Source organism: Cornus florida, unplaced genomic scaffold, assembly GCF_030987335.1.
Source record: "Cornus florida cultivar Cherokee Brave unplaced genomic scaffold, ASM3098733v1 CherokeeBrave_3.0.0_Hap2_Chr02, whole genome shotgun sequence".
In the NCBI taxonomy this organism is placed as follows: Eukaryota; Viridiplantae; Streptophyta; class Magnoliopsida; order Cornales; family Cornaceae; genus Cornus; species Cornus florida.
Genome location: NW_026775572.1, coordinates 103005780 through 103077868, shown reverse-complemented (window position 1 = coordinate 103077868; position 72089 = coordinate 103005780).

Below are 72089 nucleotides of genomic sequence, written 5' to 3'. Positions count from 1 at the left end.
CCAGGTGATGTAGGACCGTGCACCCGTAGCTCGCCAGTGTGGTAGCTTGACAGTGTCTCTCGCACCCGCCCACAGCACACCCGCCCGCAAGGTCATCACAATCTACCCCCCTTGGAGGCCCGACGTCCTCGTCGGCATACTTCCGGCTGGGTCAGGCTCTGATACCATTTGTAACGACCCGCTCCACTACATGGTACGATATTGTCCGCTTTGGGCCTGAGCCCACACGGTTTTGCTCGTAGGCTTCATCCCAAAAGGCCTCATACCAATTGGAGATGACACACTTACATATAAGTAAGTCACTTTTCCTCTACCCAAGCGATGCCCATGGCACACCCGCTCATGCGATGACCCTGTGAGTGGGTGTGCCGTGGGCATCGCCTGGGTAGAGGAAAAGTGACTTACTTATATGTAAGTGTGTCATCTCCAATTGGTATGAGGCTTTTTGGGATGATGCCCAAGAGCAAAACCATGCGGGCTCAGGCCCAAAGCGGACACTATAGTACCATGTGGTAGAGCGGGTCGTTACAAATGGTATCAGAACCTGACCTAGCCGGAAGTGTGCCGACGGGGACATCAGGCCTCCAAAGGAGGTGGATTGTGATGACCCTGTGAGCGGGTGTGCCGTGGGCATCACCTGGGTAGAGAAAAAGTGACTTACTTATATGTAAGTGTGTCATCTCCAATTGGTATGAGGCCTTTTGGGATGAAACCCAAGAGCAAAACTGTGCGGGCTTAGGTCCAAAGCAGATAATATCATACCATATGGTGGAGTGGGTTGTTACACCCTAGTATCGTAAGGGTGAGTAACATAAAGCTACTCGTAGGAGATGAGCATGCATCGACCTAGCATTTTACAATTTTATCACCTTAAGGTGAAACATATCAAAGGGGTTCATGCCACCTAACGTCTATGTCAAAATGAGACTCAGGAAGCATTTTAAGCTACCTTAAAACATTTCTAGCATAATCACATTGTTCATGCAATTCAAACAACATGGAAACATGTTATACAAAGCAACAAGATATAGATTCTCAAAGTCTTCAACTTGAAATCCAAGATACAAAAACAACAAGAGTGGGTCATGCCACCTAACATCTATGTTCAAAGTAAATCTATAGGATCATTCCTAAACTATATTTGAACATTAAAACACAAATTATGATATCGATGCAATTTAACCAACATTGGAACTTCCAATACAACGCTTAAAGCATGATTTCTCAAAGTTAACATCTTACAACTTAAAATGGGAAATCAAACAAAGAACAACAAGTTACGATATCATCTAGTTATCAACTTGAAATGAAATACGAAATCAAACAAAGTGGATACTCGGATGTCACGCCGGATCAGACCGATAACATAGTTACTTTAGGGTTACTAGCCCATGGGTAACCTCCCTATGTGCGCACTAGACTATATAGAGGGACAATCCCCCGTACTAGAACCAAGTCCTAGCCGTAGCCAACAACGATATCCCCAAGTTTCCAAAATCAACAAATTATGCAACAACGTATATATATATCAACATGTATAAACAAGATATCAACTATTTACCAAGCATAATCCAATTTTGGAAACTTGTACAATACATGCTCAAAGTCTACAACTACTATGGCATGAAAGATGTCAAATACAAAGTGTGCAATTCCTTACACATAGCAACAATATATTCAATAAGGAAAAATATATTCTCATGAATATAAAAGTAACAACTATGTTATCCAATGCTCAAAAGTAATCAAGTGAACATACACCAAATCCAAATCCATGATTTAAATATAAAAATAACTTCCAAAATACAATTAAATCCATGGAGTAATAAAATAGAATTTAATTAAACATAAATAGTTAAATTCTCTAAATCCCAAGTTAATCCCAAATAATCTCAATTTAATATATTTTGAAGGACATGTCATGGTCATCACATATATATCATCAAATGACAAGTTAAGTGACTAAAACACTTAAAACAAAATTAATCAAGCTAATTAATTAATTTCCTCTAGATTTTTAAACAATTCCAAATGCCATCAATTTAATCTATATTAGAGAACATGCCAAGACCTATCCAAATATCACATTATATCATGATTTCATGTTTGCTATTACCATGTGAATTAAACTTTCATAAAAGATAAATATTAAATAAATTTTGTAATTCTTATCCAAATGCCCCAAATTTAATATATGTTAATCAACATACTAAAACTTAATTTCCTAGCATGCCACAATTTAATTCCATGTTATACACAAAGCTATATGAATTAAATCTCAAATATAGAAATTAATTAAATTAAATTCTAAATCTTAAACAAAACATGCTCACAAATTGTATATGCTCATATAACAATCAATACAACATAAATATAATCCTAAGACACCCCCTACCTCAATTTAAGATGAAAATCTCAAAAGCCATCAAAACAAAATGGCTCCGAATCCGACGAAACTCCTAGGTTTTGTCGGGGACAACACGATCTATATGAATCTCCAAGAAGCCCCATGAACATCAAAACTTGGCCTAAATTCCAAATTCAAAATTTGGTCAGAAATGGTTTCTAATAAGGGGTAATGGTAGAGCACGACGAGGCGAGCAACAAATGCAAAGGCCGAAGGATTTTCAATTAGGAAAGTAGTAGGTTAAAGGAGAAGAGAGAAGATGGCAGCTCCATGGGCATCCATGGCTGCCTTTGGTCGTGCAAGGAGATGAGGAAGAAGAAGAAAATCTGATTTTTCTTCTTTAAGGCACCTATTTATAGTAAATCACAAAAAGTGCCCCAAAAGAGCCCTACCGGGTCCGGAAAAGTGGATTTTGAGCAAACGCGCTCAAAAAGCAAAACTCCATGAATGAAAAAGATTCAAAATGAAAAAATATGAATAACGGAAGAAACGACGTCAAAAACTGAGTCCCGAACAGAAAGTTATGCCCCGAACAAGTTCGGCGGCAACCGAGTCCAAAAACTCTAAAACTGGAGAAAAACGACCAGAACGGAATTCTATGAATTTACAAGCCAACAAAAAGTGAAAATGAATCTCGTATGAGGATTCAGGCTCTAGACGAGACATTTTGCAATAACTTTCGTTAATTGCACAATGGCCTCTACAAAAAGGGTTAACTGCGAAACTGCCCCAGAATGAAAATATCTTCCAAAAGATATTTTCTTAGATGCCACTGAAATAAAATATCTTCAAAATATATTTATGAAAAACACCCCAAGAAATGAAATTAATTCCAAAGATTTATGCATCCATGCCCCTATGGGCACCGGGAGTAACTAGAGTACTTTCTTACAAAAGTAAAGATACGTATTTTGTGGAAACCACTCACGATAAGGATACGTGAAGTCAAAAACCAACTCCAAGCACAAGAAGTGATGTTGTACCAAAACTGACAAACGGAGATAAGACGAAATAGGGAAAATGACAGAATAGGGAAAAGACGAAATAGTGCATAGTGTTCAAAAACGAAAAATGCGAAAAATGACTCAGTCCTCAAAGGAAGTTATCAATTCACATGAAAGAGTCTCAGAAACCAATTCTGAGCACTCGAGATGACACTAAGCGACAAAAAACTCTCCACGGAAAAGAAAAGATAACGGAAAAAATTTATCCGCAAAATTTTAGGAAAAAGGGAAAAGGAAGAAAATGACCGGGTCATTATAAGAAGATCCTTATATGCACTTGGATGTATTTTTGGAATTGTGTTCTATTACCAAGTTGACTACTCTTACCAATGATTCATTTAGAATGTGATGAGTGCTCAAATGTAATGCATTTTAGCACCTAAGTTAGGGTATTTTAGTCTATTCATCTATCTTTATTTTTCCATTTTAGTACTAATTTATGTTTTTGTCTATTTTTAGGTCAATAAGGTTCAAATGGGCTAAAAATGGTCCATTGCAGCCTTTTTGTAGTCAAGCATGGAGTTCCGGAAAGTTTCAGAAAAATGTAGAATTTCAAGAAAAATGTAAATTTTCGTCACCAGTGGGTGGATCGATCGAAGATTTCTTTGATTGATCGAGAATGCATTGGCAGCGAGCTGTTTTATTCCCACGCGCCCGAACTTCACTCACCACATAGCTGTGAGATTAGATATTTTAAGTGCTAATTTTCTGACTTGTTCACTACTCCAAGGACCTTGTATTTAAAAGGAATTGAACCATTTTGTAATCTATCTTTTGTCTTCAATTTTATTTTATTTTTACATTATAATAGTTAGTTTCTCTCTCTAGAAAAGTTAGAGATTAGGGTTAGAAGAAAATAGAAGAGTGGAGGCACCAAGAATACATTTCAAGATCTACACACACTTTCTCTCTATAATTCAACAAAGAAGAAGAGGAAGAAGATGGAGCCATGTTTGGGGATTGCCCTTGAGGGTTCCAAAATCACACCCACCTCCTCCATGATTGGCTAGACTTCTCCTTGGGGCTTGGATGAGCCTCAAGTTTGTAATCTAAAACTCTATCTCTTTCATACTTTTTGGGGAATAACATCTTGTGATTAGTGTTTTAGCCTTGTGAATTTAATGAATCTTGGGTTCTCTTTTGATTTTTATGGATTAATTCTTTCTATTGATTCTTTATGTGATTATATGTTGTCTTATGTGTGATTATTTGGGAATTGTTCTCTACACTAGTTTTTCTATTAGAAGAAGAGGAAGAAGATGGAGCCATGTTATAATGGAAGGTGACAAACAGATAGTAAGACCTTCATATTAGAAGACTCATTGACTGGATAACCGGAGAGACTTAAAAATTATATAGAAAATATTAAGCTAGCAGGTTACTTTGAAATGACTTGAAAAATCATTTTTAAATGATTTATTTTCTATGATAAACTAGCATTGGAATTTGAAGTTGCTTAAGGACCTTTGTGAGCATTTCTTGAAAATCTCGTAGTTTAATTGTTTCACTTCTATGCATGCTTGTGATAGCCCTTGTTAAGGCTCATTATATTGCTTAAATTTTTGTCCAAGCATCGGCCCGAGTGGAGGTTTTGTTTTTATTGCAATATCATCAGTCTGTGTGGAGGCTAATTTTTTTCTTGCATTTGGATTTTAATTGTGAGTGGAAGAATTGTTTGTTCCAAGTTTGGGGGGAAATTACATCCCTTCACCCTATTTCCCTCTATCATATTTTAATCCTTATGAGATTGAGTCCAATATTCAACATGCATCATTTTATTATGGACTTGATCACTCTTTTAATCCTTCTTATGACTGTTGCCCTCCCCCACCATTTAATGAAGAACCACCTCCATCACCTTATTCACCCGAGTTTCAAGAAAAAGTGTTAGTTCTACTTGATGTACTTAATTCACAAACTCAACTTATTCTTTCACATTCTTAAGTTTTAGCCAAGCTTAAAGCTCAAGTTGAACAAATTGCAAGTACTCTTTCTCGTCAAGAGGAGGAGGAAGAAGCAAATGAAAAAATAGCAAGAACTTCAATTTATATATATGAGGATGATGAGAGTGAAGAGGAAGAAGTAGCAAGTGAGCAATTTGAGGAGTTAATGAATCCACCAATTGCTAATCTAATAGAGCATAACATGATTAATGAGAACTTTCCTTATTTTAATCTTGATTTTATCCCGGCCATTGCTACTTTAGAGAGTGAAGAGATGATGACTACTATAGAGGTAGGAAATAAGAATGAGGAACTTGTTGAAGAGAGCCTTCCTTCTATTATCTCCAAAGACCCACTTGAGACATGCCTTTTTGAAATGTATAAAAATTGTGGTTTTGACCTTAAAAGCTCAAAAAATGAAATAAACTCTCTAATAGACTCCTTAGGTAACTTGGAAGTTGAGAAGATGGTGATTTTTGAGGAAGAGAAAAAGGATGAAGAGAAGGTGTTTCTTGATATTCCAATTGAGTCTTTGAAAGACTTTGCCTTGTCAAGTGCAAGGCCGCTTATCATTGATTTTATTTTTAATAGCGTGGATGAAATGAACGAAATCATCTCTTTAATTTTTTTTTTAAGTCATTCTTTTAGAGGATGGTTTCATTGTTGTAAGTGAGGCATTAAATGAGAAAATCGAAAAGAGGATCAATGAGGATGTTTTATATCCGGTCTTTGATACTTTAGACTAGTGAGTCGACACAACGTCTTGCTAACGACGTTAAACATTAGCATTCGTAGAGTTTTCAACTCTATTACTCTCCCATTTCTTTTTATTTTTCACTTCTTGCGGCGTCTAGATATGTTCTATTGAGCTTCATTGATTATTTTATGCATGTTAGGCGTAAGAAAAAAAAGATTTCTGATTTAGAAAATGTTCCAAAAAATTTCAACTTTTTTCTGCCCAGGACTTTTCGATCGATCGAATATGTTCTTGATTGATCGAAATTCACTTCAATCGATCGGAATTACGTCGAAAAATTTCAAGGTGAAAAGGGGCATTCTTTGCAGAATTTTCAATCGATCGAGCACCCCTTTCGATCGATCGAGCACTATTCATAAAAATAAAAATTAAAAAATTTTGCTTCCCTTATTTCCTTGCATTTTCATTCCTTGCTTGTTTATTTGTTTTATTTTTGTGTGTGTGTACGCACTTGTTATGTCTAAAAATGAGTTTTTATTTTCATTTTTTCATTATTTTGTTCTTGCATCTTTTCTTATTTTTTGTTTTTCATTTCTTGCATTGTACATATTCTTTCATTGCATTTTACCTTCTTTAGTTTTCTTTTTGTATTTTGTTCATACATTTTATTCTTTGTTTTCCTTGCATTTTGTCTATACTTGCTTTTATCAAATGAAAAATATAAAAACTTTTCACCATTGTGCCCTTATGTGTAGTCATGCTACTTTCATATTTTCTATTGGGCTTGATCTTATATCTCTCTTTCATATTGTGCTATATTGCCTTATAATGCTTGATTTGGTTATCTTTATCCCATTTGATATTTGATGTGAGTTTGCTAGTGTGGTTATTCAAGTAGGTTGTTGATTCCAAGTTTAGGGGTGCACTTTTTCCTAATGGATCATTACCGAGTTTCATGTCTTTAACATCACGGTATATTCTTTCCATCTTTTCCATTATTCTCATTGCACATTGAGGACAATGTGCTGTTTAAGTTTGGGGGTAAGGTGACTTTGTTGCATTCTACTTAAGTTTGAGACTTAATTGTATGATTGAGAGTTGAGATCGATGTATGTGATGATTTTGATCTTTTGAGGACCATGATACTTAGAATTTAAAAATTGTTTGACTTAAGAGTCCAATACTCTTTATCTCCTTTGTGGATGCCATTTAGGAGTAAATTTTTTAAAAGATTGATATCTTGCTTACATTTGTGGTCCACATCATCTTGATTTTGTTATTGTTTTGAGATTCACTCTAAGATTCTGCACTAGCACAGGAGTACACTAGCATTCATTTGTGGGGTACATGCTTTGTTGATTATTGATTTGGTTATATCCCAATTGAACTAGTAGTGCATTGAAAGTTTTCATTCTTGACAAAGGTGGATAACAAACCCTTTTCACTAAGTAGCTGGGATTCTAGCCTCATCAAGCACCGAATTTCTCGCGCCGAAAGGTGGAGGGCCCAAACTTTAGGTTAGTAATTAAAAAGAAGAAGAAAAAGAAACAAGTTTGCGAAAAACAAATAAAAAAGTAAGGACTTTTCTCAAAAGGTAAGAATTGGGAAATGATTAGATGGAGGTTGTTTTGATTAGTAACCTAGTTGATTTGAGCTTGTAAGTCCTTAGGGGTGTTTAAACACCTAATGCCCTAAAGCCATTCGGTTTGGGAGTCATTGACCTAACACTCAACCTCATGAATCGCTAGAAAGCTTAATAGATCAACACATTACACCATGCTTCCATCTTTGATCCTATTAAAAAAAAAAAAAAAAATCAAGTGAAAGGAATAAGTGCACCTAGTTGAATAAAGTTTTAATAAAAGGTACTAGATGATCGGTACTAGATTTGTATGCTAGCTTGAGGCCGGATGTGATAATTTCTTTAGTTACCTTAGATAGCAACATATTTGATGTCGGTTCACTTAAAAGGGATTCTAGAGTTGTTTTAATATGTATGATAATACTCTTGATTTGTGAAGGACCATATTTGTTTGCTTGGTGTTGAAATTTTGGAGAATTGCTTGGAAATGGTCGAAAAATTACATACTTGAGGTAGTTTTCTCCCAATGCTTGTTTTGTATATTGGTGCCTCTTAAGTGAAAAAGAGCTTAATGTTTGTGGGTTTCATTTCTGGAAACCTTTACGAGACTTAACTTGTCCTCTAGGGGTAACCTAGGGGTTTAAAAGGCTTGTTGCATACGCTAAATGTAATCGTGTTCCCTACGAAAGTGGCGTTATCCTTTTATTGCTTTCTAGTTCGTAGGTACTTAATTATTTATTTCTTTCTTTTCTTTGTAGTTCATTACTAGGGACTAGCAATATCTAAGTTTGGGGGTGTGATTAGTGCTCAAATGCGATACATTTTAGTACCTAAGTTAGGGTAATTTAGTCTATTCATCTATCTTTATTTTTTCGTTTTAATACTAATTTATGTTTTTGTCTATTTTTAGGTCAATAAGGTTCCACAGGCTAAAAATGGTCCATTACAGCCTTTTTGAAGTCAAGCATAGAGTTCTGGAAAGTTTAAAAAAAATGTAGAATTTTAAGAAAAATGCAGATTTTCGCCACCAGTGGGTTTGGATCGATTATAGATTTTTTCGATCGATCGAGAATGCACTAGTAGCGAGTGATAAGCGCTGAATATTGCATATTCAAGTGCCCTTAATTGTATTAGTTAAGTCCATTATTTGGTCTTTGTATATAAATTATCTTCATTGTTGTATTTTTGTGTTTTTGCAGGTTTGTTTACTAAAAAGAAATAAAAATAAGGTTTTAAGGGTTTTTGAAGAACAAGTCATATCGGGCCTAAACATCAAGTGATTTTTAAGAAGAGATGGCACAAATATTCAATGGACATATTTAGCATTGCATAAGAAAAGAAAGAATTCCAGTATGAACCTCGTGTCCGGACACCGGGCGCCGAAGCTGAACACAGGCACTCCTCACGCGCGCTAATGCAAGCACCTTGGCACCTCGCGTCCGGATGCCAACCTACGGATCATAATGTTGTCTCACTTTTCTTTGGTCAAAGTTTATTCCTTTCTACTAGGGAATTTGAAATTTAATGGGTTGGGGTTGTTTGACAGCCCATTTTGGGATTAAGAGGGGGCAAAAGGCTTATATGATATATATTAATGATTCTAGAAAAAATATATGAGAGAGAGAGAGAGAGAGGAGATTTTTAGGGTTTATGCTGAATATTTCATCCATGGGGCTAGAGTGGAATTTATCTTCTCCTTCTTCAATCATTGAAGCTGTTGCCATATCCAAGAGGAACTAACTCCCTTCCTAGGGAGTTGATGAAGCCCTTCCAAGTAAACATGTCTTAATTGTATGTAAATTTGGGGAATAATGTATGTATATGACAAGCTTCATAGTCTAGAGATTTGAACATATTGTAAATTGGATTTCATTCAAATAAATAAATAGGTGGAATTGTTCATCTTGTCTTAGATTCCAATTGTGCATATTTATATTCCTTGCATCTTTATAGTGAGAATAAAGATGAGATTATGAAATGGTTTTTAAAAGCATGTTGTGTGAAGAATTTGATAGTCCATAGCTTAGGGACGCCTTTGATTGATTATGCCTTAATTTTTTACTTCATGTGCATATACCATATATATTGAGAAATTTGATAATCCATAGCTTAGGAAACATGTTTTAATCTATGCCCTAGTTAGGTAGAGGAAGCATGCCAATCTTTGATGGGTTATACTTAATTCTTAATTATTTAATTATATTTTTGAAGAGAATGTGGTAATCATACATTGCTACATATAATGGTTATATACATAGCTAGTTCCCTAAGTTAATTGCAATTGAACATGTTTATGAGGTTTGTGGCGGATTCAATTCCCTAGCTTTCTCTTTTTCTAAGTTTAATTCCATTTAAATTCAATTAATTTATGTTTTTGTTAAATTTCAATTCATAGTTTAAAGTGACTACTCAATCAAACTTTCATCTCTTCTATATAAAACTAAAAGTAATTTTACAACTTCGGTTACCATAAACTAGCAATCCTTGTGGTTCGATGAACCCTTACTATAGCCTTGATCTACACTGAGATATGTGCTATTACAAGTGGTAAATTTAAGTGGTAACAAATTATTGCCATCAACTTTTGGCACCATTGCAGGGGATTGCATACGGTTTTGTAATCAAAGTTTAAAAATTGCTTTGTATTTGATTGTATAAATATGTTTTTTATTTTTATTTTTGGTTTGTTTTATATTTTTAGTGTGTTTTTGTGTTACTAGGAACTAAAGACTTTCCAGGTGATCTGATTGCAAAATTTGAAATCTTTAGGACTCTGGGTAAGTTTTTGAAGTTTCTAGTTTATTCGTTGTTTAGCCCTTGTCGAGGCTATTGTAATTTTTGTTTTGTTTAGAGTATAGGCCCTTGTCATGGCCATTTAAATTTGTTTTTCATTATTGTTGAATTGAGGAGAAAGGGATCAATATATGTGGATGTATTGGTGAAGGGTTGTTGTGATTGTTGTGTTTGTTAGTTGATGGTAAGTCATAGGTCAGTGTCTATACCACATCTTGAGGAACCAATTGGTATTGCTTTACTTGAAAGGACTCTTAGGCAACAAAGAAGGAACCTTAGGGATCCCAAAACTTAAGAGAACTTGAAATCAAAGTAGACAATATAGCTAATTGAAGGCAATAATTTGTTACCACTTAAAAATACCACTTGCAATAGCACATTTTTAGTTTGATAAGAGAGATGATAGTTTGATTGGTTTGTCACTTAAATTATGAATTGAGATTGAATAAAAATAGTAAATAAAATGAATTCAAATGGATTAAACTTATAGAAAGAAGGTTAGGGAATTAACTTCACCAAAACCTCATAAACATGTTATGTACATAAAATGATGTGTAGAAGTATAAAACAACTACAACATCTCCAGAAATTCATACATTTCAGAACTAAGCATAACCCATCTTTGGTTGAAATGGTTCATCCACCTAAACTAAGTAATGGTATGAACCATCTTCCCTAGGCATGTCCTATCAAGGTCCTTCAATTGTATGTAGAAGCACATGAAATTCAATTATCTATCATAAATTATCTTTAGTTGGTATGGACCATCTACCTAACATAAATTAACCTAAAGGTGTAGTATGGTCTATCTTACTTAAGTATAATTTATACAAATTTTCAATTAACATACCAATATAATCATTTCATAAATTCATTCCCATTGTTGCCATAGGAAAATCAAGTGTATAATTGTGCCAATATGATTTTTAAGACAAGATAAACATATAAACATAATTATATATTCAAATGAAGATCACATACATTAATTCAATGTAAAAACACATCAATTCAATGTAAACAACTTCTAATTTATGAAATCAAATATATACAAGATGAATCCCCAAATTGAAAAAGCAATTCCAACATATTTACTTGGTTTAGGTTACATCAACTCCTTGAGAAGGGAGTTAGTTCCTCATGAACATGGCAGCAGCTTCAAGGATTGAAGATGAAGAAGTGAACTCCAGCCCCATGAATATAATATAACACATGAACCCTAGGAAAAATCCCCTCTCTCTCAATATCTCCTTCTAGAATCAAAATTAATTATTAAAATACAAGTCTTTGCCCCCTCTTAATCCCAAAATGGGTTGCTAAACAATCCATCCTGTTGAAATTCAAATTCCTTAATAAAAGGGAACAAACTTTGACTAAATAAAAGTGGAGACCCATAGGTTGGCGTCCGGATGCGAAGGATGGCGTCCAGACGCGAGGTGACACTACATGGCATCCAGAAGCGAAGCCTTGCATCTGGTCGTGAGGTTTATCCTTGACTTATTTCTTTTCTTCTGCAATGCTGAATGTGTCCATTGAATATTTGGGCCATCTCTTCTTGAAAATCACTTGATATTTAGGCCCGATATGACTTGTTCTTCAAAAACCCTTAAAACCTTATTTTTATTTCTTTTTAGTAAATAAACCTACAAAAACACAAAAACACAAAAATAAAGAAAATCGATATACAAAGATTAAATAATGGACTTAAGTAATGCAATTAAGGGCTCTTAAATATGCAATATTTGACACTTATCACACCCCCAAACTTGCATTTTCCGAGTCCTTTAGAAAAAATAAAATGAAACAGACAATGAACTATCCACATTTCTCCTCTTTCGTGGGAGTGATGATTGCATTTAGCATATGCAATAAGCCTTTTAAACCCCTAGGTATCCTTAGAGGACGAGCGAAGTCTCATGAGGGTTTACCAGAAATGATACCCACAAACATTGAGCAACAAGGCTCATTCTAGTATAAATTGAAACATATGACTTTGGGGGAAAGACTTTATCATGAAGACTACAACAAGTATGTATACAATGACATCTCAAAACAATATTCAATTCCGAGCATTCATGCATCAACAAACTAGTCCACATACATGATCCTCAATATCTCATTTATAATAGAATTTCATCTAAAGTTCCTTAGAAATTTCTTTTAAAATGCACTTTTAACCCTTTTATGGCTCATACAATGTCTTCCACATCCTTAATCTATCTTTTGAAATAATAATCCAAGGCATGAATTTATTTGAACACATTTTGTTTTATTTTGTTTTAGTTATTTATTTATTTTTAAAATATGCATGACCATGTGCAATGTCCAAGTTCGTTATGCTCTCTAATCACCCCATGTAACAAGCATTGAGCCAACGACTCCCAAACCAGATGGTCTTATGATGTTAAGTGTAAAGACACTCCTAAGAGTGTAATGACTTAGAATGCTTAGGCTACAAACTTAAACTAATCATACATCTTACATTCTTTCATTGTCTTCCTTTTTAATCAGTTGACATGTTTAAAGAATGTAATTTGTTTTTTCTTTTTTTTTTTGAATGCCAAGGATTATTTCATTCATCCGACTTACTAATTCAGAGACCTAATTAACTAAAACCACAAGGAAGGAAATGCAATTTTTGGTATGCTCAATGTGCATTGTGAAGTCACTTAGAGATGAAAGACTCCAAACTAAAACATTAAGTCATGCAATGGACCTTTTTATTTATTTATTTATTTTTTATTTGAACAAGCATTCTAGCAGCTTTCAATCATTCCTTGATATCATATATAAGCATACAAATTGTATTAATCACATAGACCCTCCCCCAAACTGTGACGACCCTGGATTTTTCAACCCACTGTGTCCTGTGATGACCCAAAGCGGATTCAGAATGCGGAAGCAAAATGAAAACAAGTCCATAGAGATGTACGTTATCCCTAGGACATAAGAATGGCCCTTCGAGGAAATTTGAGACTCAGCGGAAGCAAAACGAAGACAAGGGTATCAAAACCCTACCAAAAGAAGGACCAAGGGTGAAATGATCATCTTACCCTAAGAGGAAGGAATTTGATTTCCAACAAGTCAAATGAGATTAAAAACATCCAAAAACATCCTTTGGTAACTTCACATAAAGTACCAAGGCCAAAGGAAGTGAAATCCCAAATGAACCCTATCTCGATTCAAACCAAAATTGGCACCCTCTCACTAAAACAAGGATATCTAAATCTATGAGAAGAATCTAAAACTAAAATTTATACCATTGAAAAGACAACAAAAAATGAATGAAGTTAGACTCAAGAATCACCTGATTCGGAGTCCGGACGGAAAAGATATCAAGTCCCGAAGTCGAAGGAAGGAAAACTCTATCCTGGTTAGAACCAAATTCTGACACTATCTTACTAAAACATGAATAACTTGAGTTACAAATGGAATCTGAAGCTCTAATTAGTACCATTAGAAATATTATTTTGACACGGTCAGTTTAGACTCAAGAATGGACCAATTCGGAGTTAAAACGAGTGAGATATGGGCTGTTGAAGAAAGGTGTCTGGAGTAGGAACAGTACTCGCGGGCGCCAGCCCAAAACCTGCGGGGGCCCGCCAAATGTGGCAGAATCTCGCGGGCTCCTGCCCAAAAGCTGCGGGGGCCTGCCAAATGTGGCAGAATCTTACGGGCGCTCGTCCAAAAGCTGCGGGGGCCCACCAAATGCGCCAGTGGCATAGGCTGGAACCTTCAAAAATGCAGAAACAATATTTTTAGCAGAAAATTGAACTTGGAGTGTGGTTTATGAGGTCAAGATGACATTTTTCAGAAAAACACAAAGAAGAAACTCCCCCTAAAATCACATTTTCTCTGTGACAAAGTCTAGAACGGAATTTATTTCCCAAAGAAAATCCCCAAAATGCCTTTAAGGTCAAATTTTTTAACAAATGGGTGAAATGAGTCTATAGGAGGCTCAAAATGCAAAAGAAATGGTTTTTCATGAACACAATCATGTACGCAAACGTAAATAGTGATTTTAAATGCGCGGAAATGGTTCGTGACTCCCAGAAATGGCCGAGTCAAAATCCGACCCCCCAACGGCCAAAAAGGCGAAAATGAACTTGAAATGGAAATTTTGAATCCAAAATTAACGAATGACATCAAATGACCATTTGGCTTTGGCCACACCTCATACATGACTAATGAGATCCTACTGAAGAATCAAAATGGAATTCCCACACCCGATGCAAACATAGGGAGACAATAACTTGACATTTTTCAATATTTTCATAATATTTCATGAAGTCATAAATTACATAGGATACAAAATACATGTCATTGGCCTCCGGCCTCATTTTATACATGTCAAATACATTGTAAAGAGTGTACTCGTGTACATATTACATATATGGAATCAAATATACACATTTTGACAACTAAGGCTACAAGTGACATTTCAAGCCAACCTTTACAAAAATTAAAGCCTTCAAGTCAACTATCATCCAAGCGATGATGAACATCACGCACCAAGTCTTCGTACCTGAAACAGCCCCCCCAGTAACTTCGGGGTGAGTAAACAAGTTTACTCGTAGAGAATGAGCATGCATAGACTCGATTTCTTTTGAGATTTTTAGACTAACATGAAACAGTTCAAAAGGATCATGCCACTTAACGTCTATGTCGAATGTGAGACTCAAGGAGCATTCTAAACTACCTTAGCTCATTTCTAGCATAATTCACACCCTTTATGCAATTCCAAACAATATAAGGACATGCTATACAAAGCAACAAGATATAGATTCTTAAGGTTATCAACTTAAAATCTAAAATACGAAAATGACAAAAGTGGGTCATGCCACCTAACGTCTATGTTCCAAATGAATCTATAGGATCATTCCTAAGTTGCATTTGAATAATATAGCATAGATGTACTTAACAACATCAAAATTTACAATGATTCATTAAAATCATAAAGCTCGGATGTACATAACAACATCGAAATTTAAAATGATTCATTAAAATCACAAAGCTCAGATGTACTTAGCAACATCAAAATTGCTAATAACCAAAACCATAAGTCACAATTAAACATGATTGTCAACTTGGAATTGAATGCGAAACCAAATAGTGGAAGACTTGGACATCTAAGCTCGGAATTCTGCCGAGACTTCAATGGTTATTCCGGGCACTAACCCGCGGGTCATACCACCCCCAGTGCGCACTATCTCAATTGGGGAGAACTCATACCTCCCGCACTAGAGCTAAACTCTAGCCATATCACTTGTAACAATATCCCAAGACTCCAAAATAAACCAAATAAGTTCACAACTTATACATAATTTATATAATGCACGAAACCACCTTCCATGCACAAGTAGGTTGAAACCACATAATCCATGCCTTAGAGTTTAAATTCTAAGATGGCATATATAATGTCAAATATAAAGTGTGCATTCATTACACAAGGCAACAATATATTCCATGAAGAAAACATATTCTCATGAATATAAATATAACAACAATGTTATCCAATGTGATACCCCCGAATCTCCGGATGCGGGTTGGCCAAGCCCATGCCCGATTACCCAAGGATATCAAACCAATTTGTAATTAATAAACACAGAATACAATTTAAAATAACAAGAATGAATAAAATTTGCTGAAAAGAAACTAGAATGACAATCCAATAATTGAAACCTCAAAATAAATATTTCCATTGGTAAATAAAATTATTCTGATACAACTGAACCTCCATGAATACAAATCGTTCTCCAAATTATACAACTCGGGAATCCATCTAGTGGACCCCTACAAATATCCCACTGAACTCAAATGACTGGAAATAAACCAAAGCCTAAAACATGAAACACAAACCCTACGGCATCGGAGGAGTGAAAGACTCTATCTGTTTAGCACGATCCAGCTCTAAGCCTAGAGTTAACGAACACCTGTAAAAATAAGAGTGGGTCAGGCCCACATGCAAATTCCATTCTAACTGCAATCCAAACAGTGACCCGATACGTAGATACACCCTAGATATCTCAATAATAGCTATCTAGTCTATACATATATATATATATATATATATATATATATATATATATATATATATATATATCCACACTAAGGGACATTCGCTGGACTATATAAGGGGTTTTAACCTGAATAGAAGGCAACATGCAAAAACGCACCCAAAGGTAGGCATGAGTACCTAGACCTAACAGGGTACACCTCAACCTATCATAGCCAGCTATGCATCCATTGCAAAGATGTGCCCTAACCAACGACTCTAAGACTCAGGCTCATATCGCGGTACTATAAATATATATATATATATATATATATATATTTAAAGTCCATTCATATTTATCCATAAGAAATCCAGTAAGTTGTTCAGCTTATTCAACTGCACAGACTTATATAAGAAATCCAGTAAGTCATTCAGCTTATTCAACTGCACAAACTTAAATATAAGGAGAATTATGTTTTTATAATCCGTACCCTTATTCCAAAATAGGTAGGACTTAAGCAACTCGTGCTGATCCAAAACCTAGTATGACATTGTCCCATACCGGTGCATACAATCCTCCATATCCATGTAATTAACAGAATATATATTTATTCAGCAATTTAAATCCAAAACCATATAAAAATTACAGACTATGATTAATAGTACAACAATTTAATATCCAAAACCCAAAAGCCAAGTAACTGTAGAATAATTTATATAATACTTCAGCAATTACAGTTCAAAACCATAATCCAGTTAATTGCAGAATAATATATAAGATTTCACAATTAACATCCAAACCATGTAAATTACAACCTATAAATTAAAATTTAGCAATTTACAGTCCAAACTAATATCCAAATAATTGCAGAATAGTGTTTAGCATTCAGCAATTATAAATCCAAGAGTTAAACTATATAGTTGTAGGAACCGATCTAATAATTCAACAACTAATATCCAGAATATGCATAGATCAAATCTAATAAAAACATTATCATGCATTTAAAAACTAGTGTTATTATCATACTGGATCCCACTAAATTGCTAAAATTTAATTCAACAATTAATCCGTCTTCCATCCGTTAACAACGTAGAAAAGTTATTAATTTTATATTGTTTGTCCTGTTGATTTAAAAATCAACTTAAATCAATTCAAGATTTTAATCACACCCAAAATTAACTATTTAATCCCTCTGTGAAGTCCCATTAAATTTCTGAAACTTAATCAAGCCATTCAGTTCCTTTCTTCAGTTAATAGCATGCACAATTGTATATTTTTACACTGCTTCATCCTTTATCATAGAGACTTAAACCATGCAACAATAAGTTTAATAACACTTAAAGTTAACAATTTAGACCCTTTGTGAAGTCCCAGACCCATTAGAACAGTTTCCATGCTTAACAGTACCAAACAAGCCGTAGAAAAACAAGTCTGGAAGTGGGAATTGAAGAGAGCTTGCTCTAGATTTTAACGAGCGGGCTCTTTTGAGCCTGGAGCTGGCTCTAGCAGCCCTAGAGCTGGCTCTTCATGTGTGGGAGCCGGCTCCTACTTCCATGGAGCCGGCTCTCACCCTTTTTGAGAGCTTCCGGCCTCCTTCTGCTCCGTTTGAGCTCATCCTCTCCATCTCTGATCTAATCCTAACACTCTGTTGGTCTCTAAAACTAATTTTAGGAGTTTAATTAACACCTAGGAGCTTCCCGTTAATTCATTTATAGTAACTGGAATCAATTACAAGAATTAAATTTGAACTAAAGTTGCAACTGAACTAGATATTCTTTAAAACCAAACTGAAATTAATATACCACAACAGTTCCATTACAACCCCTATGTTCCTCTTCCCCACTAAACCTAAAGATCTTATATCATTCTAGTATCATCTCCATGGTTTGTTTATAGAAGATGGAAGCAAGTACGGTAACTAAAATTACAACAGAACTTAACATGCTTTAAGGAACAAAACTAGAAGCACACATGCACGAACTATAAATAAATTTGATTACCACACAAACAGATCATCAATATATCATACCATAAACATGTAAGTTCCAGTTTATAATTTATTTAACCCTAAAGACTACCTAGGTGCACAGAACACGAGCCAAAGGGAAGGAGAAAGAACAGAACTTGCTTTTCGGTTTCGGTTTGAAACCTTGCAACGTCGTCTTCTTCCTAGACTTTTCGGCGATCGTGACCGCCATCATGGATTCCTCTTCTCCGGTTCTAACCCTCAAACCACGGCCAAAATCCTCTCTGAAGTTGCTCTATTTTTCCCTCACAACCTCTCTCTGTTTTCACTCTAAACTCTCTGTATTATACTGTGCCGTGAATAGGGTTTGTGCTTACAACCCTAAGCAGACCTATCACCATATATATACACAGGCATATGAAAACCTACGTATTACTTATATTTAGAGATGGACTCCCAACGAAACTCTAGTAGCCCAAAAACACGATCCATAAACTAAATACCCTAATAATTTAACCTAATTAACTCCTTTAAACAATCCAAACTAATTTAATTAAATAAAATAAAAAAAATCCAATTAACCAATTAATTAAAACCATACTTAAATACATAGAATAATTAACCAACAAAACAATTTAAAAACCCAAATAACAATTAAACCAAATAAAGACTAAACAAGTAACTCAAACAAAGAACAAAACAAATAATTTAAGCAATTAAACATAAACACATATCCACATAATCACATAAAACACTTAAAATAAATAGTAAAATCCCAATCATATCCTTTTAATTTTAGGGATATTACATCCAATGCTCAAAACACAACCAAGTGAATACACAACAAGTCCAAGTCCATGATTTGAATATAGAAACAACTTCTAAAACACAAATAAATCCATGGAGCCATTAGATAGAATTTAATTAAACAAGATGATTAAATTCTTTAGATTTCAAATCAATTCCAAATAACCTCAAATTAATATATTTTAAGCAACATATCATGGTCTTTACATATATCAAATCAAAACTACAAGATGAGCAAGCTATCATCAAATAGAATTTAATTAATTTAAATCAATTAAATCTCTAGATTTCAAAAGTTGTTCAAATGATCTCAAATTAATATATATTAAGCACTAATTCATGGTCATACCATATATCAAGTCTAAAAATGGAATACAAGCCGAACACAATTTACTAGAATTTAAATCAAATTAAATCCATTTAATCTCTAGATTTGAAAACTTATCTAAATCATTCCAAATTAATATATATTAAAGATCAACTCATGGCCATGCTATTTACAAAGTCTAAAATGAGTTATATGCAAGCTATGATAAATCTCTAATTTCTCAAATTAACAAAAGTCATGCATACAACTTATATTTCATACAAGAGCAAGTAAAACAACTTGGAAAATAAATTATAACACCCCCTACCTCACTAGAGAAGTGTCTCTCTAGAATCCAAGGCAAATCAACACAAAATGGTAAACCCTTATAGGGTTATGAAGAGGAAGATAAGGGGAACAAAAAGTATTCCCAAGGTTAAGCTTGGAAATCAATGGAAGGCCCTCAAAATCAAGGTCAAAGCTTAAGGCTTCAAGCTCCATCCATAGAGGCTAGGGTTTTCTTGTAAGGAAGAGAATGAAATAATGTGGTTAAGAGTGAGTGGAGGAAATAGAAATCCTTCACTCACTATGTGCTCTTGCACCATGGTCAACACACACATCTATGGTCAATTGCACAAAAACCCTTCTTTAAAACCATAATCCCAAAGTGGCCCAAAAATAATTGCAAGACTTAATTTGTGAGCCTACACTTGTCACTCATCCAAACATCCATTGTAGGCTTAATCCTAAGCCTACACTTGTCAACCATCCAAGCCAACAAGTGCACCTATCCTAGGTCAACAAGTGGTTAAATCTCCACCCTCCGCATGTCCTTATCCTAGGCCTCAAAGTGTTTCCACACAAATGTCAACAAGTGGACCAATGAGAGTGTGACACTTGTCACACTTTCTGAAAATTGTAAAAAGGTCATTTTTGAAAATATCTTCTAAAACCAATTACAAAATGGTCCCTAAGATGAAAAATAATTACTTTACAGTAATTGCACAAATGACCCCAAATTAAGAAAAAATCCAAAGAAGTGTGCATCCACACCCCTAAGGAAGAAAGACCACAACTAGCATGCTTTTCTACAAAAGTAAAAATACACATAACATGAAATTTAAATATGGTGGATGCATGTAAAACTAGAATCAAATCCGAACACGAAAAGTGAGGTTATGCCAACAAAGTGACAATCGAGAAAAAGATGAAAAGTGAATAGTGTCACAAAAGTGAAAATGTGAAAATGACTCGGTCCTCAAAGGAAGTCGTCAATCCATGGAAAAGAGTCTCGGAAACCATCCTCGAGCACTCAAGATGACACTAAGTGACAAGAAACCGAACTCAGAAAGGAAAAGATCAACGGAAAAAAAAAATCCGTGAAAATCTGAGAAAAGGAAAGGAAAGAAAATGACCGGGCCATTACACAAACTTAGTTCTAGCAACACCAAAAATCATTTACCTAAACATACAATTTTTTAAATTATTTATTTATTTATTTATTTATTTTTTACAATTCAACTACATTCGACAATGACAATATGATATGAATAACTAACTCTCAATATCCCCAAACTTACAAGATACATTGTCCTCAATGTATGAAAACAAGTATATAAAAATTAAGCATGCATAGAATTGTAAAAGGAGATAAACTATCGAGTGCGAAACAGTAACTCCATTGTAACCAGTCACATTGAAAGTGCCAAAATTTTACCCCCCAAACTTGTACCTGATAATCTGTCCACATAAACTAGGTACCAAGCATAAAAGCATAGATATAGATAAAGATATAATTAGGAAATAACATGTCATGCTTTATTAAAACTGGGAAAGAAATCAAAATCTGTGCACATCAAAAAGTGCACCCAATATGTCATACCAAACATGGCCCAAAATAGTATCGAAATGCAAGACTGAAACAAATAGCATGAAATAACAATAGCAAATATAAAATCAGTCTGCCCTCGAAGTAAAAGACGAAGTGCTTGCTCTAGGAGTACGATCAATCAGTGATTGCACCATCACCTGTAAAAGCTGCTGTCCCTCTCTAGTCTCCTTACGAAAGTCCATAAGGTTGCCCTCCATGATACTAACCTGTAGCTGAAGAATGTCAAGCCGGTTGCTGAGAGAGTCGTACTATGCTCTAGTCATAACAAATGGCTGTGGTCTAACAGGTGCAGGGTCATCATCCGCAGCCTCCATAGGAACATCTACATCACCCCAATAGAATTTATCACCAATGCAGAGCTGTCGATCTTTTTTCAATTGGGAGCAGCTTTTCTTCCATTCAGTGAGGTTGTAAAGGTACACATCCTTCACCTTGTCCTCCTTACGGTACACCTTGTGCCCCTTGTTCTGTAGCATCTTCGCGACCAAATAGGGAAAGGGGAACGACCATGTCATGGCATTATCCAATTGCTTAATAAGGAGATCACGATAGAGCTTCAGAATCTGGTCCCAAATGAGCTGTAAGACACAAAATTAATAACCTCTTTCCGCTGCATAGAGTGCATTTAGAAAAGCACATTTTCTTTCAGAATGCTTAGCAACTGGAAAAACATTCTTAGCAAGGACAGAGTCTAAGAACCAAAGCCAACACAGAATGTAAGACTTGTTAATGCTGTTTGTGCGACGAGTTGTGAAATTGTTATGACATATTTCATGCACAATGTCCAGTAAGGTAATGGTGTCCAGGAAACCATCAAAGATAGGCCCATCCTCCTCATTCAAAAAGGAAGTCAAAGGATAGTCCCAAGCTGTGGCAATGTCATTGATGGTAAATGCATAAGGTGTTCCATCAATTGTTGTCCTTATCACATTTAGCTCGGCACATAAGTAGGACATGTTGGAATAAAATTATCGGACGATACGCATAAAGAAAACATGAGCACATAGCTTAAATAAAGCTTTGAGGACACGATTCTTCAATTCCAAAACCAACCACACCGTTTTCGGGTGGTCTTGGAATTTATACTCAATGGTGAATTCGGACTCAAATTCAATTAGCCATTCAGACCAATCCAGAGTGGGAGCCTCCTTAAAAGAGCCTTCGGAAGTGCGAGGACGCTTAGAAGCAGATCCAAAAGCCATTTGAGTGAAAAAATTTGGTTCAGGACTTTTGTCAAACATGTGGTGTGCAAGAATAAAAAGTAGAGAATAAATATGAAGATTAGAATGAGGAAAACCAAATATTTATGAACTTGTAATTGAAGAACAACAATCCGCCAAACAATATATAAATCCTCCACAATATCAAGCCCCAACCTCTATGAAATACCTAAGAACTAAAGGATGGAATAAAAAATAACTTACCTCAATTTAGAATTCCAAACCTTGCCCTTTTTGATGAAATGAAGATGATGAAAGGTGAAGAAAAAAGAAATAATGGAGATGGAGAGGGTGAAAGAAAAGATTGAGAAGATGGGGAAGGTAGGGTTTAGATGTGGGAGGCGTAGAGAGAAAAGATAGAAGGAATGAAGTGAAAATATAGAGAAGGGGGAAACTTATAACACTTTGAAGCATGGGCTCAGGTTCCCTACTAGGCTGTGGCGTCTGGACGCGAAGGCTGGCATCCGGACGTGGGATGCCATGGTGCGCGCGCGGCTATGCGGCAATGTCAACATGGCATCCGGATACGGCAACGCCTAGGTAATGGCGTCCGGATGCGAAAGCTGATATCTGAACGCGGGAAGACTCAAATGTTGGAGTCCGAATGCAAGGATTGGCGTCCGAACGTGAAATTGTCCAGAGATTAGCGTCTGGATGTGAATGATGGTGTCTGGACGCAAATGTGCCCAGGTATTTTTCTGGAGAAGAGCCTGAAAATTCTCGAAAATGTTACCGAAACCGTAATATGACTATAGAAACCCACGATGACCACTGAAATAGAAATCTAGATGATTCTTGAAGAATACAAAGTGGAGTCTCTACTTAGTCATTTTCAAAGATTATTGGTTTACAACAATAAAGAAATAAGGAAGCTTGAAGAAGAAAGAATTGCTTCCTTGGAGTGCTAAATTTACTAGTCTTCATAAATTATATCCGTCAAGAAGATGGAATCCACATATCCAACATGGACTAAGTTGTCAATGTATGGCTTAAGCCTCTGGCCATTGACCTTAAAAAGATTCCCATTCTTTAGATCTTACGATTCAACTGCACCATGAGGGAAGACAGAAATGATATGGAAAGGATCTTCCCACCGTGAACGGAGTTTCCTAGGAAAGAGTTGCAACCGGTAGTTTCCTAGGAAAGACTTCTTGGCAATATACTTATCATGGAATGCTTTAGTCTTTGCTTTGTAAATTTTGGCACTTTCATAAGCGTTATTCCAGATTTCCTTTAGCTTATTGAGTTGCAATTTCCAGTTAGAGCTGGGCTAATCAAGATTGAAGTTGAACCTTTTTATGGCCTAAAAGACAGGATGCTCTAATTCAACCGGGAAGTGACATGCTTTACCGTATATGAGCCGGTATGGAGACATGCCAATTGGTGTCTTAAACGCAGTTTGGTAACCCCAAAGCGCATCGTTTAGTCGTAATGACCAATCTTTGCAGTCCGGTCTAACTGTATTTTCAAGGATATTTTTGATTTCCCGATTTAAGACTTCCACTTGACCACTCGATTGAGGATGGTAAGGCATGGCAACCTTGTGAGTGATAGAGTACTTAAGGAGGACTGATCGAAGACAGTGATTACAGAAATAAGATCCTCCATCAATTAAGAGTGCTCTAGGTGCACCAAACCGACTAAATATGTTCGTTTGAATGAACTTGACCACTGCATCGTGGTCGTTGGTTATGGTTGCCTTAGCCTCTATCCATTTAGATATATAATCCACCGCGAAGAGAATGTAAACATAGCCATAGGAAGATGGAATTGGTCCTATAAAATCTATTCCCCATACATCAAAGATTTCAACAATTAAAATTGAGTTTAATGGCATCAGGTCACTTTTAGACATGGCCCCAAGCTTTTGACATCACTCACAAGACTTGCAAAAATTGTAAGCTTCCCTGAATAATGAAGGCCAATAAAATCCACTTTGAAGGACTTTAGATGAAGTCTTTTTAGTACTGAAGTATGGTGTGTGTTTTTATTTCCAATAATAAATTACCACTCGCAATAGCACGAATCTTTGTAAGATAATACTATATAGAGGGTGTCGAACTCACAGGGAGATAAGTGTACTTTGCTTCACTTTTAACTAATATTTCTTAGTTTATAGGTAACTGGTCGAATTGATTGATTGATTGGTTGTCACGAATATAAAATGAAATTAAACTAAAGTGATCATAAAGAGGTCTTAAGGCTTTGACTTCACCACAACCTTCATACTATGGTTAACTATTTCAACTCTGGGGATTTTACAATTTATATTTCAAATGAATTAAACTCAATAACATTCATTCAATTCGATTTTTAAAGTAGGGTGTTTTATAAATTACAGTTAACTATAACCTATCTGTGGTTAGCATGGACTATAATAAGTGCTGAAAAGTTCACATTTAAACCACTTAATCTTGAATGTTCTAGGACCTTATTCTATCTTATTTTCTCGTTTTAGTCTAATTTCATGTTATTTCCCTTTTGCAGGCACTTATCCCTAAAATAAGTCAATTCAGCTGAATTAGAGCATTAAAAGAAGCAATCTAAGCCTAGTGGAAGAAAGGAGCAAAGTGGAAGCAAAGTGGTGAAGAAGATTTCTCCGATCGATTGAACCAAGCTATGATCGATCACACTGTGATCATTCCAACCATGCCATGATGGATCGAGCCTTTTATCCTTATCTTTAGGAAAATTTCCTATTCGATTGATCTAACCTTTCCTTCGATCAATCGAACCCTTTTGATCATATCCTCACCTACCATTTTTGTCTTTTTCCCAATAATATCTCAGCCTTGTCCTTATCCAAAAAGTGCGCCACTATAGTTCGATCGATCTAAGCAACCTTATGATCGATCGAGCTACCTCAAGTTGCATGAAAAATAGATTTCAAGCCAAATTAAAGGGTGCTCGTGGTGCAATCAATTGGAGGTCCTACTGCATGAGGTCTGACCATTGGGTGTGACATTTGAGCTTCCTATATAAGGATTTTGACCATTTTTAGGAGGTTAGTTTTGGTTAGAGATTAGAGAGAGATACACACAATTTAGGAAAGTTCTTTGACTCATCTAGGGTTTCTACTAAGAACACAAGAGGAGGAGGATGATTTCTACCATAGAGATAGCCCTTGAGGGTTAGATGACAACATCAATGTATGGCTAAACCATTTTCTTAGGGCTAGAGATAGCCCTAAGCATACCTCATAGACTTTGATATTTTGTAATTAATGGGGATTTATGTTGTAATTCTTGTCTTGACATCTTATACATATAAATCTTGTTTCTACAATGATTTATGTAGTTAATATTTCTAATTGATCATTTAATTCTATCCATATGTCTATGTATGCTAGAATGAATGTTCACGTGTTTATCTTTAGATTTTATGACATTGATGCATGTCTATGTGTGTTGATATTATGAATCTAGTGATGGTCAAGGCATGGTGCTTAAATGGATTAATCTTGTGGTTTATTTGATGGTTCATACTTATTTCTTAATGGATTGTGCCACCTCCTTAGTTTAATTAGTCTAATTTTCATGTTACTGGCTTAGTTGTAGTGTAATTGCCTTACTTTCTTAGATAGGTGGACAATCCATGCTTGCTGTTTGATATTCCATGCTTATGAATCCAAGTTGTATATTTCTCTAATTTAATGAGTGTGCATTAATTGTGGACTTATGGGAGGATTAATGACTTAATTTGATATATTGTGCTATTCACTAGATTGACTAGACAATGTATGCTTACTTGGCTATCCATGCTTGATAATTCAATTAATGGCACACACTTTGATTTACAACACACAATCCCCTTAATCCATCAAATATTGAATGTCTAGGAAGGTAATGCTTAGTGGTGAACTATATGTCCCAAGACTCCCCTTTTATATTCTCTACATCTTATTTGTTTTAGTTGTTTTACATTGCATTTATTTAGTTTAAAGTGTAGTATAATTCAACTAACAAACTCTCTTTTGATCATTTGACCTACTAATCCAACATTGATTCCAAAAATACCGCTCATTTCCCTTGGGTCGATCCCTACTTACTTTAGCTATATTAATAGTTAGTAGTAGTGGTGGTATTCTATAAATTCAAACTTGGCCACACTACATTATTACCACTTTTGTGCAACTAGGTACCGACCACACCAAGTTTTGGCGCCACTGCCGAGGATTGGCAACGCCGTATTTTGGAACCAATTAGGAATTAGTACTCTTTTGATAATGTCTTTATTTTATTTTATTTTGGTTACTTATTGTATTTGTTCTTGATTGGCTAGGTGCATTAAGCAAGGGAAGTGAAGCAAAAGGATTCTAAAGCAAAGAAGCAAACTAAGCTAAGCAAAGCAACAGCATAAAAAGCTAAAAATATAAAAAATTTGCAAAGCAAAGCAAAAGAAAAATTGAAAAAATAATTTGAAGTTGCTTAAGGACCCTTTGTGAGCTTTTCTAACTCTTTCTCTAGTTAAATCGTCGGCCCGTTTAGTGGCAAGTTTTAATTTCTTAGATAAATCATGAGCCCATGTGGAGGCAATTTATTTTTCTTGCATATTGTTAAAAGCATGGGAGTATGGGATCAATGTTTGTGGAGGTTTGTTGATTGATTTGTTGTGGAGGAGAAGTGCTTGCTGTTTACTTATTGTTGATTCGTTGTTTGGTTTGATAGTGCATGGATAGCCGTAGATCACTGAATCCTACTCTTATCCCACTTAATTTAAATCTTGAATCCATTGTTCGTAATCCTAGGGGAAGGGGTAACTCTAGTGACTTCATTCATCAATGGAGGAACATAATGAGGACTATGTAGAGGACCTTGGTCACATCGACCAACAAGGCATCCTTCACCCTAATGTGCATTATTATCATGACAATATTCAAGTACTATTAGGCATGCCTAGACCCTTCATTCCACAATAACAAGGCTAAATTCCAATGGGAATGCCTCGGCCAATTTTTGTTCCACCGCAACCTCCCATTGTTTAAGGAAATCATGGTGCTCGTGTGGCGCCACCGGTTGTGAATCCTTCTCTTGCTTTGAGAGATCATTATGTGCCAAATGAGTATAATGCACCAATATGCATTCAATTACCTCCATTTAGAACACACCATTATGAAATAAAACCACAAATAATTTGAATGCTTCCCAGGCTACCAAGTGAAGAACCTTACAAGCATTTGAATGAGTTTCTTGAAGTGTGTTCCACCGTGAAATACACGGACATACTAAAAGAGGTTTTGATGTTAAAACTCATCCCTTTCACCCTTAAAGATAAAGAAAACTATTGGTTCAACAATTTAAGGCCTTTTTCGATAACTTCTTAGGCAGAGATGTAACAAGAATTCTTGAAAAAGTACTATCCAGTTTCGAAGACCAATGCAATGAGAACTTCAATTCGAGAATTTTCTCAAGGGAAAGGGGAAATGTTTCATGAGGTACGGGAGTGACTGAATAACTTGCTTAAGAAGTGTCCTCATCATGACTTTCCTAAATGGCAATTGGTTCAATTCTTCTTTGAAAGTTTGTCAGATAATTATAAAGGAATGGTTGATGCTTCTATGGGTGGTTCTTATCTTGATAGGCATAAAGATGATGTATGTCATCTATATAAGAGTATAAGTGAGAATGCAATACATAGATCTTTATCCTCTGAAAATGGTAGAAATTTAGGTGGAAGGAAGAATGTTGGCTTATATCAAGTAGACCATTTTAATGATATAGCCGCCAAAGTGAAATCTTTATCCCAAAGGTTTGATCAATTTTTTATCAACCAAAATTTGGCGAATCAAGTGTCTTCCTCCCCTAGTCATACCGGTCATTTTCCTTCCTTTCCTTTGCCTCAGATTTTTACGGATATTTTTTATTTATTTATTATTATTATTATTATCTTTTCCGTTGATCTTTTCTTTTTTGAGTTCAGTTTCTCGTCACTTAGTGTCGTCTCAAGTGCTTGGGGATGGTTTTTGAGACTCTTTCCGTTGGATTGACAACTTCCTTTAAGGACCGCGTCATTTCCACATTTTCGTTTTTTTCGACACTATTCACTTTTCGTCTTTTTCCTCATACATTATTCACTTTTTGTCTTTTCTCTGTTTGTCACTTTGTTGGCATAGCCTCACTTTTTATGCTCGGAGTTAGTTTTTGACTTCACATACCTTCATTCTAAGTGGTTTCCACGAAATACGTATTTTTACTTTTGTGAAAAGGTACTCTGGTTGCTCCTGGTGTCCATAGGGACATGGATGTATAGTTCTTCAGAAACATTTTCTTTTCTTAGGGTGTTTTTCATAAATATCTTTTGAAGATATTTTATTTTAGGTGTTTTTAAGAAAATAATTTTAGAAGATATTTTCATTTTGAGTCATTAGTGCAGTTAACCCTTTTTGTAGGGGCTATTGTGTAATTAATGAAAGTTATTGCAAAAATGCCTCGTTTTGAGCCTGGATCCTCGTACGGGATTCATTTTCACTTTTTGTTAAGTCATGTAGTCATAAAATTTCCTTTTGGTCATTTTCCCCCAGTTTAGGGGTTACTGGCACCGGTTGCAGCCGAACTTGTTTGGGGTATATCTTTCTACTTGGGACTTGGTTTTCGACACCGTTTCTTCCATTGTTCATTTTTCTTATTTTAGTTCTTTTTCATTCACGGAATTTCACCGTTTGAGCGCTTCTGCTCAAATTCCACTTTTTCGGACCCGGTGGGGCCCTTTCGGGTCACTTTTAGGGTTGTACTATAAATAGAATGTCTTAAAGTGAAAAATCATTTTTTCAACATCTTCCTCCCTCTCTTGGCCGGCCATCCATGGCAGCCTTGGGCTGCCACCCTTCTCTCTACTTTTCCGGCCACTTCCCTCTTGAAAAATGTTGTAGAGCCTTAGCGTTTATCGAAGGCCTTAACGACGTACATCTTTCCCCCTTATAAGAATCCGTTTTTGGCCATTTTTTGAGTTCAAGTTTGAGGCCAAGTTAGGATTTTTGTGTGACCTCCTTGGTGTTTAATGATCACCGTGTTGTCCCCGACATAACCTAGGAGTATCGTCGGATTCGGAGCACTTTTCTTTCGATGGGGATTTGAGATTTCATCTCAAATAGAGGTAGGGGATGTTAGAGGTTTATATTTTTTTTGTCTTGCATGCTATTGATGCTTATACAACTTGTATGCATGCTTTAGTTCAAGTTCTAGAATTTAATTTAATTATTTTCTATGTTTAAGATTTAATTCTCATGATGGTGTACAACTTAGAATTAAATTGTGGCATGGTAGAAAACTAGGCTTTGATATGTTTGTTAACATATATTAAATTTGGATTATTTGAAAAAGAATTGCAACTTTTATTTAATAATTTTCTTTTGTGAAAGTTTAATTCTCATGGTCGTACCTTGCATGAAAGTAACTTGTGATATGCTATTAAATTAAGTCTTGGGCATATTCTTTAACATACTTTAATTTGAGAGCATTTGGATGAGTTTGAAATCTAAAGATTTTAATTAAAAGAATTAATTAAAATCTATTTAATGGTTTCATTGGCTTAATTGAGTTTTAACTTGATATTTGTAATGACTAGGACTTGTTCACTAGCATATATTAATTTGGGACCATTTGATGTTACTTTAGAATCTAGGGATTTAATTATGATTTAATTAAATTCTACCTTATTGTTCCAATGACCTAATTAAGTTTTGAATTGATATATGTAATGATCAAGTTATGTTGTTTAGCATATATTAATTAGGGATCATTTGGTTGAGATTTGAAACCTAGAGAAATTAATTAGTTTCTTTAATCAATTTCCGGTTCTATTGCATTACTGATTTAATCATGTGTTTGACATTGGAAGTATGTTTAAATCATGATTCTGGACTCATAATGGATTCATGAGTTTATATTTTCAATAGTGAAATATATTGTTATAGCGTGTAACGAATCACACACTGAAGATTCGACATGTGATGTTATTATAACATGTAACGAATCGCACTCTGAAGATTCGACATTTGTCATCCTATAGTAGTTATGGATTTAGAGCATGTGTTGTGTGGTTTCAATCTACTTCTGCATGGAAGGTAGTTTCATGCATTATTTAAACTATGTATAAGTTATGAACTTATTTACTTATTTTGGAGTCACTTGGGACATTGTTACAGAGACATGGCTAGAGTTTAGCTCTAGTACAGGAGGTATGAGTTCTCCCTATTTTATAGTGCGCACTAGGGTGGTATTCCCAGCGAGTTAGTGCCCGGAATAAACATTTAGGTCTTGGCTTTATCCAAGATTTGATGTCCAAGTCTTCCACTATTTGTTTCCATATTCAATTCCAAGTTGACAACCAATGTTTAATTATGACTTATGGTTTTGGGTTATTGGCGATTTAATGTTGTTAAGTACATTTATGCATTATGATTTGTAAGGAATCATCGCATGTTTTTAATGTTGTTAAGAACATTTATGCATTATGATTTGTAAGGAATCATCGTATTATTTTAATGTTGTTAAGTACATTTATGCATTATAATTTGTAAGGAATCATCGCATATTTTTAATATTGTTAAGTATATTTATTCTTTGTGATTTTAATGAATCATTGTAAATTTTGATGTTGTTAAGTATATCTACGCTACATTGTTCAAATGTAACTTAGAAATGATCTTATAGATTCATTTGGAATATAGACGTTAGGTGGTTGATGAGCGCTGAAAAGTGCATATTTAAACCCCTTAAGCTCGAGTATTCTAGAATCTTTATCCATCTTATTTTCCCGTTTTAGTCTAATTTTATGTTTTTGTCTATTTCAGGTCAATAATGTTAAAACGGGCTTAAAATGGCTTCTCAAGGCCTTTTTGGAGTCAAACTAAGTCTTGGTGAGAATCTGGAGCAAAAAGGTGTCTGATGCTGAAAACTACCAAGTGAGATCTATCACAAAAAAGTGAGATCGATCGAACAATTCTCAAAAGTTATTAAAAAGTAGATCTGAAGCTCATTTCGAACCAACTCGGGCTGTGCTTGAAAGAGAAGATTCTAGGGCTGAGTTCTCACATTTTTGGGCTCTCAAAGTCTTGTATATAAGAGGGATTGAACCATTTTTGTGGAGAGATCCATATTTTTACATTGTAATTTCTATATTGTTGTAGCTTTCTCTCTCTAAAAAGTTAGAGATTAGGGTTAGAAGAAAAAGGGAAGTGGAGGCACATCTCAAGAACCCATCTCTAGATCCACATACTCTCTCTCTCTAGAGCTTCAAAGAAGAAGAAGAAGAAGATGGAGCCATATTTGGAGCTTGCCCTTGAGGGTTTCATGACCACATCCACCTCCTCCATGATTGGTTAGATTTACACTTAGGGCTTGGATGAGCCCTAAGTCTTGTGTAATCTAAACCCTTGTATTTCTATTTTTGGGGATTTATATATATATTGTTGTGATTAGTGCTTAGCCTTATGATTGTTGATTTAATTCTTCCTTATAATTCTCTATTTTAATTACATGTTGTATTATGTGTGATTATTTGGGAATTGATCTCTACACTAGATTCTCTATGTTGGTTGCATGTTTATGTGTGATTAATTAAGGATTTAGTGATGGCTAAGTATGAGTTTTCATTGAATGGGTTTGTTAATTAATTTGATGGATTATACTTATACTTGATGGGTTGTTCTACAATTTAATTCATACTTATAGGTAGGTAGACAATCTATACTTGATTTGATATTCCTTGGCTTTATATTGTAAATTCCATGATTCTCTAAATTAATGTGTGCTCTCATTAGACCAATTTGTTAATTAATTGATGGATTATGCTTTTGTTTCGATGGGTTGTTCTGCACTTAGTTTACTTGTTGGTTAGGTAGACAATTCACTCTTGCATTAGATAGTTCACACTTTTACATGCAAATTGTGTTTATGTTTGTGGCCACATCTAGATTGCAAGAATGTATTCCCCATTAATGGAAAACAAGTGGTTAATTACATGAGCTTAATGATGATTCTAACACCCAAAGACCTTTCTTCATATCTTTTAAATCCCTATCTCTCACTAGTTTACTTTAATTATATTTCAATTTAATTGCTTTCTAGAGTAATTCACTGTAATAACCCGGATTTTCACGGATAATTTTTTTTCCGCTGTCTTTTCCGTTTTAGGTTCGGTTTTTCATCACTTGATGTTGTCTCGAGTGCTCTGGAATGATTTCCGAGACTCTTTTCCTTGAATTGATAACTTCCTTTGCGCATTGTGTCATTTCCATATTTTATTTTTCCGAACACTATTCACATTTTGTCTTTTTCTCGTTTATCCTTTTTCCTTTCACAACCTCACTTTTTGTACTCGGATTTGATTCCGGTTTTGCATGCATTCATGATATTTGATTTCCATGATAGTGGTATTTTTACTTTTCTATAAAGCATGTTGATTGCTTACTTCATTCATAAAGGGGCATTAATGCATACTTTAGTGTAATTCTTCTTAACTTGTGGGGTTTTAGTATAATTAAATAAAGTAATTATTTTTCATCTTGGGAACAATTTTGTAATTAAATTTGAAAGATATTTTCAAAAAGGACCTTTTTGTAATTTTTGAAAAGTGTGACAAGTGTCACACTCTCATTGGTCCACTTGTTGATATTTGTGTGGAAACACTTTGATGCATTGGATGATGACATTTGGAGGGTGAGGATTCACCCACTTGTTGGCCTAGGATTGGTGCACTTTTTGGCTTGGATGGTTGACAAGTGTACGTGTGGGATTAAGCCTAGGAAAGAGCCATGGATTGGTGACAAGTACAGGTTCACAATTTAGTCTTGCAAATATCTTTGGGCCACTTTGCGATTATGGTTTTAAAGGAAGATTTTTGTGCAATTGACCATAGATGTGTGTGCTGACCATGGTGTAGGATCACATAGTGAGTGGAGAATTTCTATTTGCTCCACTCACACATTTTCACATTTCATTCTCTTCCATACAAGAAAACCCTAACCTCCATGGATGAAGCTTGAAGCTTTAGGCATTGACCTTGATCTTTGAGGCCCTTCCACTTACTTTAAACCATAAAGCTTATAATACTTTTTGTTCCCCTCATCCTCCTCTTCAAAACCCTTAAAGGATCTAGCCTAACTCTTAATTTTTCTTTGGTATCTAGGGATTCAATTCTCTAGTGAGGTATTGATATACTATTTTGAAGTATTTTTATATCATTATTGAGTGTTTTACATGCATAGAAGAGAAGGACTTGTATTCTGCCCTTAAACTGTTTTAACCTGAAATAAATCTTGTCAAATTAAATATATAAAATGAAAATATAATCAATTAATTTCCATTTAGTTTTGGTTTCATGTAATTTGGATTTAAAATGAATTAGTTATGAATTTTTGAAATTTAAATCTTTTCCTATCTGGTCCGGAAACGAATTTTTATATGGAGCTGTGGTGCTTCAATTACCTTGAAATTTTTATTGGAACTTTCCCCATGTATTGTACACTACTCAAAAAAATTTCACAATTTTAGAGTATTTCTAATTTTTTTAAAAAATCCTAGGCTATCTGTTGTCCATGTTTTTTTTGCAGCTGAAAAATATATTTTTAGATGATTTATTTCACTAACCTTTTGACATTGGATCATGGCTTAAATTTTCAGTTTTACACTCTCATATGTTTACTTCCAAAATAAATTAGGTTTTCCCAATTTAGATGTCGAATGAATTTTCAAAGTTGGAAGCTACAGGTTGAAAATGTGTTTTCTGGCAGAATTTGTTTCAAAGTTGTGGGTCAAAAATGTTTCAATTGGGAAACTATTTTGTTAAACTAAATTGATATTATCAAATTACAGTGTTTAAGCTTTCATTGGGCTTTGGATTAATTCAATTTGGATTAGAATTGAATTTTTTATGAATTTCCCAAGTTGAAGGTAACAAGCTGAAATATCTGTCTTGCGGACCAAAAATTTAGGGCGATTTCATTTCAATGGTAATTGGGATTTTCATTCCAATTGAGGTAGGAAATGTTTTAGGATTTATATGTGTTGTATTGAGTGTTTCTCATGATTATACAACTTATATGTATGATTTATATCAAATTTAGAAAGTTGGTAATTTTTATTTCTTTGTATAAGATTTAAAATTCATGATGATATATAACTTTGATTTGAATTGTGGCATGCTAGAAAATCATGTTTTAATATCTTTGTTAACATATATTAAATTGGAATTGATTGAATAAAAATTGCATATTTTATTTAATAATTATCTTTTGTGAAAGATTAAATTCCATGGCTGTACCTTGCATGAAATTGACTTGTGATATGCTTTTAAATTTTGTTTTGGCATGTTGTTTAACATACTTTAATTTGAGAGCATTTGGACAAGTACGAAAATCTTGGGATTTTAATTAAAATGATTAATTAAAATCTAATTAAGGGTTCAATTGGCCTAATTAAGTGTTTAACTTGATATTTGTAATAACTATGACTTATGTTCTAGCATATGTTAATTTGGAACCATTTGATGTTGTTTTAGAAATTAGAGATTTGATTATCATGATTTAATTAAATTACACTTTATTGTTTTTATGGCCTAATTGAGTTTTGATGTGGTGTATGTAATGACTATGCTATATTGTTTATCATGTATTAATTGGAGGCCATTTGATTGAGATTTGAAACCTAGGGAATTTAATTAGTTTATAGATTAAATTCCGTTTCTATGCTATTATTGATTAACTCATGTATTTGACATTGATAGTATGTTTAAAGCATGACTTTTGACTTATAATGAATTTATGAGTTTATGTTTTCAATATTGGATTATATTGTTATAGCGTGTAACGAATCGCACTTTGAAGATTCAACATTGTCATCCTATAGTAGTTGTGGATTTAGAGCATGTGTTGTGTGGATACAATCTACTTGTGCATGGAAGGTGACTTAGTGCATTATATAAATTACGTATAAGTTATGAACTTATTTGATTATTTTGGAGTTTTGGGACATTATTATTGTGATATGGCTAAAGTTCCGCTTTAGTGCAGGAGGTATGAGTTCTCCCCAATTGAGATAATGCGCACTAGGGTGGTCTTCCCAGCGGGTTAATGCCCGGAATAACCAATTTGTTCTTGGTTTAGTCCGAGATGTGATGTCCAAGTCTTCCACTATTTGTTTTTGCATTCAATTCCAAGTTATCAATCATGTTTATATTGTGACTGTGGTTTTGGCTATTGGCGATTTGATGTTGTTAAGTACATCCATACTAAATTGCTATATTTAGTTGATTTAGCATTTAGATTTCAAGTTGATAACTTTGAGAATCTATATCTAGTTGCTTTGTGTAAGCATGTTTCTATCTGGTTTCTTTGTGTAAGTATGTTTCTAACTAGTTGCTTTATGTAAGCATGTTATATCTTGTTACTATGTGTAGCATGATCTTGTGTTGTTGAAATTGCATAAAGGATGTGTTTTATGCTAGAAATGATCTTACGTAGTTAGGATGCTCCCTGAGTCTCACCTTTGACATAGACGTTAGGTGGAATGAACCACAATGATTAAATCATGTACACTTGTAAAATGTAGGTTGATGCATGCTCATTTCCTATGAGTAGCTTTATATTACTCACCCCTACGATACTGGGGCATATTTCAGGTACAAGATACAAGATTGGAGATTGCAATTGCTTGGGTGATTTGTTGAGTTGAGCTTCTTTAGAAACATTCTTGTTCAAATGCAAGTGTTAGCATGTTCATGACTTGTCTATGAATTGTAATTTTTCTAACTTGGAGGTCTGACATGTCAAATGTTGTGAATGAGTTGTAATAAGGCCATGGGCCATTGTAACATGTTTAAAATACCATTTTACACTTGCGTGTATGTTCACATCATCACACAATAGCATATAATGCAATTTGATCATGCCATGGGAAGTCATTTTGATGCCTTAGGAATGACGTACATCTCTAGTGGCCACTTAGTTTCTTTCGTTTCCGCATTTCGGATCCGTTATCGGGTCATTGTTTTGGTTCATCACAGGACACACTGGGTTAAAAAATCTAGGGTCGTCATAGGTGGTATCAGAGCTCCTAGGTTCGAAAACCTTAGGACGATGGGTTTTGTGTGCATATCATGATTTTATTGCCATGCTCTATGTGTTTATCTGCTTTGTGATAACATGTTTTGGTTGATAACATGTTTATGTGCTTACGTGCTACACGTTGTATGCCGTTTGTTTAACATTGTTTTATTGTAATGTAAAGAGCATGACATGTGACGTATGCTAGATTAGAATTGTATACGCATAATTGTGTTGCATATTTGGCATGACATGGGATTAGTCATTGAGGCATGAGTTAAGGTTGATGGTGATTGTAGTCATAATTTCGTGGTAGTATAGGTTGTTGTTGACCTAGTATTGGTTTTGAGGTAGGTGGATGGTCACCTTTTGTTTAGGCTCTTGTGAGATGAGTCATTTGGCGTTACCGTAGTGGTGGATTTATTAGTTTTAGGCCATTATGAGGTTATGGACCTCTTAGGATCCTTGATTATCCAGGAATATTCCTCTAGAACTTGCATTTTTCGTGGGGGGGTACGTTCGTGGGCAAGTGTATGGCGCTGTCATGCTACCGTGCTGGCTCGCTACAAGCGTAGTTCGGATGGAATCAGTGTTGGTTTTTTTTTTATAGGCGTTGTCCTTTGATCGGTGATGATGATGGTTGTTTTGGAGATCATTCGTGGTGATTAATTTGGTTATTGTTGGTATGGCTATAGTTGCCATTTTCTTTGAGTTCTCCTTGCGCGATGACGCTTTTGGAATCAAGTCGATTGATAGATGCTTCGGGTAGAGAAAGCATTGCATTGTTAGTATCACTTGTAGTGTCACCCTTAGATTCAGAGATGGATTATAAGAGTCTTACCATTGTGGTAAGGGCTCACGTTTGTTTTGAGACAGGTTATTGTTGCATTGGTTTTTGGAGTCAGTGTATGGCTAGGACTGGTCCTTCTTTTTTACCTAGGCACTCTAGGACACGATGTCCATAGGGTTTATTGTTGCATCACTTTTGTTTTCTGCAGTTTCATTTACTACCATGTTAGTAGTATGATTTATGATATTGTGATGCATGAGTAGGTGGAGGCTATCCACATTTACTTTCTTGTTGTATGGCGATAGCATGCCTTTCTTATATACTTCGAGATGCTATGTTGGTACTGCGCTTTAATGACATGCTTTTATGTTTATGTGGAGACGTGCAGCATGTGCTTTTGATTTTCATCTATGTGAGTAGATTTTCTTTCTAGTAGTTGCATTCCTTGTCATATGCATGACTTCCAGGTTTGGTTTTCCCATTCATTTCCCTTAGTCGCACATAGTCTGTATACGGGTTTCCACAATGGTTTTGTGTTGGTTCGTGTTAAGGACTTTTAACAAGGAGTGAGTCTCTTCCCTCCGTCGCGTTGTGCACTGTTTTGGGGTTGGTTGGTCCATGAGGATCATCGTTGTTGTCTGGAGTCCTTGGTGAGGATTTGATAGATTTTGGTCGACTTACTTCTTTGTAGGGGGTGAAGTCTTTGACCTTGTTGTCTTTCATTTCAGAGATGGAGTCGTGGTGTTGTCCTTTTTAGGACTAGTGGTCCCTTCTCTTTCGTGTCTTCCTTGGGGCGTTCCTGCTGTGGTTGTTAACGGTTGTGGTGCTCAAAGTGAGTTGATTGATGTGAGATTCTTTTTCGGGGACTTATGTCCATATCATTGAGGATTTGTTTGATTCGTGAGGTGAGCTCAATGCACTTTTGAGAATGTCTTTTGGAGACTTGTTTTTATTTTGGAGGTCTTGTTGTGGTTGACTCTTAGGAAGAGTTTTGGAGGATCACTGTTAGATATGGCTTCTTGAGGATTTTTCTTGTCCTAGTTATGACTAGGCGTAATTTTGAGGAATTGTTGTTCCAGTGATGGTTCTTTGATTGAAATTGAGGAATTTTGATTTAGCTTGGTGATGCCAAGCATGGTTTTGAGAGATTCATTTTGTTACCTTGGTTGTTGGCATTTTGATGTGAGTGCCACTCAGTGGACTTGTATTTTGAGGATTTAGTTATCCGTGATAAAGTTGTGGATCTGATGTTTGATCATGGTGATTGGTCATATAGTTGATCTGTTTCAGGGAGAAATGTAGGACTTTCGATGGAATGTCTTGTAGTGAGTTTCGTTTTAATTTTTGGAGGTCTTAATTCGCTTCTCAGGCTTTGGATTCTCGATTGATGTTGTTGGTAGTAGCATTTTGAGACATTAGAGTAGTCAGTTTTGTTGTATTGAGGATTTGGGGCTTTAAGCATAATGGTGCCTATAACATTGTTGTCAGAGTTTGGGATTGGCCGAGATGGTCCGGAACATCTTTGGACCATATTCTAACTCTCACAGATGCCTAGTTCCCATATTGCTTTTGGCTATGATCGTTTTGTGACATTGATGTCATTGGTATCGAGAGGTTTCATAAGTAGACCTAGTGAAGGGCAGGTTATGAATTAGTGCCTTATACTGTCATACTACCGTACGAAGTTGTGTGTTGTGGGCGAGTACTAGTAGCCGTCGATGCTACCTTACTGACGAGTAAGTGTGGGCGAGCAATAAGCACTATCATTGCTACCACATATTTGAGTACGTCGTGGGCTGGTTCTGGTCCCTATTTGTATTGCCATGTCGTCTTTGTTCGGTACTTTGATTTGATCTGTGATGATCTTGGAGTTCAATTGGTGGTTGTTTATGGATCGGTTTGGAGGTTCATCAGGAGGAATACTTATGGTTGTTGTTTTCCATTCTTTTGTTTGACCTTGGGTTCTGTGTATAAGTTCAGACTTGTCGTGTCACCATGTGGTCACTTTTCCTTTGAGAGGTTGTCTTATCATGAGCACGTGGGTGCAAATGACAATGGTTTGTGTGTTCCTTTCATTTTTGAGGTCTAGTGTGGCGTGTTGTGTGGGATACTCGGAGATATACTCTATAGTTATCCTAGTTTTGCCTTTTGTTGGTTAGGGCTGGATTTCGGGGACGAAATCCCTTTAAGGTGGGAAGATTGTAATAACCCGGATTTTCACGGATAATTTTTTTCCGTTGTCTTTTCCATTTTGGGTTCAGTTTTTCATCACTTGATGTTGTCTCGAGTGCTCTGGAATGATTTCCGAGACTCTTTTCCTTGGATTGACAACTTCCTTTGGGGATTATGTCATATCCATATTTTATTTTTCCAAACACTATTCACATTTTGTCTTTTTCTCGTTTATCCTTTTTCCTTTCACAACTTCACTTTTTGTGCTCGGATTTGATTCTGGTTTTACATGCATTCATGATATTTGATTTCCATGATAGTGGTATTTTTACTTTTCTAGAAAAGCATGTTGATTGCTTACTTCCTTCATAAAGGGGCATTAATGCATACTTTAGTGTAATTCTTCTTAACTTGTGGGGTTTTAATATAATTAAATAAAGTAATTATTTTTCATCTTGGGGACCATTTTGCAATTAAATTTAGAAAATATTTTCAAAAAAGACCTTTTTGCAATTTTTGAAAAGTGTGACAAGTGTCACACTCTCATTGGTCCACTTGTTGACATTTGTGTGGAAACACTTTGATGCATTGGATGATGACATTTGGAGGATGAGGATTCACCCACTTGTTGGCCTAGGATTGGTGCACTTTTTGGCTTGGATGGTTGACAAGTGTACGTGTGGGATTAAGCCTAGGAAGGAGCCATGGATTGGTGACAAGTACAGGTTCACAATTTAGTCTTGCAAATATCTTTGGGCCACTTTGCGATTATGGTTTTAAAGGAAGATTTTTGTGCAATTGACCATAGATGTGTGTGCTGACCATGGTATAGGATCGCATAGTGAGTGGAGGATTTTTATTTCCTCCACTCACACATTTTCACATTTCATTCTCTTCCTTACAAGAAAACCCTAGCCTCCATGGATGAATCTTGAAGCTTTAGGCATTGACCTTGATCTTTGAGGCCCTTCCACTTACTTTAGATCATAAAGCTTGGAATACTTTTTGTTCCCCTCATCCTCCTCTTCAAAACCCTTGAAGGATCTAGCCTAACTCCTAATTTTGTTTTGGTATCTAGGGATTCAATTCTCTAGTGAGGTATTGATCTATTATTTTGAAGTATTTTTATGTCATTATTGAGTGTTTTACATGTAAAAAAGAGAAGGACTTGTATTCTACCCTTAAACTGTTTTAACTTGAAATAAATCTTGTCAAATTAAATATATAACATGAAAATATAATCAATTAGCTTCCATTTAGTTTTGGTTTCATGTAATTTGGATTTAAAATGAATTAGTTATGAATTTTTAAAGTTGCAAGCTAGTTGCTGGAAATTTAAATCTTTTCCTATCCGGTCCGGAAACGAATTTTTATATGATCTGTGGTGCTTCAATTACCATGAAATTTTTACTGGAACTTTCTCCATGGATTTTACACTACGCAGAATTTTTTTCACAATTTTAGAGCATTTCTAATTTTTTTTTAAAAAAACCGAGACTATCTGCGGTCTATATTTTTATTGCAGCTGGAAAACATATTTTTAGATGATTTATTTCACTAATCTTTGGACATTGGATCATGGCTTAAATTTCCAGTTTTACACTCTCATATGTTTACTTCCAAAATAAATTAGGTTTGTCCATTTTGGATGTCAAATGAATTTTTCATGAATTTTCAAAGTTGGAAGCTACAAGCTAAAAATGTGTTTTCTGGGTAAAATTTATTTCAAAGTTGTGGGTCAAAATTGTTTCAATTGGGAAAATATTTTGTTAAACTAAATTGATATTATCAAATTACAGTGTTTAAGCTTTCATTGGGCTTTGGATTCATTCAATTTGGATTAGAATTGAATTTTTTATGAATTTCCCAAGTTGAAGGTAACAAACTGAAATATCTGTCTTGCGGACCAAAAATATAAGGCGATTTCATTTCGGGGGTAATTGGGATTTTCATTCCAATTGAGGTATGAAATGTTTTAGGATTTATATGTGTTGTATTGAGTGTTTCTCATGATTATGCAACTTATATATATGCCTTGTATCAAATTTAGAAAGTTGGTAATTTTTATTTCTTTGTATAAGATTTAAAATTCATAATGATATATACTTTGATTTGAATTATGGCATGCTAGAAAATCATGTTTTAATATATTTGTTAACATATATTAAATTGGTATTGATTGAATAAAAATTGCATATTTTATTTAATAATTATCTTTTGTGAAAGATTAAATCCCATGGCCGTACCTTGCATGAAATTGACTTGTGATATGCTTTTAAATTATGTCTTGGCATGTTGTTTAACATACTTTAATTTGAGAGCATTTGGATAAGAATGAAAATCTAGAGATTTTAATTAAAATGATTAATTAAAATCTAATTAAGGGTTCTATTGACCTAATTAAGTGTTTAACTTGATATTTGTGATAACTATGACTTATGTTCTAGCATATGTTAATTTGGAACCATTTGATGTTGTTTTAGAAGTTAGAAATTTGATTATCATGATTTAATTAAATTTCACTTTATTGTTTTTATGGCCTAATCGAGTTTTGATGTGGTGTATGTAATGACTATGCTATATTGTTTATCATGCATTAATTGGAGGCCATTTAATTGAGATTTGAAACCTAGGGAATTTAATTAGTTTATAAATTAAATTCCGTTTCTATGCTATTATTGATTAACTCATGTATTTGACATTGATAGTATGTTTAAAGCATGACTTTTGACTTATAATGAATTTATGAGTTTGTGCTTTTAATATTGGATTATATTGTTATAGCGTGTAACGAATCGCACTTTGAAGATTCGACATTGTCATCTTATAGTAGTTGTGAATTTAGAACATGTGTTGTGTGGATACAATCTACTTGTGCATGGAAGGTGACTTTGTGCATTATATAAATTACGTATTAGTTGTGAACTTATTTGATTATTTTGGAGTTTTGGGACATTGTTATTGTGATATGGCTAAAGTTCGGCTTTAGTGCGGGAGGTATGAGTTCTCCCCAATTGAGATAGTGCGCACTAGGGTGGTCTTCCCAGCGGGTTAATGCCCGGAATAACCAATTTGTTCTTGGTTTAGTCCGAGATGTGATGTCCAAGTCTTCCACTATTTGTTTTCGTATTCAATTCCAAGTTATCAATCATGTTTATATTGTGACTGTGGTTTTGGCTATTGGCGATTTGATGTTGTTAAGTACATCCATACTAAATTAATATATTTAGTTGATTTAGCATTTAGATTTCAAGTTGATAACTTTGAGAATCTATATCTAGTTGCTTTGTGTAAGCATGTTTCTATCTGGTTTCTTTTTGTAAGTATGTTTCTAACTAGTTGCTTTGTGTAAGCATGTTATATCTTGTTGCTATGTGTAGCATGCTCTTGTGTTGTTGAAATTGCATAAAGGATGTGTTTTATGCTAGAAATGATCTTAGGTAGCTAGGATGCTCCCTGAGTCTCACCTTTGACATAGACGTTAGGTGGAATGAATCACAATGATTAAATCATGTACACTTGTAAAACATAGGTCGATGCATGCTCATTTCCTACGAGTAGCTTTATGTTACTCACCCCTACGATACTGGGGCATATTTCAGGTACAGGATACAAGATTGGAAATTGCAATTGCTTGGGTGATTTGCTGAGTTGAGCTTCTTTAGAAACATTCTTGTTCACATGCAAGTGTTAGCATGTTCATGATTTGTCTATGAAATGTAATTTTTCTAACTTAGAGGTCTGGCATGTCAAATGTTGTAAATGAGTTGTAATAAGGCCATGGGCTATTGTAGCATGTTTAAAATACCATTTTACACTTGCGTGTATGTTCATATCATCACACAATAGCATATAATGCAATTTGATCATGCCATGGGGAGTCATTTTGATGCCTTAGGGATGACGTACATCTCTAGTGGCCACTTAGTTTCCTTCGTTTCCGTATTTCGGATCCGTTATCGGGTTATTCTTTTGGTTCATCACAGGATACACTGGGTTGAAAAATCTAGGTTTGTCACATTCACTAACCAACGCTCTGTTGCAATCTTTTGATTTGCTAGCGTTGAAGTTAAATTCCAATACGTATAATCTCTGTGGATGATCCCTACTCGCTATACTTCATTAGTTGTAGTAGTAGTTTTCATAAATGTAAATTTAACTAGAAAAGCTTCCGAAATCACATCATATTTTGACCTTGAGAAGCGACCTCTCGTATTAAAAAGTCTCGTTTTCTTAATCACTTAGAGGAAGGGGCGAGGCTCATTAAATTTTGGCGCCGTTGCCGGGGATTAACGGTTTTGTTGGAATTAAACTAGACAATAGTGGTGTTGTCCGTCACATGTTGATGAGCGCTGAAAAGTGCGTATTTAAACCCCTTAAGTTTAGGCATTCTAGTACCTTTATCTATCTTACTTTACCGTGTTAGATTGATTTCGTATTATTTCCATTTTCAGGCACTTATCCCGAAAATAAGCTAACTCAGCCAAATAGGAGCTTAATTGAAGCAATTCTGGGATTAAACAAAGAAAAGAGCAAAGTGGAGAAAGAAGAAAGCAAATGAAGCCAAAGGTGACAAGCAAGAAAGTTCGATCGATCCAAGTTAAAGGTTCGATCGATCGAACAATGATTGATCTCAGCACTTCAAGATAGATCCAAGCCTAGACCCAAAAGCATAAAGTCCAAAAGTTCAATCGATCTAACACCATTCTTCGATCGATCGAACACTTTTATCCTTATTCAAATGATTGATCCTATCCACAGCTGTCCACCCACTAACCACTTTTGTCCGTTTCCCATAAATATCTCCCAAAATATCTCAGATTTGTCTTTTCCCAAAAACCTCAGCCAGTTGGATCGATCCAGCCTAAGTTCAATAGATCTCAGCCAGTTCGATCGATCCAAGACGAAGGTTCGATCGATCGAACTTCCTCCAGTGCGAAAAAGTTAAATTTCCATCTCATTGAAAGCTGTTCTTTATCCAATCATTAGGGAATATTGTGTGCACGACCCCAGCTCATTTTGGGTGTCATTTTGACCTACCTATATAAGGATAAGGATTGCTTTTTACAAAGGGAGCCAATATTATTTTCATATCATCTCTTGGAGAGGAAGTATAGAGGAGATGCTAGAGACACCATTGGAGACTCTTCATCAACAAGGAGTAGATTTCAACCATGGAATTAGCCTTTGAGGGTTGGAGCAACGTCACCATGAGTGGCTAGACATCCTCTTGGGGCTAGAGTTAGCTCCAAGCATGCTTTCTATATCTTAATCTTGTGTATTATTGAGGGATTAGTGTTGTAATTAATGTTTTGACACTTCGATATATTTAGATCTTGTTTATTCAATGATTTATGTGGTTTAATGCTTCTAATTGATCAATTCATTCTATCCATATGTCTATGTATGGTAGAATAGATGTTTAAGTGCTTGTCTCTAGATTTTGTGTTATTGATGCATGTCTATGTGTATTGATGCTATAGATTTGGAGATTGTCAAAACATAGTGCTTAAAGGAATGCTCTTGTGATTCTCTTGATGGTTCATACTTATTCCTTGATGGATTGTGCCTCTCCCCTAGTTTATTTTCATGCTAGTAGTGTAGATGTAGTGTAATTGTAGTGTAGTGTTAAATGGGGGGACAATCCATGCTTGTTGTTTGATGATCAAAGCTTTTCAATGCAAGTAGCATATGTCTCTATCCTTGTGTTGTATTTGGATTGTGAGCTTAATGAAATGTTTAATGACTTGTTTTGATTTATTGTGCCTTTCACATGTTGTTTAGACATTACATGCTTCATTGCTTAGATATATTTTGCCTTTCACATGATGTTTAGACAATACATGCTTAACTAGTCATGCTTGCTTGTTGAATCAACCAAGCACACACACACCAATATTGCAACACACCATTTGCCCTCATTAATCACTTGTCAATGATATAGAAATGCATTACTTGGTGGTGATCTCTAAACCCCAAGATCTCTCTCTCTCTCTTACTTACTCTTAATTGCATTCTTTTGCTATCATTTAGTTTAATTTAGTTGTTCTTTAATCAACCAACCAACCAATTGTTTGATCACTCGACCTACTATCCCTAATAACGACATTGCTCGATCCTCCAATCCCTTGGGATGATCCCTACTCGCCCTCGCTATATTTATAGTAAAAGGTAGTAGTGGTTTCTATAAATGTAAAACTCTTGGCCCTCGCCTTAAAATTCACACTCTTTAAACTTGATGGTGTAGGACGACGAGAACACCCCGAACAAGTTTTTGGAGTCGTTGTCGGGGATTGATTGATTAGATTAGGCAACGTCGGATTTGTGGAATTGATTAAGATTAGTACTCTTTTGATCGTGTCTTTTCTTTACTTCTATTTTTCTTTTTGGTTACTTATTGTGTTATTCTTACTTAACTAGGTGCATTGTTGGAGAGGAAGCAAGTAAAGGAGCCATCAAACATTTAAGCAAGCAAGAAAGTAAAAAGCTAAAAATTCTAAAAATTGCTAAGCTAAGTTATAAATTTGGAGTTGAAGTGCTAAAGGACCTTTGTGAGACTTTCTTTACTCAATCCCTTAGTTAAATCGTCGGCCCGCGTGGAGGCTTATTTTTAATTGTCTTGCATCATTGTTGTTAAAGCATAGGAGTATGAATTAAATGTTTGTGGAAGAAGTCTAATTGCATTGTTGTGAAGGCGTAGTGTTTGTCATTCTTTGTGTTTGTTGTGTTTTGCATTGTGCATGTATGGACGTCGTTCATTGAGACCAATTCTTGTCCCTCATGATTTGCATCTTGAATCTATCGTTAGAAATCCCAGGGGAAGAGGAAGTTCAAATAGAACCAATCTATCAACGGATGACCATAATGACAATCATGTTGAGGACCTTGGTTACATAGACCAACAAGGTATCCTTCATCCCAATGTGCACAATGAGAACATACAAGTACCATTAGGCATGCCTAGGCCATTCATTCACTAACCACCACAACAACAAGGCCAATGTATGTTCCACAACCTCCCATCAACAATCAAGGAATTCAAAACCAAGGTGTTCATCTTGCACCTTAAGTAGCTAATCCACCTCTTGCTTTAAGAGACCATTATGTGCCTAATGAGTATAATGCACCTACATGCATCCAATTGCCTCCATTTAGAGCACATCATTATGAAATTAAGCCATAAACCATTCAAATGCTTCCTAACTATCATGGACTTCCAAGTGAAGAACCTTACAAGCATTTAGATGAGTTTCTTGAAGTATGTTCCACCGTAAAATATACGGACATGCCGGAAGAGGTTTTAAGACTCAAACTTTTTTCATTCACCTTAAAAGACAAGGCAAAGTATTGGTTTAACAATCTTAGGCCTTTTTCAATCACTTCTTGGGCAGAAATGCAACAAGAGTTCTTGAAGAAGTACTATCCGGTTTCTAAGACCAATGCCATGAGAACCTCAATTTGAGAATTTTCACATGGGGATGGAGAAACGTTTCATGAGGCATAGGAATGCTTCAATGAATTGCTTAGGAAGTGTCCACATTATGACATGACCAAATGGAAATTAGTTGAATACTTCTTTGAGAGCTTATCGAACAACTATAAGGGTATGGTTGATGCTACCATGGGTGGCTCATACATTGATAGGCATGAGGATGACGTGTGGCGTCTCTATGAGAGCATGAGTGAAAATTCTTTGCATAGAACACTATCATCCAAGAATGGTAGAAATTCACAAGGTAGGAAGAGTGTTGGCTTACATCAAGTCGACCATTCAAATGAAATAGCTGCCGAAATGAAGTCTTTATCTAAAAGGTTTGATCAATTTTTGATTAACCAAAACTCGGCAAACCAAGTATCTTCCTTCCTTAACCATTCTCATCGTGCATCAAATGAAACATGTATGACTTGTTCTAGTGTTCTTCATTCTACTTCTCATTGTCCTCAAGGACAAGTGCAAAGTGAACCTAATGAACAAGTCAATGTGGCTTTTGTGAACCAAGGGAACAATCCTTATGGTATTCATTATAATCCAAGTTGGAGAAATCATCCGAATTTCTCTTGGAAAAACTAAGGAGAGGGCTTAAACCCTCCCCAAGGCGGTTTTCAAGGGAAGTACATTCCACATCCACTTCAAAACCAAGGATCCCAAGGTTATAGACCTTATCAATCACAAGGGAATCAATTTGCTAATTCTCATTTTCCTAACCAATCTTATTCCCAAGGTAATACTAGAAATCCCATCTTTGAAGAGAAAGTTTTGAATGTTTTGGGCACTTTAGAGGCTAACACTCAATTGCTTCATTCTCATTCTCAATCTATTGCGAAGCTAGAAACCCAAGTAGGGCAAATAGCAAGCACTCTCAATGCAAGAGAGAAGGGAAAAATGCCTATTAATGCCCCACCTAAGCAACAATATGTTGTGGAAACCCATTCCTCATCGGAAGGCCACACCATTGAACATGTTAATGCGGTGAGTACCTTAAGTGGTAGGATTATGGACAATCAAGTCAAAATGTCCAATGAAGAGAGTGAACTAGTGCAACCTCAAGTTGTCACCCATCCCGTTTCACATCCCATTCCTCCTTCATTGCATATACATGACCTTGTAAATGAGAAAGTTTTGAAAGATGTGTTTGAAAAAGAAATTTTGAAAAATGATGTTGAAAAGGTTTTGTTGAAAAATGATTTGAAAACTTCTTGTGTTGGAGAGAGTTCAAAAGAAAATTTTGAAAAAGTGTTTGAACCAAAAGTTCCATTTCTGAATGCCTTAAAAGGATCCATTTCAAAAGGCAAGCAAAAGGCAAAAACTAATGAAATCAGGGAAATGTTTAGGCAAGTGAAAGTTAATCTTCCACTATTGGATGCAATCAAGCAAATTCCGGCTTATGCCAAATTCTTGAAAGACTTGTGCACCCAAAAGCGGAAGAACAAGAGCCAAGCACTAAGAAAAGTGGTTTTGACCGAGCCAGTAAGCTCAATTTTACAACATAACACTCTTCTAAAGTTTAAGGACCCCGGTTCACCCACTACATCATGCATTATTGGTGATCATATCATTAATCAGGCACTTCTTGACTTAGGAGCAAGTGTTAATCTTCTTCCATACTCGGTTTATGTCAAATTGGGCCTAGGTGAATTGAAACCGACGTCGGTAGTTTTACAACTTGCCGACCGATCCATTAAGAAGCCTAGGGGTATATTTGAGGATGTTTTTATAAAGATTGACAAATTCTTCTTCCCGGTTGATTTCGTTGTCATAGACACGGAACCGGTCCCCAATCCTAAGAGCCAAATTCCCATTATCCTTGGCCGTCATTTCTTGGCAACCGCTAATGCCAACATCAATTGTAGGATGGGAATAATGAAGATCTCATTTGGCCACATGAAGGTGAAGTTGAATATCTTTAATCCCACGCCCAATTCATTTGACAAATATAAAGGAGAAGTTAATATTGTCGATAAATGTTATAATCTTCAATGTCAAAGAAATGAGCTTTTGTGTAAAGCCAAAACTTCCAAAGGATTATCTTCAACCTTGCATTCTCAAAATCTTGTTTCAAATTCTTACTTTGAAAGGGCATGGAAGCCCAAAGGTTGTAATTGCATAGACAAGGGACTAAAGATTTCTTTTGAGCTTAATCCAACAAGTTCTTCAAAGGACCATTTGTTGGGTGGAGTTCAAAGCATCTATCACCCCAACAAGGAAGGGATGCATTATAAGATCTTTAATCTGGGCTAAAAGAGCCCAATATCTTGCTAGAGACGTTAAAGACTAGCAAAGACATTTCGTAGGGTGTCAAAATCCTATTCCTCCCCCATTTCTATCTTTCATTTCATTTCTTGTGAAGTCTAGATACTTGTTTTTGGTTCATATGCATTTCAAGGAACTTTGGTGAGGATTGCATGAGCTTTCATGTCATTAATGAGCATTCTGCATAGTTCGATCGATCTCAAACTTGAGTTCGATCTATCGAACTCCATTCTGCATCCAACACTTAGAAAAATTTTCGACCTACAGAAACCTGCATCCAAATCACCTCTCTGTCCCATCGTTCGAACTAACTCTTAGATTGATTAAGAGACCTTCGATAGATCCAACTTCCAAGTTCGATCGATCTCATGATTCAACACTTAGAAAAATTTTGAGCCTGCATTAACCTGCATATTTTTGCTCTCTGTCTGATCGTTCGAAACATTCCAAGATCGATCTGAAAGTTCTTCGATCGATCCAACTTCCAAGTTCGACCGATCTCATGTTCCAACACTTAGCCAATTTTCTGAGCCAAAAACCTGCATATTTTTGCTCTAAGTCTGATCGATCGAACTCTTGTTTCGATCGATCTCAGTCTTCATTTCATTATTATGACTTTGTTTTGACTTTTCAAATTTTCAAAAATCCAAAAATATTTTTACTTTTATTTTCATTTTCATTTTATTTTATTTTTCAAAAAGTTTTCAAAAATTCAAAAATATTCTATTTTAATTAATTTTTAATTATTAGTGTTTATTCAATTTAATTTATTTTTAAAAAAAAAACCAAAAATATTTTATTTTACTTTATTTTCCAATTTTAATTTTAATTCTAATTTTTAATTTTAATTTTGCAATTTTCAAAAATTTCAAAAAATCCAAAAATACTTTCAAAAGAGTTCATTAAAGTTCGATCAATCAGAGTTGAGTTCGATCGATCGAACTTTGTCGCGAATGTTTTTAAAATAGAATCGAGGGTTCTCAAGATCGATCATTTAGATCGATCTCACCCTCTCTGCAAACCTTTGTTTCCCTCTCTGCGCCGCCGTGCACCCATCATCTTCCCCTTCTCCGGCAAGCCCTTCGGTGTCATCAAGCTTCCCAAATATTCAGTTTATCACAGGACACGCTGGCCTAAAAATCAGGGTTGTCACATGATGAACCGAAGATTGACCCGATAACGAATCCAAATGCGGAAGCGAAAATAGAAAGCAAGACTCTAAGAAGTCAAAGTGACCTTCCATGAGGTCGTGGAACTCAATGAGAACTTATGCAGAAACGAATGATCAAAAAAAAAAAAAAAAAAAAAAAAGACCGAACAGACCCCCAAGGGCAAAATGGTCATTTCTGGTAATATAAAATCGGGTACTACCGAGCACACCACTAGAAAGACAGCAAAAAATTAATTAAATTAGACCCAAGAATCACTTAATTCGGAGTCTGGATGAAGAAGATATGAAACTCCAAAGTTTCATAAAAATCACATTTTTGGGTTAGCAATCAATGCAGCAAGGGTACTTCGCAAGGGGTAAAATGGTCTTTTTAGATAAAATTGGATACAATTGAACATACCATTAGATAGACCAGGAAAAATTAATGAATCTAGACTCAAGAATCACTTGATTCAGAGTCCGGACGAAATCAGTGCGGCAATGGTACTTTATAAAGGGTAAAATGGTCTTTTCAGATATAATTTGATGCAACCGTACATACGGTTATATAGACCAGCAAAAACTAATAAACTTAGACTCAAAAATCACTTAATTTGGAGTCGGGATGAAGAAAATATGAAGCCTCAAAGTTTCAAAAAAATATCAACTTTCCGGGTTTAAAAATCTGGGCAGGAATAGTGTTTTTACAGCAAGCAACATTTCACTTTTTTTCCCAGAACTGAGGCTAAAAACGGACCATTAAACGAGTTTTTCTGGAAAAACACGAAAAAGAAATCCCCCTTAAAATCACGTTTTCTACCCGGCATCATAGAAGGAATGGAGAAAAACACACTGTAAGATCCCTAAAATGCCCCTAGATTAGCCTAGGTCAAGAGGGACCCAAAAAGCTGCTACATTAAATTTCTTCAAGATCAGTTCACAACTAAGAGCAAAACCGGGCTATCAAATGAATTTTTCTGGAAAAACATAAAAAAAGAAACCCCTCCCAAAATCGAGTTTTCTACGTGATTCGTGTAAGAATTCAAAAAAAAACTCAATGTAGAATGCCCAAAATGTCCCTCCATGAAATCTGGTCATGAGGGTCATAAAACTGCTAAATGTAAAACTGGAAGCTGAACTTTGCAATGGAATTCCGGTATCAAAACGACATTTTCTGGAAAAACACGAAGAAAAAACCCCCCCTAAAATCACGTTTTTTAAGTGACCATGTGAAGACCGGAATTTATTTCCTAAAGGAAAATCCCAAAATGCCCTAAAATCAGATTATGCAATAAAAATGCAAAATGAGTCAATGAGAGGCTCATTTCAGCAAAGAAGAAGGTTTGCCTGGAAAAGACCATGCACACAAACGTAACTTACCGATTAGGATGTGCTACAATGGTCCATGGCTTAAAAATACCACCGATGCAAAATTCGACCCCCCAACGGGCAAAAAGGCAAAAATGAACAAGAAAATGAAAATTTGGAAACCAAAATTAACAAATGATTTCAAATTACCGTTTGGCCCTTGGCCACACTTCAAACATGATTTATAAGACCCTATGAAAGAATAAAAATAGAATTCCCACACCCGATGCAACCATGGTGAAGCAAAATCTCAACATTTTTCAATATTTTCATAATATTTCATGAAGTCAAAATTTACATAGGATACAAAATACATGTCATTGGCCTCCGGCCTCCTCTCATACATGTCATATACATTGTAAAGGGTGTACTCATGTACACATTACATATATGGAATCAAATATAAACATTTTGACATATAAGGCTATAAATAGGATTTCATGCTAACATTTTCATGAAATAGATACTTCAAGTCTACGAAACTTCCATGGCATAGTGTGCATCCCAAATCAAGGTCCCTGTACCTGAAAAATGTTCCCACTACGTGGGTGAGTAACATAAAGCTACTCGTAGGAAATGAGCATGCATCAACCTAGCATTTTATGATTATATCACCTTAAGGTGAAACATGTCAAAGGGGCTCATGCCACCTAACGTCTATATCAAAATGAGACTCAGGGAGCATCCTAAGCTACTTATGCAATTTAAAGTGAACAATGGCATACAAGTATACATGCTCAAGTATACTAAACAATGTTAAACACGTTATACAACATACAAGCATACATTTTCAAGTATACTAAACCACATTAAGACAAGTCATGCAATGTCTAAGCATATTTACACAAGTATGCATTTTGTATGAAAATCTCGTAAATCAAGTATACCGACACAAGTATACTAAGCTAAGAGAGATACACCTAAGACAAGTATACACGGCACAAGCATACTAAATAAAATTTAAACTCACAGAGCAAGCATACAAGTTCAAGTAGACTATATGAGATCTAAATGCATAAAACAAATATACAGTTTCAAGTATACTAAATAAGATTCAAATATCCAAAGCAAGCATTAATTCTCAAGCTACAAGTAATCTATAATTAACAACTTGAAATTTAATGCAAAATCAAATAGTGGAAAGACTAAGATCCTTGGCTATAGACCAATCGAGTTATTCCGGGTTACTAGCCCGCAAGGTACTACCTAGTGCGCACGTGTATAAGTTATTTCGGGTAATTACGACCCACAAGGTACTACCTATTGCGCACTTCATATGACTTAAGAGACTCACGAATCCGTACTAGGGCCAAACCCTAGCTATCACATGAGTATGATCCTTACAAGCCTCCAAAAACAATAAGTTCAAAAATTATGCAAAATCAATAAGTTAAACCAAACTTATACATCTCAAATAATGTCTAAGAATCAATTTACATGCACAAGTAAGGTTGAATTCACACAAACCAAGTCCTAGAGTTCAAGTCTAAATAGCATATGACATGTCATGTTCTCAATATACAATTTACATACAAAGCAAGAATATTTTACAACAATTGAGTCACATTATTATCCTAAGCCACAAGTACTAAATAATCTTCAATTCAGTAACAAGCTCTCAAGGTAAACAATTGTAATATTCTAACGAGCTATATACCTACACAAGATATATTTAAACAAGCTTTACAAGTCAATGATATTCTATATCATGCTAAGTCCAATTACCATTTTAAAAGGCCCCAAGTACTAATTCTACATCCAATTAGTAATATGCTCACAAGGTAATTAATTTCACTACATTAAAAGGAATTTTCAACCTAACATGAAAAGTCTCTAGATTTCATATTAATACCAAATAAACTCAAATTAATATATGTTAAAGGACATAGCATAGTCTTCACATATATTATACCCAAAATCAATTTAAGTAACTACAACTCTTAAAAATAAAATTAATTAAGCTAATTAATTAATTTTCTTTAGATTTTCAAACATATCTAAATGTCCTCAATTTAATATATGTCAAAGAACTCACCAAGGCCTACTTTAATATCATATTACAAGTTGATTTCATGCTTGATACAACTAGGTAAATTAAATTTTCACAAAAGATAAATATTAAATAAAATTTGCAATTCTTATTCAAATAATCCCAATTTAATATATATCAACCACCATACCAAGGCCTAAATTTCTAGTATGCCACAATTTAATTCTAAGTTGCCTAGCATCATGAGAATTAAATCTTAAATAAAGAAAATAATTAAATTAAATTCTATAACTTGAACAAGGCATGCTCACAAGTTGTATATGCTCATATACCAATCAATACAACATTAATATAATCCTAAAACATCCCCTACCTCAATTTGAGATGAAAATCTCAAAAGCCACCTAAACGAAACGGCTCCGAATCCGACAATACTTTGGGGTTTTATCAGGGACAACGCCGTGAACAAGAATCCCAAGAAAGCCCCATGAAAATCACAACTTGACCTCAAACCCAAACTTAAGAAATGGTCATAAATGGATTCTAATAAGGGTGAAAGAAGCGCGTAGTCAAGACAAACACAAAACGCGAAGGCACTTTGACTTTATAACAAAGGGAAGGAGGTTTAAATGAGAGGAGAAGGGTGGCAGCCCCCCTTGGGCTGCCATAGAAGATCTAGGTCGTGCATGGAGAGGGGAGAAGATTACTTTTTGACTTTAAGTCCCCCTATTTATAGAAAATCTCAAAAAGTGCCCCGAAAGGGCCCCGCCGGGTCCGAAAAAGTGGAATTTGAGCAGACGTACTCAAACGGCAAAACTCTATGAATGAAAAAGATTTAAAATGAGAAAATATGAATAATGGAAGAAACAGTGTCAAAAACTGAGTCCCGAGCAGAGAGATATGCCCCAAACAAGTTCGGCGGCAACTAGGGCCAGAAACCCTGAAACTGAAGAAAAACGACCAGAAGGAAATTCCAAGAATTTACGAGTCGACAAAAAGTGAAAATGAATCCCGTACGAGGATCCAGGCTCCAGACGAAGTATTTTACAATAACTTTCATTAATTGTAAAATGGCCCCTCCAAAAAAGGTTAATTGCACTAATGCCCCAGAATGAAAATATCTTCCAAAAATATTTTCTTAAAAATCTCTGAAATAAAATATCTTCAAAAGATATTTACGAAAAACACCCCAAAAGATTCTGAAAAACTATGCATCTATGCCTCTATGGACACTAGGAGCAACCAGAGTACTTTCTTGCAAAAGTGAAGATAAGTATTTCGAGAAAACCACTGAAAATGAAGGCACATGAAGTCAAAAACCAACTCTGAACACCAGGAGTGAGGTTATGCCAACCAAGTGACAAACGGGGAAAAGACAAAATAGTGAAAAGGACAAAACAGGGAAAATGACGAAAAGTGAATAGTATCGAAAAATGAAAAATGTGGAAATGACTCGGTCCTCAAATGAAGTTGTCAATCCAAAGGAAAGAGTCTCAGAAACCATTTTTAAGCACTCGAGACGACACTAAACGAGAAGAAACTGAACTCAGAAAAGAAATTTTAACGAAAAAAATTCATCCGTAAAATTCTGAGGAAAAATGAAAGGAAGGAAATGACCGGGTCATTACAGATCTGGTGTAACGCATGCATAGGGACAAGTTACATCCAGTGAATAACAAAGCGCCACGTCAGCTAAAAGGAGAATCAGGCGTGTGGGTAGCGCGTGAGACCACGTGAGGTTAGTTGTCAGTGCTAGGTGGCTCGTAGAAGCGCGTTCAGAGGCTTTAGGCGTGTGTATCAGCACGTTATGGGGCGTGAGGTGGTGTTTGAGGTCCCGGTAAGGTCTTATGGGGTCCAGTGAATTTTTAGATTTAATTTCAAGGCTGTTAGAGTTAAAACCAACCACTAGAGGAGATATTCTCGGTGTTCTGAGAGCCATAGAGTATCACTATGAAATTTAATGTGCGTATATATAATTAATTAATAATTAGGGATTGAAGGAGGCATGTATACGTATATATTTATATATATAATTATTTATATATGTGTATATATGGATTAATTAATTTATGAGTAGTATGGATAGATGTATATATATATAGATCTTAAATAATCAAGGATTATTATAGAAAGTGTTATACATATATATATATGTATTAAATAATATATTTGTATATGTATATATCATTTAAGATGATTAATATTAATTATTCTTATTTGGTATATTTTTTATAGGCTGGTTATTAAATTAATGTTATGTTTATGATATGCACGAGATGTCTATATGTGAGATAGTTCATCGTTAATTTTAAAGTTAGTACATGGTTAAATTAGGCATGGATGAGTTGCTAAAGGTTTAAATATACTGCCTTATTATTTGTATGAATAAAATACATACATAGGAAGTATGGATGAATTACTAGTTTAAAAGTATAAATATATATACTTGAGAAGGCATGGTTGAATTGCCAATATATAAATAAATATATTTAAAGGCATGGTTGAGTTGTTAAGGTATAAATAATAGATTTACAATGGCATGGTTGATTTGTCAAAGCATAATTAATTTAGTATGTGTATTAGATGATTAAAATCTCATCTATGGTTATTGTATGTGTAAGTGGGATGGATTAGGACTAGATATTCTTATATTAGAATAATCTAGTACCTACAGGTTAGTTATTTATTTTATTATATTAATAAAATAATATTGGTGGAGACATGGATGATTTGTCAAAGCGTAGATATTGGCTGTATGATTTAAATAATTAAATCATTATTAGGTTTTGGGTTAAATATAATATTCATTTAATTATATTCTATTGTTTAAATGATTAATTAACTGTGTAGGATGTGATTGAGGTTAATGAGTTTTCTTTAAAAGAAATGGTGGATTGGTCTAGGTATGATTATTATTTAATCATTGTTAATAGTTTTGGAATTTATGAACCTAGTAATGGATATGACTATTATATTATATATAATTATTTATATATTTTTGTATCATTGTATATTAAAGATAAAAGACTTTATTATAATTGGCTTTGGTTAGAAATGATCTTTTTATTGGTTTTCAGAGGCTTGGTAGAGAGCTTGCTCGTGGGTCTAACCCGTGATTTATTTTTTAGGTTATTAGAAGGTCCAAGTCTCAAGGTTAAGGATCCGCAGCTGGAGGACTTATACATTCTTTCTATTTTATTTCAAAGTAGGATATTATTACTTCAGTATTTATTGATGAATTTATGGATAGTGGATTTTGGTAAGGGGTCCTTAAGTTACGGGATTCTCGAATTGTAACCATTGGAGAATTATTAATGGATATATTATTTAATAGATTTTCCTTTAGCGAGTAATTTATTCATTTTATTTTCTTTTTGTACTCTATACTTGTTTGAAATAATTTAATTGTTTTGATATCCCTTAATTTTGTGCGTGGATTTGATTAACCCGTGTTCTGAAATTAGGGGGTATCACAGTTGGTATCAGAGTACTTCAGGTTCAAGTGTCCCTAGGGTATCTTTTGTTGTGTGACTATCGCGTTGTGCACTCTTTTACTTAGAGTTTAAGTTTAGGATTCATTGTATTCTATATTCAGTTCGTTAGTGCGTCCTAAAGTTAAATCGTTTAATCTTATCAACAAATTGCAGGACATCGATTTGGAAGGTATTTGAAGAGGCAAGAATGTAGGTGCCAGAATCATATGCTAAATTAGTATGTTGGGAGACAATCTTTTATCATAGAAACTGATTTAATGGCATAGACCATGAAAGTCAATAGTTTATGTTCACACAGTAAACACAGATGTGAGATAGAGTACATAACTGAATTGTGGGAAGTTATTACTTCTACACTCAGTATTGTTCAGGGAGGATGAATGTAGTTTCAGATTTCTTCCTGAAATGTGAGGGGCTTGAATAAACCCAGTAGACAAAAGGAGGTAAGGCAATGGATTAAATCCATAGATTCTCATTTTGTCTATTTGCAAGAAACTAAGGTTAGAAAACCTAAGTTTGATAATATTGTTAAAAGGATCAACAGAAGATGGAGTTGGGTTCACAATTACAATTCCCATGATTTGGGTCGGCTTTGGATTGGATGGGATCCTTTGTTGTTTTCAGTCACTTTACTTACTGAAATGGATCAATGTCTACTTCTTAAAGTTCTTATACTCCAAACAGGTGAGGTGGTCTATTGTACTCCAGTGTGTGCTGCTAATAATATTGAAGGGAGCAGAAGATTATAGAATCAATTGGCTAGGCAGGCAGATATTATCAATGGCCCTTAGTTGGTTGTAGGGGATTGGAATGCTACAAGGTTTCATTCAGATAAGCAAGGGGGCCGTATGGTTCCTTAAAGTCTTATAGATGAATTCAATTGTTGTCTTCAAAAAGCTGGTTTGGTTGAGTTATTTGCTTCTAATGGAGACTGGATGTGGTATAATAAGCAAAGGAATGATAGAAGAATTCTAGCCAAACTTGATAAGGTATTCATTAATTACTCTTGGCTGCAGATGTTTACAGGTACAAAAAATAACTTATTCTGCTTCAACTTTTTCTTATCATTATAGAGTGATTATAAATATATTCAGACAATTTGTTAGCGGTCCTAAGCCATTTAAGATGTTAAAAGTCTGGTGTCTTCAAAAGGGGATTGCTGAGGTGATCAAAGAAGCTTGGGATATATCTACAACTGGATCTCTAATTCATATCTGCTAAAGAAACTTTAAAATGTGAAGTTTGCTATGAGGGCTTGAAATAAACACTCTTTTGGAGATGTCGAAGAGAAAGTTATTATCTCTAAAAAAGCATTAGAAGAGGTTCAATTAGATCTTTTAGTAAACCCTACATCTGATAAGTTTGATTTAGAGAAACAAACTAAGGATGATTATGAAGCTGCTATGTCTTCACAAGAAATTCTTTATGCCCAGAAATCTAGAATTCAATGGTTACAAGATAATAATAGGTGTTCAGCCTATTTTTACCATAAAATGAAACAACACCACCAGTTTAATGCTATCACTTCTGTTGAAAATGAGGCTGGGTAGGTTACTACTGATGTTGAAGGTGTCAAAAACTGTTTTTGTGGATTATTATCAAGATCTTTACAAAGAGAATGCAGGAGAGAATAATCTTGAAGTTATGCCTAGGCGCATCCTTACCTCAGATGATTAGTTGGTATTGGAATCTCCTATAACTAATGACAAAATTAGAGCAGTGGTGATGAATTTTAAACCGGATAAGGCCCCCGAACCTGATGGTTTTCTAGTTAGGTTTTACCAAACTTTTTGGGCACTTGTTCAACCTGAAGTATGTGCTGCAATTCACCACTTTTTCCTTTCAGGCTCTTTACCTATAGGGGTGAGTAGTTCTTTTATCACATTGATTCCTAAAATAGGTAATGCAGACAAGCCTAAAGAGTTTAAACCAATTGATTTATGCCATTTGATCTACAAAATAATTTCTAAAATTCTTGATACTCGATTATCTTTGGTTCTACCTAATCTGGTAAGCATAGAGCAAAGTGCTTTTATAAAAGGCAGAAAAATTCAGGATACCATAATTATGGGACATGAGATGGTGAGTGATTTTCGATCTAAACATCCCATTATGGCTTTGAAGGCAGACATCTCAAAAGCTTTTGATTCTGTTTCTTAGAGGTTTTTTTCTTAAAATTTTGATTGCTGCGGGTTTCAGTTCAAATTAGTTGTCTTGGATTTTAACTTTGTTAGCTTCCACAAGGTACTCAATTCTGCTAAATGGTTATCCTACAGGTTTCATACAGCCTTCTAAAGGATTGAGACAAGGTTGTTCTCTCTCTCCCCTTCTTTTTCCTCTGGTAACTGATCAATTCTCCCATCTACTTAATACAGCTGTGTGCAATGGGAAGATTAAGTTATCCTATATTGCTTTAAAGGCTCGTTCTACAATCTATCACACCTTTTTTGCAGATGATCTATTGATTACTTGCAAAGCCTCAATTTCAAATGCTAGATCTGTTCAAGAGATATTTTAGATTTTTGGAGCTACCTCCAGACTGCAAATTAATTATAGTAAGAGCAGTGTCATCTTCTCCAAATCTATTAGAAAAAAAAGAGCTATCTTGGATTTACTTCAATGTAAAGAATAAATGATTCCTTTAAAATACCTAGGAATTCCTTTATATTTCTCTGGACTTAAGAGATCCCACTATAATGCTCATCTAGATAAAATCTCTAAAAAACTCAATGATTGAAGTACTCGTCTATTATTAGTAGCAGGTAAAGTTGAATTGGTCAAGATTGTTTTAATTCCTATTTGCTTGTATTGGAGCAGTGTTTTCCAATTACCAATTACTGTCATTAATCAAATTCAAAGGCTATGTAGAGACTTTGTCTAGGGCAGTAGTGATAATTTAAAGAAGATACATCTTATGAGCTGGGATTTGATGTGTAGCCCAAAAGCTGAAGGAGGTCTGGGCATTAGAAAATTGAAAGATTTGCAAGTTACATCTTAATGCGTTTTGGCATGGGACTTCTTGTTAAGCAAGGACAGACTTTTGGGTATCTTGGTTTCACTCTAGGTATACTTCATGTTCTACTTTCTAGAATGCAGTTCCTAAGATCACTCAATCAATTTTGTAGACAAACTTGCTTATTGTTAGAGATTTAATAAAGAATAAGGTCAAATTTTATGTTGGTACTGGTCATCTTTCCAAAATATTGACTGATCCTTGGTGTGAAGGTGAATCAATGTTGCATAAATTTGGTCATAGAATGGTTAGAAGGCTGGGGTTTTCCTAGGATTCTCCATTGGCTTATCTTATAGTTAATGGAGATTGGAATTTTGATTTGCTGCAAGATGACATTTTTAAACCTCTCTGTGATTTTTTACAATCACAGCCTATAATTAATAGGCTAGATAGATTAACTTGGGATGGAGGCAATTTTAGCTTCAAGATTGCTTGGCAGAGCTGTAGAGCACACTACATCCAGAGGTTGGGTGGTATAAAGTTTATTGGGGAAAAGCGAGACCTTGATAGTCTGTCCATGGAGTATTTTTCTTTCAAGACAAGTTACCATCTATGTATAATTTGTAGAAGAGAAATGTGAGTTTGGCTCCAAGGTGTTAGCTCTGTTTTTAAACTATAGATACTAGAGATCATGTATTTGTGGATTGTACCTTTCTAAGGACTTTTTGGATATGGTTGGATGATTCTCTAGGATGGATGATGGTTTTTTCAAACATAACCATAGTGGATAGTTTATTGAACTGGTTTTTACATCAGTCAAGTAAACTGATGCACACTCTCTTTATTGCTGGCTTATGGGCTATTTGGCAAGAAAGAAATAGAAGATTGCATGGCTCGACACATTTTGTTTGAAGTCCTAGATATTTATCATGTCTATTCAAGATATTGTTTAGTCTGGAATTTTGTGTTTTCTTCAGTATTGGAAATGGCCCTTTTATTTCATTATTTGTTACATTTCTAGTATTCTTCTGAGGGAATGCCCTCTGTACGCCGCTAAATATTTTTATCTTTTATTTTTACAAACACCAATTATGAAATAAATAAATAAATAATGGTTAGTATGTTGAGAAGTAATCTGGTTTAAGGGTTTGACCAAGATCGATTGAAAGCAATAAATAAAGCTTTCAGAGTTACCTGTTGGTATGGCATTGCTTAAGGATCTGTGTGAACGATCTTTTAAGATTTCACATTCATGGATTGTTGTTTAAAAGGAGTTGAACAATGGGTCCTACATTAATTAAGGACCTACTTACGGAGAGTGCTTTTATTAGAGATCTTATGTGCGATGCCAAAATGGGCGAAATAGTTAGGTTATCGTAAACTCGTATATCAGAGTTCGAAAATGGGAAGCGGATTAATATGTAAAGTATTTTTTTCCCGTGAATGGTCTATCGTAGTTTAGCAATAGAGAGGAGGTTATTACCTCATTATGTGGGTTATTCATATCATGTTTGATTAGGCAATAGCCTGTTGTTGACGATATTATATATTTCACGTCATGTGTGAAAATGGGGTTTTTTGTACATTATGCTGCAAGAAATTACAGCAATGGGATATTTTTCCAACGCATATAAGTTGGCGAGGTTAAGTTGCAAATAAATACAACGAACGTAGATTAGCTCAGTATATTCTGTAACGACCTGGTCATTTTCCTCCCTTTCCTTTTTCTTAAATTTTATGGATAAATTTTTTCCGTTTAATTTTCCTTTCTGAGTTCTGTTTCTCGTCACTGGGTGTCTTCTCGAGTGCTTGGAAATGGTTTCTAAGACTCTTTCATTTGGATTGACAACTTCCTTTAAGGACAGAGTCATTTCCATATTTTTCGTTTTTCGACATTATTCACTTTTTCGTCCTTTCCCCTATTTCGTCTTTTCCCCGTTTGTCACTTTTTGGCACAACCTCACTTTTCATGCTCGGAGTTGATTTTTGACTTCACATGCCTTCATCCTTAGTGGTTTCCACGAAATACGTATCTTTACTTTTGTAAGAAAGTACTCTAGTTGCTCCCGGTGTCCATAGGGGGCATGGATGCATAGTTTTTCAGAATCTTTTTCTTTTCTTGGGGTATTTTTCATAAATATCTTTTCAAGATATTTTATTTTAGTGGTTTTTAAGAAAATATTTTTGGAAGATATTTTCATTCTGGGTTATTAGTACAGTTTTCACTTTTTGGAGTGGTCATTGTGCAATTGACCAAAGTTATTGCAAAAATACCTCGTTTTGAGCATAGATCCTCATACAAAATTCATTTTCACATTTCGTTAAGTCGTGTACTCTTAGAATTTTCTTCTAGTCATTTCTCTCCAGTTTCAGGGTTTCTGGCCCTAGTTGCCGCCGAACTTGTTTGGAGCATATCTCTCTGCTCGGGACTCTGTTTTTTATACTATTTCTTCTGTTGTTCATATTTTTTCATTTTGAATCTTTTTAGTTCACGGAATTTTGCCGTTTGAGCTCGCCTACTCAAAATCCACTTTTTCGGACCCGGCGGGACCCGTTCGGGGCACTTTTTGAGATTTTTTATAAATAGGGGGATTTAAAGTCAAAAAGTCAGATTTCATCGTCTTCCTCCCCCTCTTGGCCAGCATCCATGGGAGCCCAAGGGGCTGCCTTCACTCTTTCTGCTCCTCCACTTGATTTCCTTGGTAGAAAGTCCTCGGCCTTAACATTTATCGTAGGCCTCGTTGTGTTCTACCTTTCCCCCTTGTTAGAACCCATTTCTGACCATTTCTTGAGTTCTGGTTTGAAATCAAGTTCTGATTTTAATGGGGCTTCCTTGGGATTCTTGTTCATCATGTTGTTCCCGACAAAACCCCGAAGTATCATCGAATTCGGAGCACTTTTCTTTCGGTGGGGAATTGAGATTTTCATCTCAAATTAAGGTAGGGGGTGTTATAGTTTATATTCTTAATGTATTGCATACTATTGATGCTTATACAACTTGTATGCTTGCTTTTGTTCAAGATCTAGAAATTTGTTTAAATTTGATTTAAATTCTACTTAATTATACCTTACTTGTTTTCCAATTTTGACATGATATATGGCATGGCCATGACTTAATTGTGATACCCCTCGGATCCGAGACACGGGTTGATCAGGCCCAGGTCCAAACCCGAGGGAATATCAAACAATTAAAGTATTTTAAAACGAACACAGATGACAAAAAGAACAATAAAGATAGAATAAAACCGCAAGAAATAATAATTATAAAATCCTCCATGTGTAACTGAAAATTGAAACTCCAATCCTTCAAAACTTCAAAGTTACAACTTGGGAATCCGCTGATGGACCCCTAACTAAAAATTCAACTGAGATTGAAACTGAAAATAGGTAATACTAGAAACATCGGGGAAAGTCCTACGTAATCCGGTGAAAGTGAGATTGTCCTCGACAAGCACGATCAAGCTCTAAGGCTGGAACCGTCCTGTACCTGAAAAGAATAATAAAGGAGTAGGTCAGACCCACGAGCAAGTTCTAATCTAACTGCAATCCATACAGTGACCCGATACGCAGATACACCGTAGACATCTCACAATATCTATCTAGTCCATACGTATAAACATATCCACACTAAGGGACATTCACTAGTCTATAATAGGGGTCTCAACCTGAATAGAAGGCAACATGCGAATACGCACCCAAAGGTGGGCATGAGTACCTAGACCTAACAGGGTACACCTCAACCTATTATAACCAGCTACGCATCCACTGCATATACGCACCCTAACCAACGAGTCTGAGACTCAAGCTCAACTCGTGGTACCATAAACATATATATAAAGTCCGTCCAAATCTAGGGTAAGCAGTTTAACAATTTATTAAACTGACCTACAATAAACCAACTAGTTAGTCACTCAACTTATTCAGTAGATATGACTTAACTACCATCCGTTAATCCAGGAAGTCATCCAACTTGGTTACAGCTGATCTGACTTAGTCACAATTAGGATTCGATATCTTATAATCCATTCTATTAATCCATTAGGTTAGGTCTTAGCGTTTTGAAGCTAAACCATCCCTAGTATGCCACCGTCCCATACCGGTGCATACAATCCTCCATATCAATGCCAATTACAGTATAGAAATCATAATTTAGTAAATTACATTCCAAAACATTATCCAAATAATTGCAGGAAGATATTTGATGTTCTAGTAATTAAAAATCCAAACGATAATCCATATCATTGCAGAAAGTATTTACTATTTCAACAATTAGCCTCCAAAGCATGCATAGGTCAACTACGATACATCAATGACCCTATAATGTATTTAGAACAATTTATAAACATATTAGATCCCACTGGAATGCTCAAAAATAAGCTTGAGCAATTTAGTCTTCTTCCATCCCTTAATCGTGTATAATGTGCATAAATTTTATACAGTTTGTTCCGTTAATTTAGAGGTAAACTTTAATCAATTAAAAGACCTCTTAATACCCAAAGTTAACTTCTTAATCACCATGGCAAGTCCCAATATTTTTTTTTAAACAGTTCCAACACACAACAGCTTCAAACAGTGCATTAAACACCTTCCGAAAGCAAACTGAGCGAGAACAGGTTATGAACAAAGGGGGAGCCGGCTCCAATTTTTATTGGAGCCTGCTCTACTTGGGTAGAGCCGGCTCTACACCTCCTAGAGCCGGCTCTACACTAGGGGGAAGCTGGCTCCCTCCTCCATGGAGCCGGCTCTCTCTCCCTCTCTGAGAGCCGTCTGTCCGTCTGTGACTTCTGCGACCTTCTTCTTCAACGCCGGCCACTTCCCATCCATTTTATTTAGTTTTAGACTGTTCCCAAGGGTCCTAACTATGTCCAGTATAATCCCCATGGAGTGTTTACAACAGTTGAAATCAAAAACAAAAACTACAAGTTCCACAGACAAATCATGCTTAGGAAAACAACTACTGTAATGAACTTTAAAAAACCATCACCGAATTTATTCAAGGCAAAGATAAGGTTAAATTGACATATAAAAACATGCTTAATTCAATTATTGATCCATTAGAACCCTAGAGTATGTCTAGGTGCACAGAACACAGGCCAACGGGAAGGAGGAAGAAAAGAACTTGCCTGAAGTTTTGGACTCAAAACTTGTCGCCGTCTTCCCAACGTCCGGTAACCACTGTAACACTGTCTAGCCTCCTAATACCTCTGCCCTTCCCTTCTCCTAGGTCCAACCCTGAAATCCCCGTCGAATCCCACACCAAACAAAAGCTGTTCTCTCAAAACCTCACTCTGTATCTCTCTGTTTTTATGTTACGTGAGTAGAGTTTTTTTTCCAATCCTTAATACCAAGAAGCATGTATATATATAGGCGTACAAATCCCAAACCCTAATCCTTGTTTAATAGAGACAGAGCCCTCCTTGGCCCATAAACCGACCTATGATATATACATTGCCGGCTATAACTGAAACCCTAATATAACTATATGTGTCCCATACAGTCCCGTGAAAACCAAATTAAACAAAACAAATAAATTTACCACTTAAATAATTAACTATAATTAAATAAATTAAATCAAAACAATTAACTCAAATAAATTAAAACAATTAAATCAATTTACTACCACTTAAATAATTAACTAGAATTAAATATGTTAAATCAAAACAATTAACTCAAATAAATTAAAACAATTAAATCAATTTACTAATTAAAACACTTAAACAATTAAATAATCAAATTAATTCAACTAATCACACATAATCAAAAAAAATGCAATTATCTACTAAATTAAAATCCCCGGGATATCCTTTTTAAAATTAGGGGTATTACATTCTTCCCCCCTAACAAAAGGAATTCCGTCCTCGGAATTCGCTCTTACCTTCTTCCAGTATTTCAGGAAACTGCGAGCGAATGACATCCTCCCGTTCCCAAGTAGACTCAGCCTCATTGTGATGACTCTACTGCACACGAACTAATGGGGCTGCAACTCAATCTCCCTATGCTGATACCGATCCTCATCGTTCAGAAATTTCCACAACATGGACACATGGAATACGTTGTGTACGCGGTCCAAATTATTCGGCAGTGCCAACCGATAAGCAACAGCTCCAACCCGATCCGTAATCATGAATGGACCGACAAACCGCGGAGACAACTTCCCTTTCTTCCCAAAGCGCATAACACCCTTCATAGGAGATACTTTAAGAAGAACCTGATCCCCAACCTGAAACTCCAAAGCACGAGTGCGACGATCAGCATAGCTCTTCTGCCTACTTTGGGCAGTACGCATGCAATCTCGAATAATAGCAATCTTTTCAGAGGTATCCTTGATGAACTCAGGACCTAAGAATCGATTCTCTCCAACCTCCATCCAACAAACAGGTGATCGACACGGTCGACCGTATAACGCCTCAAAAGGTGCCATCCCAATAGTCTTCTGGAAACTATTGTTATAAGCAAACTCCACAAGTGGCAAATAGTCCTCCCAGTGGCCCTTGAAATCTAGAACACACCACCGAAGCATATCCTCCATAATCTGATTCACCCTCTCAGTCTGTCCGTCAGTCTGAGGATGATAAGCAGTACTAAGGTGTAACTCCGTACCTAAAGCCTGCTGAAAACTCTTCCAAAATCCAGATACAAAGCTCGAATCCCTGTCCGATATAATAGACAAAGGAATGCCATGTAGCTTTACAATCTCTGAAATGTAAAGCCTCACCAACTGCTCCGTAGTGTAGTCAGTGCAAATAGGCAAGAAATGAGCTGACTTGGTCAACCTATCCACAATGACCCATATGGAATTATGCCCCTTGAAAGAATTTGGCAACCCTTCCACAAAATCCATAGATATGCTCTCCCATTTCCACTCCAGAATTGGTAGTGACTGTAGAGCTCCTGGCGGCCTCTGATGATCAATCTTAACCATCTGACAAGTACTACACTGAGAAACAAAAAGAGCAATGTCCCTCTTCATACCTGCCCACCAAAACTGCCGCTTCATATCTTGATACATCTTATCGCCTCCTGGATGAACAGAGAACTCAGAGTGATGAGTCTCAGTCATCACATCCTTCCTCAAATTATCAGCAGAAGGTACCACTAGCCGTCCCTTGTACCTTAAACCTCCATCAGCCCCAACATAGTAGAATGGAACCTCTCCGAAAGCTATCTCTGTGACCTTATCGACACATTGCTGATCAGTGAGTTGTGCTTGTAAAACCTTGCGAATGATGGAAGGTGTAACCACCATGCAAGCCATAAAAGCATCTGACAACTCATCTACATTCTTCAAAGCATTCCACTCAGTAGTGAATAGAGCAAAAAGACTACCAACAGGTCGGCGACTGAGTGCATCCGCCACCACATTCGCTTTCCCTGGATGGTACTGTATAGAAAAAATGATAGTCTTTTACAAACTCCAACCATCTGCGCTGTCTCATATTCAGCTTCCGTGATCACTGAATAATCTGCAGACTCTCGTGATCACTGAATAATCTGAAGGACTCACCCAACAGATAATGCCTCCAAATACGCAAGGCAAAAACCATTGCTGCCAATTCCAAATCATGTGTTGGATAATTAAGCTCATGAGGCTTAAGTTTCCGAGATCCATAAGAAATCGGTCGCTCCTCCTGCATCAATACACATCCAAGACCCTGCAACGATGCATCCGTGTAAACAAGATACTCTATCCCACTCTGCGGAGTAGCCAGAACCGGTGCAAAAGTCAGCTTCCTTTTCAGCTCATCAAAAGCTCGCTGATAATATTCATCCCACACGAACTGTACACCCTTCTTGGTCAGATAAGTGAGTGGTCCTGCTATCTTGGAGAACCCCTGGATGAATCTCTTGTAATATCCTGCCAGACCGAGAAAACTCTGAATCTCTGTAGGTGATGTAGGCTGTCCCCACTCAACCACCACCGAAACCTTGGCCGGATCCACTGCGATCCCCTTTTCTGACACCACGTGACCCAGAAATTTCACCTCCCGCTGCCAAAATTCACACTTCTCGAACTTGGCATATAACTGGTGTTCACGAAGCGTCTGCAAGACTATGCAAAGATGTCTAGCATGATCGTCCTCCGACAGAGAATAGATCAAGATGTCATCAATAAAGACAATAACAAACTGATCCAAATAAGCCCGGAAGACTCTATTCATTAAGTCCATAAACACTGCAAGTGCATTAGTCATCCCAAACGGCATAACACGAAACTCATAAGAACCATATCTCGTGAGAAACGCTGTCTTAGGAACATCCTGCTCCCTAACCCTCAGCTGATGATACCCAGAACGCAGATCAATCTTGGAGAAGTATGTGGCTCCCCTTAACTGATCAAACAAGTCATCAATCCTGGGCAAAGGATACTTGTTACGAATCGTAACCTTGTTCAACTCCCTGTAATCTATACACAGACGAAGCGAACCATCCTTCTTCTTCACAAACAGAACTGGTGCTCCCCAAGGTGATGTACTCCTATGAATAAAACCCTGGCTGAGTAACTGCTGAATCTGATCCCTCAGCTCTCTCATCTCTACCGGTGCCATCCTATAGGGTGCCCTAGCAATAGGCACAGTGCCTGGAGCTAAGTCTATCACAAAATCGATCTCGCGACTAGGTGGCAACCCTGGAATCTCCTGAAATACATCCGGGAAATCCTGTACAATTGGTATGTTATCCAATGATACAGTAATCCCCTCATCATTTTCCTCCTCCGCACGGAACAAATAGGTGCTACCGCCTCCTTTAGAACGTGGCATAGCTACTACGTACATATCCAGACCAGGTATGGTAAAAATAATAGATCTATTAAAACAATCAACTTGGGCATGGTAGTGACACAACCAATCCATCCCAAGTATCACATCATAAGTGTGCATGTCCAGGACCAGTAGATTGGCTAGAAATCTGAGTCTGCCAATATCTAGTGTCACAGGCCCATCACTCTCATGTATAATAGCTGTATCACCCAATGGTGTAGAAATACCCTGAGGTCTAGTGCATACACTCGTCCTCATCCCAGATAAAGCAACAAAAGTCCTAGCTACAAATGAGTGTGTAGCACCCGTATCAAATAAAACACGTCCATGTAAACCATGAATAGGAAACTTACCATCAATAGTCTGAGGTGCCTGAACATCCTGTGGCTTGGGGTTATACACCCTGCCATAATGCAACTGCTGTGGTGCCTGTCCCTTAGTTTGCGGCGGTGCCGGTAAAGCCAGATGTGTCTGTCCCTGAATCCGTGGAACCTGTGGAGCTGGTAGAGGCACCAGCACCCTCTGTCCCTGCTGCACATACTGTCCCTGTCCCTGTCCCTGTCCCGCTTTAGGACACTGCCTGGTGGTATGACCATACTCTCCACAAGTGTAACAACTACCCTGGAAAGTACCAAATGGCCTCCTCTGTCGGTTAGCCTGTGGCTGACCCTGTCCTGCCTGTGGTCCCCCATTCTGTTGCCTCTGAATAGGTGCCCCATTCCGATGAGCATCTGAACCACCCTTGTGCTTCTTCCAAGGCTGTTGCCCTTGGAACTTGCCTTTGTCATTCTGCCGGTGACCATTGCCATTCCCCTTTTCAACTGACTGATTAGTAGAGTCTTTATCTCCCCGCTTCTTACCACGAGCCTGTTTGATGTCTACAGTCAACTGATACTGTTGTAGAGCGGCGTCTACCACCTGAGCATAGGTAGTATAGGCTGGACTACCTGTAATAGCTCTCTTGATAGACCACATCAGTCCCTTGACAAAACTATTGCGCTTCTTCTCCTCTGTATCCACCTCCTCCGGTGCAAAGAGAGACAAGCTTGTGAACTGCTGCTCATACTCCGCCACTGTCATGTTTCCCTGCTACAGATTTAGAAACTCGGTCTTCATAGCTGCCCTGACTGCATAGGGAAAATATTTATCCTCAAAGCGAGCACTGAACTCATCATAAGTCAATGTCATTCTCTCCTCTGGGGTGGTAACTGACTCCCACCACTGTAGTGCATCCCCAACTAACTTGAAAGTAGCAAGCATCTACTTCTGAACCTCCGTGCACTGAACCAAACGAAGATGACGCTCAATGTCCTGCTTCCACTGGTGAGCTGCTCTCGCATCGGTGGAGCCTGAGAACACAGGTGGACTCCCCTTTGTGAAAGAGCTCCTAGCCTTTCCCCAAGAATCCGTCTGAACTACTGGTGCTGGTACAGGTGCCTGCTGAACCTGTGGTTGGTTCCGGAGTGCAGCTGTTACCCCAGCCTCTATAGCCCGAGCAACAAGGTCATTGAGGTATGGAGGAATCTCTGGATCTCTGTCCCGACCCTGAGTCTGTTGAACTTCCTCCTGCTCCTCCTGAAACCCTGGCATTTGCTGCTCTTCTTCCATTTGCCGACGTTGTAGACGTTCCTGCTGTCTACGTGCCGCTCTCCTCTGTCGACTGTTCATGTTCTGTCCTCTTCCAGTGTTAACCATGCTGTTAACATAGAAAGACAGACATCAATACAAGTTTAAACGAACCGTAAAAGAATTCAACGAATCCTAAACATGAGCTCTATATAAAAAAAAAATGCTACGCGGAAGTCTTAATACGAAACGTCCTAGAGACACTTGAACCTGGAGTGCTCTGATACCAACTGTGATACCCCTCGGATCCGAGACACGGGTTGATCAGGCCCAGGTCCAAACCCGAGGGAATATCAAACAATTAAAGTATTTTAAAATGAACACAGATGACAAAAAGAACAATAAAGATAGAATAAAACTGTAAGAAATAATAATTATAAAATCCTCCATGTGTAACTGAAAATTGAAACTCCAATCCTTCAAAACTTCAAAGTTACAACTTGGGAATCCGCTGATGGACCCCTAACTAAAAATTCAACTGAGACTGAAACTAAAAATAGGTAATACTAGAAACATCGGGGAAAGTCCTATGTAATCCGGTGAAAGTGAGACTGTCCTCGACAAGCACGATCAAGCTCTAAGGCTGGAACCGTCCTGTACCTGAAAAGAATAATAGAGGAGTGGGTCAGACCCACGAGCAAGTTCTAATCTAACTGCAATCCATACAGTGACCCGATACGCAGATACACCGTAGACATCTCACAATATCTATCTAGTCCATACGTATAAATATATCCACACTAAGGGACATTCACTACTCTATAATAGGGGTCTCAACCTGAATAGAAGGCAATATGCGAATACGCACCCAAAGGTGGGCATGAGTACCTAGACCTAACAGGGTACACCTCAACCTATTATAACCAGCTACGCATCCACTGCATATACGCACCCTAACCAACGAGTCTGAGACTCAAGCTCAACTCGTGGTACCATAAACATATATATAAATTCCGTCCAAATCCAGGGTAAGCAGTTTAACAATTTATTAAACTGACCTACAATAAACCAACTAGTTAGTCACTCAACTTATTCAGTGGATATGACTTAACTACCATCCGTTAATCCAGGAAGTCATCCAACTTGGTTACAGCTGATCTGACTTAGTTACAATTAGGATTCGATATCTTACAATCCATTCCATTAATCCATTAGGTTAGGTCTTAGCGTTTTGAAGCTAAACCATCCCTAGTATGCCACCGTCTCATACCGGTGCATACAATCCTCCATATCAATGCCAATTACAGTATAGAAATCATAATTTAGTAAATTACATTCCAAAACATTATCCAAATAATTGCAGGAAGATATTTGATGTTCTAGCAATTAAAAATCCAAACGATAATCCATATCATTGCAGAAAGTATTTACTATTTCAACAATTA